The sequence below is a fragment of the Agelaius tricolor genome, unplaced genomic scaffold (assembly GCF_023055355.1).
Source record: "Agelaius tricolor isolate 1412-34295 unplaced genomic scaffold, bAgeTri1.0.p SCAF_8, whole genome shotgun sequence".
Lineage (NCBI taxonomy): Eukaryota > Metazoa > Chordata > Aves > Passeriformes > Icteridae > Agelaius > Agelaius tricolor.
In genome coordinates this window covers 43529940-43602028 of record NW_027269268.1, presented here as the reverse complement: position 1 = coordinate 43602028, position 72089 = coordinate 43529940, and positions in this window count along the sequence as shown.

The following is a 72089-nucleotide window of genomic DNA, read 5'->3' as shown; positions in this document are numbered from 1 at the left end:
GGAGGGGAAAAAAAATCCACCAAAGCAAAGGTCTGAATTCAAGAGCTACTCACAAATACCTAAATCTACTGTTAATCTTCCTTTACTGATATTGGGGTTAAACCCAAGCAGGAAGCTTATCCAAACAGAACTGCTCACTCATTCATCCTCAGTGGTATGGGGAAGAGTATTTAAATGGTAAATGTGTCAAAAGTCAAAAGTTGATATAGACAAGTATGTAAAGCAAAAGCTGTATGCATAAGTGAAACAAAATAAGAATTCATTCACTGCTTCCCATCACTAGACGACTGTTTAGCCATTTGCAGAAAAGCAAACCTCCGTCATGTACAACAGTGACTTGGGAAGACAGGTGCTCTAATTCCAAAAGTCTTTGTTCAACAGTCCTCCTTCCTCTCCCTCTTTCTTTCCCCCAGATTTTAATGCTGATCCTGACTTCATATAATATGGAATAGCTCTTCAGCCAGTTTGGGTCAGCTCTGCTGACTGCATCCCTTCCCAACACTCCCAATCTACCCACTGGCTGGGTAGTGTGAGAGAGATTGGCTTGACAGTGTGCACTCACTGTTCACAAAGAGCTAAAATATTGGTGTGTTATCAGCACTGTTTTAGTCACAAATGCAAATGATAACACCATACCAGGTGCTATGAATAAAATTAACCTATCCCAATAGAGTTAATTTTAATAACTTTAATCGTTTTAATAGCCGAACCCAATAATAATTTTTGTTATGACCTGCCATAAGAGACCTGGCCTCTGTTTCCTGCATTGCTATCATACAGGTTTAAGTGAATTGCTGGTGTTTATTACCATTTCCCATGCTTGACATGGTATTTGAAGGACAACTGTACAAAATACTTTGTGCATATAAATGCTTTTATCTCTTTATTGTACTAAAATGCTAGACAATCCATGATTTACATTCTTTCTCTGTACATGTCTCCAAAAACACCCTATTTCTTTCTACAATTAAAAGTTTTGGCAGTCTAGTGACTGATCTTTCTATATGTCTATATGTCCTTGTCCTCCAATCTTTAATGAGTACACTCATGAATTTATTTTATGTCAATATTAAAAACTTAACTATTTCCACAACTATATACAAGATAGAAATATGCTCAACATAAGAGTGATTTTAAGTAAAAACAGTGGTTTTCCTCTAAATTGTTGGGGTATTGAAATATGAACTCTCACGAATTGCAAAAAGTGCATTTTTTCAAACCTTTTAAATTACTGTCAGTGGATGCAGACAGATATGTAGAGCAGAATGAGGAAATAATAGTGCTGATTATTAGCTTATGTGTACCTGGTAAGCCTGACAGACTATAAAGAAAATGAAGTGAGTGAAAAGGATTTATCAATAAAGTAGGATTTCTGTTCTGGTTGGGTTTCATGCTAGGAACTTAATATTTCTCTCTGTGAGGTCTTAAAGAAAGTACTCGTGTGTCTCAAAGCACTGTCAGAGTCACAGAAGGAACTTTGGGTAAGATAAGACAAATCTCCACTGAGATAAGCACAGGCAGCAAACCAGCAAGATGCTAGTTCCAGGTGTGGGGAGGCACATCTGGGTAACCTGTCCAGAAAAACATTTGCACAATTATTGGCAAACTGTTGGAAAGGAAGCAACTGCTTAGAAACAGTTGGCGGCCCAAGCTTTGGGAATTACATCTATTCCCCATGGACAGTTTTTCTGGTATTTCCAGAAAAATGTCTCTAGGACCCCCACCAGTGAAAAGACCAGGGGAAAAACCACCAGGATTCTGTGGAACCCATGTGGTGGTGCTGCTATCTTTCTGCTTAATCTTTCTCTTGCTCTCTGTTTCTTCCCCCATCCCTCTTCTATTTCTTTCTATCTCTCTACCTCACATTTACTGTTAAACATTGACTTCAGCATATGGTATCTTACAATCAAATCTTAACAGTCTTCAAGTCACATTGTTAAAAAAAGTATAATAACAGTCCCTGTAAAAAACAAGAACTTCAAACTTGAATAAGAAGCCAGGATCCCTGCTGCAAAAGCTGTTTACCCTTTCTTCTCATTAAAGAAACTTGCAGATCTCCTGTAGTTATGCTGCCATTGTCAATTCTAGAATTACAGCTCTCTCACATATGCATCCCTATTTGATACATGATAATAACCATGTGAATTAAAAATATGACAGAATAACCATGATACATGTGTTGTGAATGAGTGGCATGGCTCTTAAAAGAAACACTGTCAAAGAGTAAAAGCAGGGTTTAATATGAATTTGTGAAAATACGACTTCCCAAAGTTTGATGGCAAGGTTCTCTCTATCACTAATACACAGGTAAAAATATAGAAAGGAAGATAAAACTAGAAGCAATTTGGAATCATATACACAGAAGTGAGGAATGCCAAAAGAGGGCAAGAGTGCAAAGCATAAGGATGCAAAATAGGGGTGTGGAAGGGTTTAGCAGCACTTAATCACTGAATACTTTAACATTTACAAAGTGATTCAATAGGGTTTTCTAAAATTATAAGATTGATTTAACTATATATTTGACATAGCAATATTGTCATCATCAATTCACACACACATGAGTAAGACAATGTATACACCTATATCTTGTGTGTAATGATACCTATCAAAAATTCCATTGGGTTTAGTGAAATACAACAAATCCTCTGTGCTTCCCAACAGGCAAGGGCTGCATCTCAAGGAATGTGGAGATGTAGGGGAGGATGTCTCTAACTAAATTTCTCAGGATGGAAGTGCAGGGGGCAGAGAGGGTTGCAGCCCTCCAATGAGTAAGTCAAGAAAAGAAAAGAAAAGAAAAGAAAAAAGAAAAGAAAAGAAAAGAGAAAAGAGAGGAAAGAGAAAAACTGATGCAAAAAGTAATAGAGATATTGGAAGAGTGGCAAGACCTTACACAAATATCACATTGAAAATTATCTACCAATATTTGATATAGTACACATCAGTATTAATTACTCAGTTATGCAGTCAGTATGGGGGGGGGTGTCCAACAGTTTTTCCCTTCCTTTTCTTCCAAGCTCACTTTTACTGGTAGCCCATCACTTTGCTGAAATAGAAGAGGTTTGTGTTGTCACCATTTGGAAAGCTTTGATCCACTTTCCTATTTCTCAGCGTCTTTAGGTAATATTTTCAATGACAATTCACTTTTCAGCATTACTCAGGCTTGTGCTCATTCTCACAGGATGAAATCTTTCCCAAAACATCTGTTCCCAGAAAGAACAATCTACAGTAAACTTGGATAGTTGCCAGCTTTCCAGAAAGTTATCCGTTGGGCTGCCTGAAATATTATATTTCCCACTTGAGTAAGTGAAAAAACCTCATTACTCAGTTTAATAATTTTGTGGATAATTAGTAACTCTACCATTTCCTATAACTCATTCTTCTCCTTGCATTGTTAATGTTGCCAGCTATAACATCTACTGCAATAGATTATAATCTTAAGGACAGATTTTGGATCTGATTTAAATTTTCTGTACCCTGATGATTAAGTGAGCCCTTTTACAAGACTGATTATTTTTCAGGTGGAGATACGAATGTGCTTCTAATATCAAGTGGCATATTCTTGGATCCTTCCCTGTTTCAGATTCAATTCTCTTCAATAGCCATACTCAGCTTTAAACCTTGAAAGGTGTTTTCCCAGAGCACCAAGTCAGATTCATTTTAGCTCTGATGACAGTTCTTGCTCACAACCATGACCACTCAACTTTAAGTTGCACCTTATTTGAGTTTATTCCATGGCCACAACACTGTCTGTATATCAGCAACTCTTTTCTTTTCTTATGCTACTTACGACAGTGAAGGAAAAGCCAACAGCTTCCTTCCAAATATTAAGATTGTAATCTATGCTTCCATCAGGAACATTTGAATTTAGTCAAATGACACCATCACCCATCTTGAATTCCCATTTAGAACATCAGAAATGCCTCAGAAATACAAATTCTGTGACATTGACATGTCTGACTCTGAGATAATATCAAATGTTGAGGAAGAAATACTGAGATACAGACAAGGAACTGCAACAGTAGGTAGCTCTCTGTTGTTTTGTCTGCAAAACACTCTGTAAAATAATCTTTTTTATAAACAAGGGGCTTTTTTTTCTTCTCCTTAAAATTCAGAGATCTCAAGCCTTTAATTTTTTTTATTTTGCATTACAGACCACTAAATTTTAAAAGCCTACCTAAATAATTTCCTTATACAATTACTAATCAAGTGAATAGATCTTACCTTCACAATAACGATTGTCACAGAGATTTTGGTGTCAAATTATAAGAGTTTCATTCCTGGTCTCACATACAGCTGTCAAAATCTCTCTGCCCATCCAGATATATTTCAATGCAGTAACTGTTTTGGATATCTCCTCTACCATTCACCTTTATTTCTTCAAGTAGAAATACTTGAAGAAATAAAGAAATACTTCTCCTGCCATGGAGACAGGAAGATCTTCACAGTTTAATTCTTATCTCCTTTGATCCTGTAAGGCTGCAAGATCCCCAGTGCATGTCTGTCAATCACCAAGTCTGAATCTTGCATCCCATCTTTTCCATTGAATGAAAGTCTATTGCACTAACTGAAGATTTGCACAGTACTCAGTTTCACTTTTAGTTTTAATGAGATTTTGATAATAAATTGAAGAAGAAGGAACCAGATTGAAAGCTGTAAAAATATCCACTCTGATGGTACCATTCCAGCTATGAAATTGAAGATTTTGAAATTCATGAAAAAGTACTAATTCTGCAGGTTTTCCCATGAGCTCTCTAATTGTTTATCAATTTATTAACCGTAACTTGCAAACTAATGTTTTGTTTAGGCATTGTGGACACGAAAAAGGGTCTGATTTTTTTCCATCAGTGGCTAACACTTCCAAATTGCCACCTGAACAGGAACAAATAGACCTATATTCTTCTGAATAAATCTGTGCTGCAAATGAAATTGTATCCAAGTGGCACACTTCCAGAAAAGTCAAGCTTAATAAAGTAGTTAATATTAACAAGGATATTCAAAATGCTGAATTGCACAATGGATATGAGCCCTAATATTTTCTGTTCTTGTAGGCAGACAGAACTCTGCCCGTAAGCTTGAAAGCAATATTTCCTTAAGCTGCTCAAAACGCATTTGCCAGCAGTGCCTACATGTCCTTAGTATAATAAAAATATTAGAACAAATTATAGGCTTTTAAAGAAGTGATATTAAACAATTTGAGTTCAAGATGTTGTAGGAGATATTTTAAGCAGTAAATGGCCATACTTGGAGAGCCCTTAATGATGAGTTCCAATTTTTTTTCTAGTTCTTTGAATCCTTCAAATTATTTATTTTAAGTAGGGATAACTGATCGTTAGAAAACTCATTTACTTCTACTGGTTTTGAAGGTCAAAAACTAGAATTATAGCTAATAATAAAATACGAGATTTTTTTTCCCTTAGCATTGAAGAGCATTGTTGTTTTTAATAATAGCCTCTTTAGCCTTGGTCCACAATGTCTGTGGATCATTATAATCAATACAGACTAAAACAATCTTAATGAATTTTAGCAATGAAATATAATTGGCTAGATGGTTTTAGAGAATGAAAAATATTCTGTTGAAACTAATTTTCATATATTCAAAATATTTGATTTCCTATTTCTTCCCTTTATACAGCAGTTCCTTAATTCTTTATGTGTGTGTTTTTATTTAAATAGTATACAAACACACTGTCTCTTCCAAAAGTGCAGCATAAAGTAGTATTTTCCATTTTGGCCCATTTCTTGTTTTCTCCATCTATTGAATTCTTCACAAAAACTACAGGATGTAATATTATTCATTGTTTCACAGACTACTTATCCCTTTTTTCATTTTTCCCATTCCCATTTTCCATTTCTTCTCAATGGAATACAACCAGGACTAGACACTCTTTTAGTGTAAATATAAAATATCCTCTTAATTAGTCTGAAAATTAATTGTTCATATTGGTCTTTCAAAGGTATATGAGGAAAACAATTTTCTCTCAGTTCAACTATTTAAACAATAATAGTTTTGGAGGTTTTTTTCCATACACAATAAATAAGTGGTTCTCTATACAAACTAGATCATATGTGAATCTATAATTAAAATATTTCATAAATATATATGGATTTGTTTAGGTAAGGCTACTTGTTAAAGAACAATAGTAAGTGTTATTCAAAGAAAGTTTTTTCATATGCTCTAAAATCTGGTTTTATATATGATGAAATATATATATATCCATGTCTTCAGGTTCAAAAATGTCAAAGGAAAAATAAGAAATAATTAGAGAACACTGTATGTACAAAAATGTACAAAATGTATACAAAAAGAAGAAGAAAAAAATTAGGATGCTAATGACATAAGATCTTGATGGCATAATCTAAAATGGAGGAAATACTTGTTGAATAGCCAAATTTCTGTGGCATGGCCATTATTTTAGAAGTGTTTGTATCCATTGCATCTAATGCAGAAGAATCCTTTGAAGTGTGAAGTTGTTCTTTTTAATATATTGCTTCAGTCTATTGGTTTTGACTGTGGCAGGGCCTTCTGAAGTAATTTTAAAGATACCAGGTGGGAGAATAAGCAGGGAACTCTATATCTGCCTAAATAGGTCAAATGAGAAAAGGAACAGATGAAGGAGTATGATATAATTTCTAAAATGAGCTCTGCATTTTGAAATATCAGTTTTTCTCTGTACATTTAAGGACACACTGACAAATACTGCCCTGACTCCTCTCTCTTTTAATGCAAAGACATGAATAAAATTACAGAGTATAAAAAAGTAGGCAGATCTGTCTTTTCATTCTGCCACCTTTTTTTTTTTCTCCTTGCCCAAAACCCTCAGTGGCTACATTTGAGCATAATAACACTTCAATAACACTGAAAGTGCATACTTTAAACTAAGGTGCAATTTATGGCACATTTTAGAGAACAGCTACTGAGACCTGGGCACAGTTCCAGTGCTGACACTGCAGTGCAATTGAAAGGCACTGCACTATCACACGTTGTTTCTTTTCTGGTAGTGATTATTAGAAGATCATCTAAATTCCAGGGAACTTCTTGAAGTGAGGTGTGCTATTAAAATTCTCTTTTTAAATAAAACAGATTGCAGTCTTTCAAGGTACGTCTGAGATATTGTTGAATACTTAATGACTAACATTTGGCAATATATTTGCATTCAAAACTGTACCAAATTCACTGCTTTGTGAAGCTTGGAAGTTTATTTATGCTTATGGTAAAGCAAAAGCAATTATAGATAACTTTCTATATAACTCTATATGTTTCTGTGTAACATATTTTAATTTTTCACAGTTTGGCATTTTTTACAGCAGTATGAATCTGTGTTTATTTCATTATGTATGCAAAACTACATATCAGTTAAGAAAAAAAAACCAGGAAAAACAGGATAAAATAAATTGTTTATTTGATGTATGTCACTGATAGCTATGTGGAGAAAAAACAAATTAAAAGTTATAAAAACAAGTATCAATACAGATGGGAATCATCATAGGTTTCCTTTTCTCTTTATTGTACCTTGGATGTTTTACTGTATGCGGTAAACTTAACATTTTCTTAATAACTGCAGAAAAACTTGTACAGATATAAAGAGAAATTTATATATGATTCACTAAATTTATACTATTAATATTCATTACTATTTAGACAATACCATAATTCATTGATTGTTTCAACTGTCTCAAATATGTTTAATAGAAGAATTGGAAGTGTTCAAAAAAATCATAATCTTCCATAATTTGGAATTAATTTTCCAACATATAAAAATCTTATTGTCCCACCTGGCGCTGTGCTGTGATAAACTGTTAAAGGAAGATTATTACCTGTTTTTATTATAGAGCCACAGCGCCAGTGCCTTGGCCAAAAGCAGCACCCACGGAGATGGAGTTGGCCCTGGCATCAACATTCCCACAAGGTGCCAAGGAGGACTCTCATGGCCTCCAGCAGGACAGAGCTGCCCCCTGCCATGCTGGCACTAAGCACTCGCCCCGCTCTGGCAGCCAGACTCTCGTGGGGTATACACAGGAACATTTCAATTAGATTGGAGGGTTCATCCTGAACATTTCCTATTCTATTCTATTCTATTCTATTCTATTCTATTCTATTCTATTCTACTGTAAACCTTCACTGGTCATTTGCTTGTGTCACTAGGGACAGCAGACATCCACCTCACTACGACCTCCTTTCAGGTAGTCATGGAGAGTAATAACCTCCTTTATGTAAAAAAGGAGGTAATAATAATAAGGGAAGTAATAACTTCCCTTAACCTCCTTTATGCTCCTCCAGAGCCTTCACCAGCTTCCTTGCTCTTCTTTGGACACATCCACATACAATGAAATGTATATTTTTGAACATGCATTATCTCATTTGTTTCCTCCCCTGAATCATTCATATACTTCAGAATTCTATGATCAAATTCAATTATGTAATGGGAATACATTAAATTTAATGTAAAATTTAAAATTATCTCACAGTTTTATGTTCTTCAAGGTAAAAGTTTTTTCCATTTATTGTAAAATCAGAGAATATTTTGAGTTGAAAAAGACATTTTAAAGATCATCTAGTCCAAGCTTACTGACATGAAAAGTACTAGATCAAGGTGCTCAACACCCTGTCCCATATGGCCTTGAGCACTTCAGGGGTGGATCATCCACAACTTCTCTGGGCAACCTATTCCAATGTCTCACCACAACTGTTATAAAAAACTCTTTCCTTACGTTTAATCTAAACCTACCCTCTTCCAGTTTAACACCATTACCCTTTTTTCTGTCACCACAGGCTTTTTTTATAATTCTCTGTGTTTCTAAGAAGTTTCCTTTAAAGTCTGAAAGAGATCTGTCTCCTCTAGCTGATGCAACCCCAACTGTCTCAACCTTGCTTTTGTTGAACTTCATTACATTTCTCTCCACCCAACTCTCCAGCCCTTCAAGCTCCTGCTAAACAGCAGCACAACCTTCAGGTGTATCAGCTACTCCCCCCAGTTTTGAATTGTCAGCAAACTTGCTTAGGCTGTCCTCTATCTGTTGGTCCAGGCTGCTGATAAACAAGTAGAATAAGGCTGGACACAGTACTGATCTCTGGGGAACACCACAGATTATAGGCCTCCATTTTTATTCCGCTGGTTGATCCACCCCACTGTCTATTCATCTAACCCACAATTCCTGAGGTTACCTAGGAGGATGTTATGGGAGAGACTAAAAAAAGCCTTGCTGAAATCAAGGTAGACTGTTGCAGTGTGATTTCGTGTTTCAACTATCTCAACCCCCTCAGGTGTGCCAACCTTCCCCCTCCCCCTTTTTGCCCTCCTGCCTAAGAGCTGTCCATCAATCTTAACATTCCAGCAAGGGCATCGTGTGGTTAGCAGAAGTTCAAAAGATGCCCCTCAGGTGCAGGTTCATTGGCCTGTCCAAGTGTCTTTATCCCTTGAGCCTTCCCCTCCTCACACCTGGTTGGCCCTCACCTGTCCCTTCCCCTCCCCCTGTCCCTGGGGCTTAACAGGACATGAGACCATGTGGCGGGGTTCTATTGTGAGCTGTTACCACATTCAGAGGTCTACCATGCTGAAATAAAACTCTGGATTAAGACTCTACGATAGAGCCCGCTCCTTTCTCTTCACTGTTGCCTTTTCCACCAGAGGTAAACTGAGTTCCTACTCTGCCTGGATTTGTTCCGAGTGCCCAGCTGCAGCATCCAGCCGGCCAAAGGTATCTCTGAGGTGAAACACCACAGCTGCTGCCTTTGGTCCAGCAGCGAGGGCTAGATGAAGCCAGGCACAACACACCCGGAAACATCGGGATTAATATTCTATAGTAGACAACATCCACTCCCTCATCAACCCATACTGCCATGCCATATCATGTCAGGCAAAATTTCCTCTCAGTAAATCCATGCTGACTACTCCAAATGATCTTCTTCTCTTTTACACGCGTGGTAGTGACCTCCAGAATGATCTGTTCCATCAGCTTTCCAGGGATGGAGGTCATACTGACTGGCGAGTTTCTCTGGCCCTCCTCTCTTCCCTTTTTGAAGAGGGGAGTAAAATTTTCTTTCCTCCAGTTATCAAGCATTTCTCATCATGTTCTCCATTATTTTTTGAAGATGATGAAGAGTGGCTTAGCAACATCTGCCAACTCCCTCAGGCCCATGAGTGCATCCCATCAGGGCCCAGGATTTATGGATGTTGAATCTCTCTCACCTATTTCGAACCACAAAGAAGTCTTCACTTCTGCAGCCTTCCTCTCTTATCTTCAACATCTGTTATTCCTGAAGGCCAGGCTCAGCAGCAAATAAAGCATTAAGTAATTATGCTTTCTCTTTGTCTTCCATCACCAGGGTGTGACCTCCTTGGCTTTCTGGGGTAAAAATGCACATTGCTGTCTCATACCCAACTTTTCATCCACAGGTATCTCCAAGTCCTCCTTGGCAGGGTGCCTTTCAATCTGTTCATCCCCCAATCTGTATTGATATCAGGGACTGCTTCAATTTAAGTGCAAGACCTTGTAGTTGATGTTGTTGAAATTCTTGAGATTAAAATAAATTTATAAAAGAACAGCAACATTAGGGAGTTTGTTACTTTTCTAGTTATGTTTCACATTTTAAAAACAAATTCTATGTAGATCATAGGCATTACTGACATTTGCATACTTTAAGACTTTATGACACCATACAATCACTTTAATCCACCTGGTTATGATGCATAATTTCCTAATACAAAGCTCTAGTGAGATGTTTAAATTGCATGTTATTCTAAGGTCAATAAATATTTTGTCTAACAGCTCCATCATTGTGGTCAGTCAATAGCATCATTAGAAAGCAAGAATCAAACTGCTGGAAATATTCCAACAAAATAATGTTGGATGGTTTCCACAAAGACTTTTCCAAAAGACATTAGTTACTCCATCTGCGCCTGGACTGGTGGTGATCCAGATAATGTCCTATACTCTGTATGGTGCTACCCAGTGACTCACTGTGTATTATCTATGCCCCACTGCATCATGGATTGTCCTTGGTATCTGATAACAATCAACTGGAAATCTCATCATGATTCTGTTACAGATTCTTGTGCCATTTTAATGTCTCTAGCTACTTGAGAGGGTTTGCTTAAGACTGAATTTTTATCACAAGCAGATTCAGAGAGGGATTCCATGACTCCCAATATGTTCTGCTGATCATGATTTGGGTAATGAAAGAGTTGTCTCAAGATTTAAAATTCTAATACATCAATCACTCACCACCTGAATCACAAGAAATAGTATCTGAGAAAGTTTTAAAGAGAAGAAGCGAAGATAACTTTGAAGAAGATTAAAGTAGACCCAATTATATTAATGAAATGAGAAGAGTTTGATTGACTATTTGCAGGAAAGTACTGAAATCTTGAACCAATTCTTATTTTAAGAATTTTGTGAGCTTTATTGCACATCCTTTACTTGGATGACATAAGAAAACAATTGGCAGGTAGATCTTAAAATATTTTTTTCATTTATTTAGGGCATTTTTTGTCATAAAGAATTTTTATTCAAATGATGACTCAGGAATAAAAGTTACATATTTAAACTGATGAACTTTATGCCAATCAGCATAATAGCCCTTTTACTGGAACTGCATCAGAAGTAAATGGCTCTCATGATTCTCTCTGAACTAAATCCAAGAACAAATTCATTTTCTGTTGTGTTCCAAAAAGTCTGTCCCTCTGCAGAGTAAAGTACAATGTGTAAAATTGCATAGTGGAGTTTTGCACATTTATTTTTCCTCATATAGTGATTTAGAAAATTGATTTTTTTTCTTCATTCCCTCTTCTTATCTTCTATGTTGACTTTAATTTCTCAAGTTGTACTGTGTTTTTCAAATTACAGATCAAAGGATTCTGTGATCATTGGGAAGAGCAACATATTTCACAGGCTTCCCTAATTTTCTTGTTCTCATAGGTTATATATACTTTTCTTAAGTACCATTTTCACCACTGCAGTGAAATAGCCTGCAATTATTTTAAAGAACAAGATTTAGTGTATAGGTAATACTTAACTTTTTTTTAAATTAAATGTATAAAATGTTTAATATATATATATATATATATAAATTTTTTACAATGCATTTTGATGAAAGCAAAGGTAATATTGTTATGATCAGCTGCAGTGTATGAATTCAAATTTAGGTAAAATGAACTCAGCAGCCAGCTTAGAAAATGGAAAATGAATCAACTAAAGTTCTAGATGACAAGGAATCAAGTGCAATCCTTTGAAGTACATTATATCTCCTTGACTTTCATTTCAAGACACAGGTAATTTTTTACATCTGCACTTGTTTAATGTAGGTACACAAATATGCAAATGAAGTCTACAAACATACTTTTAAACAATCTGGCTTTGACAGAATCAAAAGACTGCTCTGGTAACTCATTTTAGAGCTCTATGCTTTATTAATCAATCTGACCCTATAAACAAAAATATAGAGTTTTAGCTCTTAACATAGGTATTTTGTTGGACTAAAATATTCAAAAGTATAGGTGAGAGGTATTAGCAAATCTATGTTATGGCTTAATAAGGTAATTATTATGTGGTACTTATATGACTCTGCTTGGTGATCACATTGATGAAACTCTTTTAACAATTCTGTGTTTGGTTGTTTTTCTTTATAAACTGCAAGAATGAGCATTTAACTCGGTTCAAAAAAACAGACTCACAAAATCTTTGACTTATTTTTTTTGCATCAATTAAATGGAGACATTTTAGTCTTTGAATAAAATGCAGCCTTTTTTAAGAGCTGAGGTAAACAGCAAGCTGAATTCAGATATTCTTTTCATTTAATCAGGAATTGTTTTCAGTAATAAAAGATAAATTAGTACTTGGATCAAATAAATTTTGGTGTTGATTTTGCAGAGACACTCTTTTCAAAATTTATGGCCTAAAAAGAGTACTGAGAGGAAAGTCCTTTCTCTTGCCTTTTATATTTTTCATCATATTAAAAAATCTTGTCTATGTTCATGGAATTTAAAATTAAATAATTTCACAAGTTTGCTTTACATCAGTTTCAGCCTGCTTTGCTTATATACAAATGCAGAATTTCTATGATCGCATGCACAATCTTCATCCCAAGTCACATCTGCTGAAAACATGGAATGAAGATTGCTGTAGTTGCACAGTTTTAGTCAGGATTTTTTCTAAATATTTAATTAGCTATAAAAGTATATTTCTCCCCTGAAGATTCTGCTGTTTTCCTAGACAGGACAAATTGGACAGGACTGCTTGTCCGGGATATTGAGCACTGTTCTTACTTTCCTGACTCGAGCAATGTTGTCTCTCCATTTACACATTTGCCCATCGAACTGTCCATTTTATGGTATTTAGAGAAACTTGCACAAAGATAATTTCAGCCCCTGGATAAAATTATGAAAGATCTTAGCAGTATCTGAAGGACTATAAAGTGTCTGAAAATACATCATGGTAAATTGGGTTTGGTCAACCTGATACTTTCCTATGAAGTAGCAATGTGTAACATCAAAATGTGAAACTAGAGCTCTGGATGTCATCTACATCATCTTGATTTTAACAAGGCGTTAAACTGATAAGATATAGAATATAGGTGAAAAACTGGCTCAACTGCCAGACTTAAAGAGGTATATTGTGAGTAAGAAGGAGAAAAACTATGGAAGGAAAATTCTCAAACGTGTCATAAATTGAAAAAGATGTTCACATTTAGGAGGCTCAAGGGGAAAAGAGAACCCACTGTGACTGTCAGATTCATAGGACTGTGTAAGAATTCTGCACATAAAAGAAGGAAAAAAAAATTGTTGAGATTAGTTAATAGAATTTAGCATCACTACTCATCTGAAGGGTCTGTCTGACACAGGAAAAATACATACTATTTTCTTGCTGCTACTATTACAATTTCACTATAAACACACATGAACAGTGCAAAATATCTGTTTAGCTACTTAAAACCCTTTTTCTATACTTTAGGTAAGAAGTGAATTTTATTTATATTGCTATAATTGCATAGTTTCAAAATTAAGGTTATTAGATCAGCTACACTTTATGATGAAAATGTGTAGAAGACTATGTTTGGCCAGACATATTAACAAGTTGTGTATTTTTTTAACTTATAAGTTAAATTTGTAGTTGAAACAAGAACATGATGGATTTTAGTTTTATCACCCCTGGAAATTGCACCAATGTGGTTATAGAATCATAGAATAATTTATGTTGGAAAAGGTCTGTAAGATAATTGAGTTGTAAACTAGCTGTAAACTAGCACTGCCAAGTTCACCACCAGAGTAGTTTTATGGCACTTGGGGACATGTGCCTGTCGTTTAAATATCTCTAGTGATGGTGACTCAGCCACTTCCCTAGGCAGTCTGTTTTGAGCTTGGCAACACCTGTGGTGAAAAATTTTTTTCCTAGTGTCCCATCTAAACTTCCTTTGGTGCAACTTGAGGTCATCTCCTCTTGTCCTTTTGCTTGTTGGACAACTGTCCAACCCCATGTAACTGTAGAGAGCAGTAAGGTGGCCCCTTTTCTCCTGTCTAGACAACCCCCTCGGCTTCTCCTCACAGGACCTGTGTTTTAGCTTTTTCATGTTACCAACATGCACTTTTACCTTTTAAATACATAGTTGTTTCTAAAATCTGTCAACAGCATAAAAACTAGGCCTTCTGTCAGTCACTAAAGCCAATGTATCTCACTGCTTTTAAATTCATTTTGCTTATATCTAGACCTGATGTGCAGATTAATTGACAGTACCTGGTCTAACATGAATTTTTAACTTTGATTATGAAAGAGAAATTGAAAGATGTTCAAGGTACTACTGTTTTAAGCAATAAGTGATATAGTAGCTGGAAAATTCCCTTGCAAATCTTTAATATATTTAGAAAGTGTCTTACTGTTTTAAAGATTCCCAGACCTCTAATACCACGAAAAGTAATAGTTTTATAGGTATAAATTCTTTTACTTTCCCAGATCTCCAAATGCTTCATGTATTAAAAGCACTATGCACATTATGACATAAATGCTGAATTATCTAGATGATAAGACTGCAGATACTGTCACACTGTATATGTGAAAGAGGCATTTGGTGAAGGGCAAACATCCATGCCAGAGACACAATGGAAGAGATACTGTTAATGCAGATAGATATATTGTTATTTCAACCAACATGAAGTCCTGGATTTTAAAGCTAAATCTAATACTGCATCTGAAACATTCTCAGAAACTGGTCGATATTTTTAAAAAATATTTTAATTTTTATTCTTCCTATTTTATTTCTTTCACTTTTACCAGTGAAATCTCCTTTGTTCTTTTCATCAAACATGCATTTAAGTGACCCTTTTGCTGATGTCTGGGTAATTTAATTCTACTCAATTTTCATAGGTATAAGATTTTCACAATGAACTGCTCCATGTATACCTTGAGAATTGCAGATTCTAACCTTTGAGGCTTTCTAGTCAGGATATGGCAAACTTACCCATAATTACTTATTTTCAGTGGCAGTGAGTTGTGTCATTCAATTCATTAGATATCTTGCCTTTCTGTGGAGAAGGCAAAACTTATTGAGAACTCTAAGATATAAATGAAGAAAAGCATAAAGAAGTAGTGGCAAAAATAACAACAATATATATTCTTGTAAATAATTTATCTACATTTCAAGTTGCTAAAAATAATTTCAAAGATGGTAAAACTTATTTCAATGCGCTTGAGAAAATTTCTCAACATGCTGCAGCTAACATTGTAGTTTCTTATTTTTCAGATTAATTCTTCTGAGACTGTAGAAATATTGATTTTAATGTTCTGAGAAAAAATATTTTTCATCAAATCTGATAACATATATTGGTGTCCTTTAATTCTTTTTGATATGAATGAAAAATCAGCATTTACAAGGAAACACTGAATATTAAAACATGCAGTAGAATTAAAGGCCATATTTACACTTTTATAAGGCTAAAATTCTAGAAAACAGCATACCTATAATAATAAAAACATTAAACGGACTTCATAAAGTATGCCATAAAAGATTTTATTTACTATTTTACAAAAACAGTGAGTGTTGGCATACTTACATTGCCATGGTGAGTACACTACATTACAGTCATGTAATATGACATGGTAATCAGTAATATAGTCAAAGTACTTCCCAGCTGAAGATACTTGCTGTGGTAAATTCATTGTTATGAAAAAATAACAGCATTTCTAGATGGCCAATGTCAAATATTCTTTAAGTTTTCCTTCAAGAGAATGTTCTGGTATTTTTAGAATTTATCCTAGGGTAAAGAATATAGCAGCTTATAACTAAAAAAAAAAAAAAAAAATTAAAAACCAAACCAAAAACAAGCAAGCAAAATAGCAATAAAACAATCCAGACCTGCTCCCAAACTACTCTGATGTATCTTTTTTATTGGAATCTCTGAAAGGGTTTGGGCACAACTTTATCTTTCTGAGGCACATTTGGGTTAATCAAAGCACCAGCCTTTTTTGCACAGGAAATACTCTTTTACCAAAAGAAAAATGTAGAAATGAAAATTTAAACAGGGAAGCTAAAAAAATTCAGCTTTACTTAACTTTTAAACAGTTCTGATGGTATTCACAGGTTAATCTAGTCCTTTGTGTGTTTTTGCAGTGTCTCTCCTGGGTCAGAAGTTAGAAAGAATGTTAGAAACAATATTTTTAGAAGGAAAATTGGTTTGAAATAACATGTTCATCATCTGTAAATCTGCTTTATGTTTTTTTCTTGAATCAGAAGGGAAGTTATTTTGAAGTTCTTGCTGAACCAAAATCAGAAGCCAACATAACAGCCTTGTCCAGTTACTGATTCGACTAAAAACTGACATCTCCTGGCAAGATCGGAATCAGCATGAGGTCTCAGTGTTTACTACAGCCTGCAGGGCAGCCTCATGTTCCACCTGCCTTTTCATCCAGTCATCATTCTCTCTGTTTTTCTGTTAGATTTGCCATCATGTGCAGTGTTACCCTTCTCTTTCTTTACCTTACCCTGGTATTGTATTGGATTTGTTTCTAAGATATTTAATTTAAAGATTCCAAGTGAGTTGTTATTCTTCCTCAGCGGACAGCTAGTTCTGTTTCTAGCAGAAGATCTGCAAATGCCTGATCAATCCAAGGTCTGTCCTAGCAGTGCACATCACTGTGTGTATTCATGCATTTCCACCTTCATGTGCTGTGCAAAATGCAGAGTGTGAAAAGAGATTTGCCCCCTCATCCCCCAAGCCCCATAGTTTTGTTGATCACTACTATGCTATACATAGACATGTAGCACTATAGTTCAGCATGGTTTATATTCCAAAATATTGTGTGCTGGATTTAGGAAACTGGAAAGATGTTGGAATGTTGTTTTGAAAAGTATTGAGTTCTTGTACTCAAGCACAGATGACCCCCACATAGGCTTATGAAAGCAATTAAAAGAAATTATATTGATGTGAATTAGAAGTTAGCCAGGCTAGCTTCAATCAGAATTACCTTAAAGCAGCACTGAAATGAAAACCAATCTCTAAAAATCACAAAAAGGTGGGAGTAAGTCTCCTGGAGCAAATCCCTTTTAATAGAAGTCTCTTGTTTGTATTAGTGAGCCATCAAGGTAAGTGCTATTGAATGTTTAGGGCATACTAGAAAATACAGTAAGTTCACTTAATAGGGATGTGGGGATCTGAACCTAATTTCAAGTCCAAAGAAAGATATCAGTTTTATTTTGCAGAATTCTCAACTTCCAAATTCATTAGGCAGTTCTTTTAGATTTCTAGTTTCCAAGGTTACTATGCACCATGTGTTTCCTGAGTACCTTGCTCTTCAGACTAGATTTATATTACAAATCAGGTTTAGACAGACAGCTGCCTAAATTCTATCTCAAAAAGTAAAAACAAACAAACAAACAAACAAGCAAACAAAAATCCCACTGGAAAACCAACCAACAAATTAGAAAATTTCATAACCCTAGTAACCCAGAGGTTTTAATTAGGTATTTTTTATAGTTTTGATGAAAGTGTAAACATAAAGTCAAGCAAATAGGTAGGTGCAAATAAGATATCATTGACGTATACATCCACAGCAGGGAATTTTTTTACTTATCTGCCTACATTACACCTACCTTCTAAACAAGGATATGCATCTTTATTTATATTTGGTGAAACAAGTGCAGATAAATTGAAGATGTCTGTCTTTGCAGTTAAGCCAACGACTTTGATACTGTACTGACATATGCCTGGTGTTGTGCCATTTGTCTGGTTGGTATAGGCTGGCAAAGATACTTTCAATATGTATTTTTTTTTATTATCTATTCCCTTAATGCCTCTTCCTTTTCCTCCTTTAGTTTACCTCATTCCATTCCAGCTGTGAAATTTCATTTGTTACCTTTTAAATGCACATTGTATTAAATTATCGTATTGCAGGTACCGATAAAAAAGCAAAAAATAATTTTTACAGTGAATTTGAAGATAATTTTCTGGGTGACTCACAATACATATAAGAACAAAAAAGAGCACAAGAAACCTTGTTTAGTTCAACAGCTAAACAATTTTCCAATTTTATTGGAAAATTTCTTTTAATTTAATTTTCTTTTGATTATCCTGATTATCTTTGACCTTTTCTTTTTACATTTTCTTTTGAGCTGTTGTCATTCACTTTTATAGCTGCTAAAATGTATTGTGCAAATCAAGGGCATTTTATTTTTAATGCAGCTGTCTAACAGAGTGATATCAAGGATATTATAATGTAATAAAGGTTGGGATACCACCAGGATTAAAGCTGATTATTATGTCATTTTTGCATAACTAACTGGATATTTACTAAAAGAAATAGAAGACTGAAAGTCACCACTATTTAAATAAAATTCAAATAGCTTCAAAAATGGTTTTCACTGAAGTCATTCAAACACAAGAAATTAGTAACTTTCTGCAGAACCTGAGTTTTTGTTGAAAGACAAATGATAGCACCACGTGAAAACCTGTTGTGAAATTTGTAGCCTGATTTAACCAAAGGCAAAGCTAGGATCACTGAACAAAGTTAGGAAGTTGAGTCCTCAGAAGGCAATCCTTATGGTGTGAGATCTCCTTGAAGGGAAAGGCAAGAAATAACAAAAAGGCAGAAAACATGAACATTACTTTTATACCCATATGCTTTTTGCTGTCTCCAATCTCCCACTCACACAGTGTAAAAATAGTAAAGATTTGTACAAACTCTAAGCAAACACATTGACAGAGTCTACAGAAAATTACTTTTGACGAAGCTTTACTCTCATCAGGAAAATCAGTGTTTTACAAGGGTTCAATGATAAATTATTGCTGTATGTCTCTTGCATTTTCTAGATTAAGAAGAATGACAACAACAAAAACAGGAAAAAAAAGCTCAGAGCCCAATTGTCAGTGCCTGGAGCACTCAGCTCTCACCAGGTACAAGCACTAATAACTTATTGTTGTGTGGAAAATCTGCCCTGAAGAATTTGCAATCCCAGATCACTAAAGACCAGTTCAAACTCAGGTGAAATGCCACCCACTCCTTAGAAAAATCAAATTACATGTGATATTAAGCCTGATGAAGAGGAAATTTGAGAACAGTTCCAGAAATTAAAACCTACAATAAGCACCATCAAAAAGCAATCAATAAAATCTCATCATGGCCATCTCAATCCATAATAATAAAAAAAGAAAACTACAAGTCAAGTGTAGGAAGGGAAATCAAGTGGTATATAATAGAAATATTCTTTCACTGGATAGTTTTTAATGACTATGATGGTGTTTAATTTTTTTCTTTTCTTGTAACGTCCCTTGATTTTCTTCCTTCTCTCTAACTCAGTATAATGATAATTAAGAACCACCCCTTTTCTTTCTCTTATTCCTTTCGTAGTTGTTTTGCTTATGGACACAAAAACAAAATGGATGTCTGACTTAGGACTACGAAAGGACATTCACTATCCAACATCTTACTCTTTCCTTTTGGTAATTATTATATACATTCCCTATTCTCCTTATTCTTACTGAAGCCCAGGGACTTGGACTGGAGTCCAGTGACATGAAAAGTCTTATTAATTCCAATGTTGATTAATTAAACTCTGATTACTGTACCTTTGTGGATTCAACACCTTTCTTGTCCTTATTTAATCATTTCCTTCCACACCTTTATTGCCACATTGCTATATGTGAGTATGTCAGTGAAATTGTTGTCCACTGTGGAATATTTTCCTCAAGAGGTGACGAATTTCCCTCAAGAGGGAATTATTCTTTTTTCTGAAAGTATAAGCTAAAGCTATTTTAATACTCCAAGTAAAAATTCCTATTTCAGAAGTGAAGTTTAATGTTAAACCAAAAATACACTTTTCAGCAGAAGCAAGGGTTCTTCACAGGTGTGGTTTTACTAGCAAAATTAAATTTTTTTGCTCATGGGATACTGGTTTATCCAGCTTTTCTATGTAGAAAATGCCTAATTAAATTGATCATATGCTAAGTAATATCAATCAAAGGTCAGATGCATGCTGACTTAAATTATCATGAGAAAGACAATCAAAATAATGTAGTTTCTCATTTTTTTTCCTAGGAAAGTAAGGAAGCAGAAGTTTCTAAAGTAAGTGAATGGTAAATGCAGGATTTAATTTCATTTAGTCTGTGAAAGAACTGGCAAATTTCATTTTCTGCTCTCATCTCTGAGTACTTAACCAGTTCCTGTACAATAGTGCTGGGTTCTGAAAACACATTACCAACTCAGTTGGTGGTTGATCCTTGTTAGCTTATATGACTCAAGTGGTGTGACTAACATATGAGGTTTCCAGAGAGCTACTGATATTTTCCCTTACTTTCTGATGGGACTTAGAGTAATTCCTGCCCATTTACATTGCTCCCTCCCAATATCTAAAGTCTCCTACTGATTTAATCCAATTTAAACTCTGAAGAATTTTTCCAATAGGATAGAAACTGTCTTGTGTTCTGAAAAACAAAATTGTTTTGTTTTTTGATTAGTTTTATTTTTGACAATGGTTTGAAGTAAAATATTCAAATATTCCAGATAAGCAAAAAGAACATTTCCTAATGACACAGGCAACTTTTTTGTAGAAAAAAAAATCGTTCTACTAAATATTACCTCTCAAAGAAGTAAACAAAGATGACTTTGTAAGTTTAGGTTCCTATTTCTCCCACAAGGATATGGAAACTAGTTACTTCTGACAGTTTCTAAGTTTTTCTTAAGACTATATGCAGATCAATTCTGAAAATGTGTGGGGATTGACAAGACAAGGGCCAGAAGCTAGAATTATTAAACATGATCATTGGGCAAGTGCAATGGGTAATAAAAACTTTGCATCATAAAAATTTCATATTCATTATTTCAGTCTAAACAAAAACAATCTGCCTTATTTTTGCTGTTATATTTTTAAAAAACTATGATTGCTTTCTTTTTGCTTTTTAATTTTATTTAGAGGGCAAATAAACCTGGCCTCATTCAATAGATTATTTTTATTTTCCTGAAAACTGAACAATTTTGCAGGTTACAGATAAAAATGAAATTATAAATATTTTTTGTTATCTCCTGCTGTGTACCATTTCCTGTGTTACTGCACTTCTGAATATCTGAGTGATACTCTACAGCTATGAAGGAAATCTGCTGTCACAATTATTTTGGACTGACTTTCAATAACTGGCTTCTAATTTTGTTAAAATAACCAATGTAATTTTTAATCCTTTGGCATCTTCTCAAATGATCTGTGTGATTTTGTCCAAAAATCCACTCTATTTAAGCTTGTTACATTGCTCAGCATATTAATTTTAAATATTCTATCTTAGTATTATTTAATGTGTTATAAAAGTTTGTCAGGGAAAGACTAGGAAGATAATATATTAGGAATTTAATTCCATACAGAATATTAAGGATTAAAACAAAATTTTTCATACTACTGTGCTTGCTATAAATATTCCATGAATACTCAATACAGGAGTACTACGCATTCCAGCTTCTCCCAGGGAAAGTGTAAGAGTTCTCTGTGTGGATGAATTAAAGAACAAAAACCAATATAAATTAAAGTCCAATCCTATGTAATTCCTAAAGAGCTTTGCCTCAAACAACTGACTCTCCCAAGTCATGGTTACTACCTTAATCCTCAGGAAAAGCACTAGGCAGACTTTCTTAAATATTTTTAACTAGCATTAGGAACTGTTTCACAATATATCCATGCAGAAATAAGAAAGTAATCTACTTGTTAGAAATGAAAATTTCTATATTTTATATAAAAAAGAAAATAGAGAAAATAATAATGTTATTATTAATGTTTATTTCATGTCTAGAGTACTTTGAGGACAATTAATTAATAAGAGTAATGTTTTGGTGATATTTGCTTTTGAATATATCCCTTAATTTATATCATCAATTTAATTAAGGGGTTTATTCAAAAGCAAATATCAACACTCTTGAAAAAATCATTTTGGTACCAATGTAAATGATTCTCTGGACTTGTTTCTATAATTAATACTATCAATTTTTTCAGAATCTTAAGGCAATTTCAATTAAATACTATATTTCAAACCTCTTTCTATTTTCATTTCTGCTTGTTGGCATTGTAGGCCCAATAATATATAATATAATATATAATTCTATTTCTTAGAAAATTATAGTGAAAAGTTACCTGTGAGAGCTACTAGCTTCTTCTTCAGCTCAAAAAGGGACTGAGAAACAGCTAATACAATCTCAATGTCCACTTTATATAGAGAAATTTAACTTTCAGCATATGTATTGAATATTTATGTCATCCTCCAATAATTTTCCAGGAAGTCTATTGATATTCACCAATAGATAGCTCTCTTATTTTGTATTCTAAAATTTCCTTTGCCTAGTAATCTTGAGATTTGGGTACAAAGATTTTCAGACAAAATACTTGTCTTTCTGATTCTAAGGAGAATATATTTAGTTCTAGTGATTTCTTGTTCAAATTCATTGTGCTAGCTGAGAGACAGCCCATTATAAATGACTCCCAGTCTGTCGTCTTAACCAGACTCAGGTAAAGTGAAAAACGTCTCATTCAATATTGGGTTTGAGGCAGAGGTAACAGTAGGAGTTTAGTCATGCATTTTTAAAAAATGAACTGATTTAAAATATTCACCAAATCTCATTTGAGATGCAGAATTTATTCTAATCTTTTTTCAGTGCAATTATTGCATATGCTTCAAATCAGCAGCATATTTTTGCTTCTACCCCATGCTGATTATCCATTTCTGTATTTGTTTTCTCATTGGACTGTAAAACCCGTTTGATTGTTGCCCTATTAATCCAAGCATTTTAAACCCTGAAACTTTTGAATGTCTGCCAAATTGAAGCTCTGTTCTCCTGATGCTTTTTGCCAGCAGAAGAAAGAAAAGATCTAATCTTTCTCAAAGCTGGATCGAGAATGTAGGCTCACAAAAATTAAAGATGACAAAACAGAAGGGAGTTTTCTTTGAACACTGTTGATGAGACCCATGGTACAGGACTCAGAAGGTGAATCACTCTATTCTCTCATTTAATAAAACAAGCCAATTCAAAATAGATATTTTATGTTATACAATATAGACTCATGTCATCCTCCGTTTGGATTTGATACCATATTATTCTCATCTAAATTCACCAATCAGCAACATATACTTGTACACATATATGTTTTACCTATGCATGCATGTTTTTCCCCAATGACTAAAACTAAGAGACAATCTAAATTTATTATTGATTTATATATGACTGCTTAACTGAATTCACCATTCTAAAAAGAGTAAACATCTATAATACAGGCAGAAAAACAAAGTCAACTGAAAAAAATTTTGTAGGATTGTACTTCCTAAATAAGTAATATTTAAGAGCAAATTGCTATGAATCAAAAAGATGTTGAGTCTCTTGTGAGAATTTGAGAGGGTTTTATTTCATCTTTCAGAAACAATGTGGGATTTTTTTTCTGCTTGTTGATTTAGTCATTTCCTCTAAAACACTACATGAAATTTTTACAATCAAAGTTTTACAATGTGGAAACTGAAAAGAGGCAATTATACTTTTCAATTATTCTATTCAATTATTTCAATTATTATTATCCAAAGTAATATTAATATAACTTAAAGCAGAATTTAGTAATTAAATCCTATGGCTGTGAGTAATATATTATTTTTTATGGAGTTGAATAGATTTTACCCTACATTTTCTGAAAACACTACTTTTAAAAATAGATGCAAGATGACCATTTAGAAGTTCATATCAACAAAACCAGTATGTACATATGTGTATTATTATTATTATTAATAAGAATAGGATAAATGAAATCAACATGCTCCTTTTGGTTTGTTTTGTTTCCTTGAATCATTAGCCAGACACTGCTATTAACTGCCCTTTTGCTGATGACAAAAAGGTTGGATTTTCTGCTTCTGAGCTACACAGGTAAATTTAAATGTCAAACATTTCCTTTATATAAAGATAGAATATTATTTTACTATTCCCATGACTGGATCAGAGCTGTGACTATAGACTGGAAGATTCAAAGGCAAGTATTCAAAAATCCAACCTCGGGCCAACCAGTAGCCTGTTATTGTCAGAAAACTAGCAGACAGGTAGGTTATCAGAAAAGAAAAGAAGAATGTTAAGAATGGAAACAAAATAAACAAAAATTTTTATATCTTTTTCTTTATATGCATAAGTAAACAAGATATTTATTTGTAACAATTGTAGGAAGAAACTTCTTGTATCCATAGGTTTGTTAGTGCAATAATAGATGCTGCAGGATCTCAACAATAGTACAATTTTTAAAAGTTGCTATTGGAAACGTTTTATATTAATTTTATTTCTTTCAAGAATTAGAACAGATCTACTACCAAAATGTTCTATTTTTAGATGTTCTCAGAAGTATACAGCAATAAATGCTTAGAGGGTGTAAGTTTAGCTTTGTGGGGGCATTTTATAATCAGTGATCATAAAAGACATATAGTGATCCACTTTAGGAAGGCTCTTACTTCCATGACACTACTGACTGTGTTTTTTATACATGTTTTGATATTTCATATTAAATTATGTCAAATTATCTACACAACCAAACTACATAATTCATTGCATAGAATTAAGAACATCACTTACCGAAAATGTAACTGTAAAATTATAAACACAAAATCATTCTGCATATTAATTGAATTTTGAAATACTTCTAACTTTACCCCAATCCTTTTGTCAGGGACTGAAGTAATCCTTAGACTGAGACTTTCAAAGAGATGATCTCACAGAATTCAACAGATAAAGGAGTTCTGCAGGGCCCAGAAGCAGAATGCCAGTGTACCCTCCAGTGCAGGGCTGAGGTTTCACTGGGATATCACTGATGGGTGGGGATCAGGATCCGTCCCACTGCAGGGAACTGGGGTCAGACACAGCCTTGGAATTTCCAAGCTGGACTATGGAGATAAGGATGGGCTCGGACATCAGTCCAGAAGTCACTTTACTCCCTCTTAAGCACTTCTAAAATGGAACCATCCCTCGTGGTACTCTGTAATTTTTGTGAGATTGTACAATGTTTGTTATGCTCACAGGTCTCCCTTATCACCTGCAGAATTTTCTCAGAGTCTCTTCCATTAGCTAAACCTCATACAAGGACATAAATATAATGATATATTGTCTTATGTTAGCATGGTACATTTGTCTAACAAATATTATAGCAAAATGTAAGTGTAAAAGGTTGCCTTCTCAAGTTCTAAAAATACCTCTGTCTTATTTTATCTCTCCTATACAATTTCTATTTGTAAATGCATTTGAGCTGGTTGTTTTCTCAAACAAGGACCTATAGCAAGTCCTAATATTTTGCAAAACCTTTATGATGACTTTTGAAATGCGACAAATATAGGCATAATGTACCATCCACAAAGATACTTTTTAGGCTTACACTAATGTGTATTTCACTAGTTGAATAAGTGCCAACCATTCTAAGTATTTCAGTAAAGGTACCTATGTTATGATTCTACAGATCAATGCTTTCTGCTTCTGTTGCTACACAGAAAAAACTTAGCTAGCAAACTGTGGATCAGCTCGTCCCAGCTGCTGCCCACATCCTAAGCAATAAAAGGAGTTCCATGTGTCAAATACCTGCTTTGGCTACAAATACCTCTGCCCCTGTATTTCTTCACAGACTCAACTCGAATCGGTATTTTGATACTACAGCAGAGTGGAATTGTTCCTTTCCAATAAGGATGACAATATAAGTCCTTTAAGGTCAAAATGACATTATTTTTCAGTATTTAGAATCCTGGAATTGGCTCTGCCTGCCAAGATGTATTTAATTTATTTTCTATTTGTTTGCTAAGTGCAAAGAGACATTAAACCCCTAGATCCAAATAGAGGAATACTCTCTGGCAAAGAGATGAAAACAACGGCTTTTATGTGCATTATTTCATAAAATGGGGACAGGCCTCAAGGTGCAGAGGACATTTAAACTAGAAGTCCTCAGTAGACAACTCTGGATTTTCCAGAAAGTGTGAAAAAAAAATTAAACTGAAAACAGACTGTTTAAATTTAAGTAGTTTCTGCCAGAATATCAAAAGTAGGACAGAATGAGACAGGTGAAAAAATATGTTTGCACCTTGTGCCTTCTCTACTGTTCTTCTGAGAAGTGAAGAATAGACTTCTTGTTTAGATTGTCATAGATTCACAGTGATTGCATATTATTTTTCTGTTTAATACTGAAGGATGATAAAGGTTCCATAGTATTAATGTCTGGGATGGTTTATGCTTGTGAATGATCTCAGGAATATAGTGATCCCTAAGAACATGTAAAAGATGAGTTTTATGATTTTAAACTATAGTCAAATAAGAATGATGGAAATTTAAAATTTTATCAATAAAGCATTGCTTGATTGGTGTTAGCATGGGTACTGATAGCAGTCCCACCTATACATGATTTCAAACATACTCTTTTCCTTTCATTTTCAGTTAGGAACTGGATTGCATGGATTGTTTTATATCTAGAAGCAAGTCCAGAAATAGTCTGATGTGTCTAAAACAAGCGGATTTTCTACCTTTGAGCAAATGTGTCATTATAAAACAAAATACAAAAATACTAACAATCTTGGACAAAGATAAATGAGCTGACTACTGTCTTCTTGATATGCGTACTTGGAAGGAGACATTACTAACTTTTGGGTATTCAGAAAATTGCCTTCACCTGAAAAATAATCAATTTATATCAGTCCTCTATTGTCAGCTCACTGTTCACCCTGCTATGTATGCTGAGATGGGTTCTGCTCTTCTGAGGGTAGGCAGTAGTTGAGAATTATTTCAATCCTGGTTTAAAATGCAGTTCCCTATATGCACAGAATAGAAGATCTTCAAGGTTCAGGTTTGATACTAGCTTGATAAAGGTTGAGGGTTTGGAATTTATTTTATTTCTTCTTTTCAATTTAATTTGAACAAAAACTCATAAAATAGTAGAAGAGATGCAAAGGTTGAAAGATGATTGAAATATTCACATTCCACACACACAAAGAATGCAACATAAGGACTGTAGAAACATAAATCTCAAAAATTCCCTAACTGTGCTTATGAATCCATGTTAGAAATATATCTTGGAAGAAGATACTTTCTAGCAGTGGGTTGTTGCAAATTTTGCCATACAATTTGGCAAGAAATGAACAAAAACTTTACAAAATAGATTGGATCATGGTAGTATGCAGGACAACTCAAGATGTTCAGTCAGCAAATTGTGTCTACAAATTGTTAATATTAGTGTTTTACAAGGAGCCAGATTTCTGTGAGCTATTTAGTCATTAAGTTCTAAATAGAAAAATCGTAAGTGCATATGCACTTGTACACCCTTAAACATGCTATAGAAAATCTGCTGAATTTCAGTGACATTTTGTAAACAGTTTGTTTCTACATAGAAATTATGACTCCATTATTTTTAATTTATTTTTCCATATTCACCATGTTTATACATTTCTAAAACAAAAGAAAAAGTGGAAATTTAAACCAGTTCTGTTTTTCAAATGGCAAAATAACTGGGAAAAAACCCCACAATTTATTTATCACTACAACAATATGGAGTTTAAACATAAAGTCCTGTTTATTCACCTCTTTTGCAAAAACGTAAGCAGAATTTGTTTTTATATTTTCCCATTTCAGAAAAAAGCATGAGCCTTATATAAACCACAGCAGGTTTTATACACTTTCCTTACAGTGACTTTAAATTTTAGCATATGATTAGATCTTTGGAAGAAAGTAAGGGAACATACTGAAGCTGCTGAAAGAGAGATTAAGTAATTCATTAACTGTGGTTTCAAAGACTGGCTGTCTAATTTTTGTAATCTTCTTAAATATAAAGAGACAGAAGTCCAGTTTCAGCAATGCTGTCTTTCTTTGCAAATAGGCATTCTGTCTTAAGTTATGACTTCTTGATGTACATCTGCTTAACAAGTAAGGCAGAACTCATAACCACAAATCAACCAAGAAAACATTCAAATATTTAAAATAACTTTTTGTTTACTGGGGAAGTTGGGGGGGGTTTGAAATTTTAGTTTCAAATTATTGTCTTTACTGATATTTATTGGTAGCAGAAGACCAATGTGAAACAAAATGCTTTTGGCTTTATTTTATTAAAACAATGTTACCTTTTCCAGAAAATTCATATAATATAGAGAATGAAGGATTTTATCACAATAAAATTTTTCTTTTAAAAAACCGGCTCAAATATAGCAATATTTTTATTAAAAACATATACTGATAATGAAAGTCTGTAAAGAAGTATAGAAGGAACTAAACACATTATAACTTTTCCAGTATAAGCATAGGTTTAACATCTATGGCTGATGTGTACTGCAAAGAAATTACTTATATGTAAATCAGTTAAAATGGAAAATTTCTCCCCACACCTGTTTTAACATCAATCTTTCATACTTTATATACTGTGGAAAAATCATACTTTCAAGTGTCTAAGTGCCTTTATAGGTGTCACTTTTCCAAATTCTCACATAGGTTAGCCTTTCTGTATTCCTTGAAGTAGCAGTTTGTACTATTCTGGTGGAATCCACTTTCAATTCAGAATAATGGATTTTTCATTACAATTTTTTTAATGTCCCATTTGCTTTATTTTTTGACCCACTATCCATACACTTATGGATAATGGGTCAACAAATATACCATACACTTATACCTTATGTTTTGCATGCCATACATTTTGTTTTCACTGATCAGACCACACAAGGTACAAGAAAATGGAGTCTTCAAAACTATCAGCACATAATTGTCAAAAAGGTTATCTATACTGTGAAAGACTCCTGAGTTTGATATTTCAGCCTTCACACACATAAGCAATTCAGCATACTGAAAAGATAATTAAAAGTGCTGAAAATCCTTCTGGGTTTCAGTACAATAAACAAAGGACAACCCTCTCTTTTCAGCTGTGATTGTATAATGAAACTACTAAAAACTAAACATGTCCAGAAAGCACTAGATTTGCCATTTTTATGGTTTATTTATTTTAAAGCTGAGGAGAGATCTTCAGCCTAAGACACAGAAATTCAGTTTTTGGGTTTTCAGCTGCAGACTCATACTGTTAGATAAATCAAGAAAATGTTTTGCTCTTCCATCTTCTTCTCTAAATTTAGTGTGGAATAGTTCCTATTTGAACAAAGCTACAGGATTAAATTCAGTTCTACAAAGTAATTTAAGATTTTGTGAAAAAAAAGAAAATGTTTTGTGAAATTTATATTTGAAAAGCTAAAAGCTCAATAAACTTCCTATGCTATTTCTTAGTTGCTTAACAACTAAAATTGTACCACTTTTGAAAAATATACAGAACAATATAAAGTGTAATAACCTTAAGATAAATGTCAGTGTAAATAAAATTGATATCTGTCCTCATGAACTGTACTGATGATTCTGAGAAAAGTTCTCTACATTCTGGTGATGCACTTTACATTGTTTCTAAGTATCCTACTGATTGTTAAAGGCAGACTGTATCAAAGAATGAAGGGTGCTTCCTGGTGTGTTGGCTGAAGCAAATTTGTCAAATTCACATAATACCCTTTCACTTGAAGACAATGGTTAATTCTTACACATTATAAATTGATATCACTACTTACACAAACTGTCTTTGGCAACCATATTATAACTTATATGGGAATATACAATGCCATGAAACAAGCAAAATATTTAGCAGTGGCAACTAGAGCTTGGATAGGCCTGGCAATCAAGGGCCAGGTAACCAGGCTTGAGTGCTCCTTGAAAGAAAACCAAGCTGGGGTTGTTTTCTTTCTTGTCCCATTTTCTATATTTAATTCTGATGTCTAATGCCTCCCTGTCCCTAGGCTGAAAAATGTGTGTTTTCTGATTCCAGCATAGCTTTTTGGTGTGCGTGTCCAAGATATTCTACCTCTTCGTGGTATCTTGTGCTTATCTTGCATTTGTCTGGTTACTTTTTATTTCTTCATTGCTTCCTTGTGCAATCACACATACATATTTCCCTTCTGTGGCCACATTACTCTCATGTTTATATAAAATGCTAATGTATTGTGTTTGGATATTCTATGAAAATATTACTAAATTTTGTTACTAATTGCAATGTTTTGGTCATACTTGGATTTAAGGAAAGCTGATATTAGCAAATAAAATTAAATAAAGAATTAACATTTTAATTGGGATATCTTAAAACATCCAGGTGTCAGAAGGCCCTGCTTTGACTACATTGTCCAAATGGGCAATTACATTTGGTGGTTTCTAAAAGCAATAGTGATGTTAGAAGTAACTTAAAATATACTTATTAACAATAGCAGAAAGTTCTTTAGGTTTTATTATTTTCCATTGTAGGCCTACAGTAGATTATTCAACATCCTGATGAGTTAACAGAATTCCTAGACTATTGTGGGACTGCAGGTTTCATGCTCCAGTTTCTATCACTAAGGGTTCTGTGTGATGCCTTGATCCAAAAGCACACATAATTAAAAGGAGTCACCCACCCCTGCCACATATGCCATGTTGAATTTCATAATTCTAGAGTGCCCTTAGGCACACAGCAGGGCTTAATCTTCAAAACCCCATGTCCTCGATGTTATTACTTATCTAATAAGTAATATCAGTGCTGAATCCTGCTCCAGGCTGCTTTACATCAGAAAGCTACCATTTCAACACAATGGCAAAGTGGCATATCCTGAGTTAACAATAATAGCTCCTAAGTAAGGTAGCTATTTCCTTCATCTCTTCTCATGCAAACAACAGTAGGCATGATGTGATGGTGCTGTTATTACTGTTCTTTGTGCTGTTGTAAAAATATGTAGATACTGAGAAAAAAATTATTGAAATACGAGTAATAATAAAATAGCACATCTTTCCACTTTTTTCACCAGAACTTGAAGCCCTCTTCTGGGAGGTTAACTGTGCATGTTTCAGAATGAAATACTGGACTAAATTCTGAAATATACAAAAAGGTTAAAAAAACCTAATAAACAATTCCCTTATTTATCGCAGCCCCCCTTTAACCAAGTATTAGACCTTTGACTTTATAGATTTCTAGGAATCTAAAGAGTTTTGCAAAGTCACCTAGGATTAGAGCTACAAGAATGTGCAGTTTCCAGGTCCAAATTCCCAGAAAATATTTTTTGCTTATTTTTAAGAGAGAAACTGGACTAATCCTATTTTAACAAAACTCTGAAATGATTTGAAGATTTCTGGAAACCAAAAGTTCAACTTTGAGCCATGGATAGAATTCTAAAGCCTTTGACAACTAGATGACTAAAACCGAATGAAGTATAAACACCTTGATCATGCCTGGGTAGCAGTTAATTTATATACAAATATGCTGACCCCCATCTTAATGTGTTTTATAAACTAAGTGCTATTTGAGTGGTAAAAAAGACACAAAGTAGGCAGCCTTTTCCATGACCCATATCATTAGATCCCTTGTCCCACTGCACAACAGGTCCATCCATTTTTGTCCTGATAACATACTTACAGAAAGCTGTTTTCCTACCCTTCACTTCCCTTGCTAATTTCAACTCAAACTGAGTTTTGGCTTTTCTCCATCCACTCCTATGAGAAGGGAAATGCCTTTGCATTTCTCCCATGTAACCTGTCCCCACTTCTGTCATCTGTATACTTCCTTTTTGTAGTTGAGCTCAGTCAAGACCTCAGTCTTCATCTTTGTTGACCTTTTCCCAGACTTGCCTGACAAGAACAGACTATTCTTGTGCCCTGAGGAGGTTGTCTTTGAAGATCAAACAGCACTTGTATTTGGCAAATGTTCATCTAAAAAATACAAAACTCATGTTTGATTTAAAATATTAACTTTAGCATAATTTTTTTATGTCAGTTGTCTGGTTTTTGTGTTGGTTTGGTGGTTGGGTTTTTTTGTGTGGGTTTTTTTTTTGTGTTTGTTTGCTTGGGGTTTTTGTTTGTTCTTTGGGTTTTTGTTTGTTTGTTTCTTTTTTGTTTGTTTGTTTTTTCTGTTTTGTTTTGTTTTTTCTGGAAGCTTGATACCTTACCATCTAATTTAATTTTCCAAGATGCCAGTAGATATCTAATTTTTTTTTTTTCAGCAATGAAGTACATGTAAATACTAAGAATGGTGGATAGATTATGCTACTACTTGTGTGTATCTTCATTCTCATACTCTAAAATCCAGTTGTTAATTTCAAACTGTGTCCCCAGTTATCCCATAAATATTTGACCACTTGTTGTGCAAACAAAAACATTTAAATGTTAAAATGTTTATAGATCCCAACTTTACATTTCCTTATTTTTCTTATTAGATGATCAAACTTCAAAAATCCATCCTCCCAATGGAGAAAGAAAATGCAATGGTAAAAAACCTGGAAAACTTAGGATTAGAAGCCAATTACAACTTCTTGTCCTTCTTACATTATGAGAAAGTTATGGACAGATTTAGAATCACAGCAGCAAGCTGTGAATGATATATGAAATGAAACAGTCCTGCTGATTTTACTGCTGTGCTGTTTGCTATGGCCTGTAGACATTCAGGTGCACAATATTCACATTGTGGACTGAAGAATAGCCATGCAATGCAAGACATTAAAACTGTGTGTGAGAGAGTTTTCAGTGTATCCTCTGTTTTCCTCTTCACATTCTTTACTTTAAAGACCCTGTTTCCAGACTAAAGCCCATGAAGAAAAAATAAGAGCTTATTCTCCAAAATAACCTACTTAGCATGGTAAAGAGCCAATACAGGTTATTTTTTTTTCCCTTTCTCATCCCTAGGCAAGATATAAAATTTTGTTTCATGCATAAAGATGAATGAAAAACAGCTTGCAAATGGAAAGGAAAATAGTTTACAAGTGGTTTTATGTGCCGAAATTTGAAGGCTCTTATCACAGAGACCTTATGGATACTATCATATATTCACAGGCTTGTCTTGTGTCATCCAATGGGCTGGACTTTTGTTCTATGTTAAGTAAAACATAAGGACTTACCTCCTTTTTGTCCAGTATCAATTAAAGAAGAATCAAGCCTTCAGATATGCAATGCTCATCAGTAAACAAATAATCTCTCACCAGAAATTACCAAATGTGTACCAGTTTTACTTATGATATATACAGATTTATCAAGTCTGGTGTGAATTTTAAACTTTCTGCTTAATAAACAACTCCTTTGTAATTATTTTAAAATTTCCATCTCTCCAGGTAAGGGTTTTCAGATAGTGCAGACATATGTTAGGTAGCAAATGCATATCTCTCCCTAATCTCTGGATCCACTCAATGCTGCATTGCAACAGCAGTATTCCTTTAAGTGGAAAGATAATTTTAATTTATGGAGGTTTTCCTGATTTATTTACGTTTGGGTTTTTTTTGGTTTTTTTTTTTTTTTTTTAATAGCGGTAGAATTTCCAGATTATTTCGACCTTTTATTATTTTGCCAAAACATGCATGGGATCAGAAAGCAGTGTCATGACACAGCCATGCTGACAGAGCCCAGAGTGCCATGTTGACAGTGATGAGACATGGAAACTGCAGTTATTGGATGAGTAGCCAGTGGACATTACTGACACAATGTCTAGTACAGTAAAAATTTGTGTATTTTTAGTTGGGGTAAACTTTTAAATTTTAGTTGAGTAAAAAAAGAGAAGTTGATTCAGAAAAATATTTTACAAAATATAATAGTCTTTAAAGCTGTACTTTAATATGACCTCTTTAGTATTTTCTTTAGTAAAAGCTTGGGATATACATAATTCGTCTGCTGCTTGATAATGTCTTTTTGGAGATTTCAATGTTCTCCCATCCCAGAGATTTCTGAAGTAGATTATTTAGTAATCTTTCTGACAGGTATTACAGGCAGCAATTGCTGCAAGATTAGGGAGGCTTTATCACTGAGGAAGCCTATGGTTGTTTACACTTGTCTTTTAGACACTTCCAAATCCCTCAGAGGTATAGTAAAGAATCTGACCTCCCCTGTAACTAGACTTATAGACCAGTCTTTATGCTTATGCTTTTTGCACAGGAGCCATTAAAAGTGTGTACAGGTAAGGGCAGAAATGGTAGGGGAGCAATGGCATATCATTCCCAGTGCTAGGGCACAGTGGCTCCCTGGATGCCAGGTGTGGGGAGTGATGGGCAATCCACCAGGGCAGACAGAGCATTGCTTCACAGCCAGAGCCCACCCTGCCATTGCAGTCAGGGACAGGGCAGGCCTGGGCACCGTGGGGCACCTCTCCAGGGATGGGCTGGAGCTGGGGCAGAGCTAAAGCTGGGTCAGGACATCACTCTGTGAGTGAGGATCAGAGTCAGGCCTGGGGAGGGGAACCAGGGGCAGACACAGCCTAGAGGTAGACAGGACCCTCTACATTGGAGTTTCAGCTTTCTTTTATTGAGAAGTGTGCTTTTGAATTGACTTGTTGTTTCTGCTCTGATTCCCATTATGCTTTCAAATCATTATTACTTGGTTTCTTCCTTTTGAATGAAAATATTTAATATTAAAATATGTCTCCAGGATGACACTGAATGTTCTCTGCCATTGGTTATCATGTTCAAGTTGCCAAAGTAGAATTAGCTCAAAGTTAAATTTCCTGTCTTCTCAATGCTGTGCTACTGCATGGAGACTTAAATACATTTTGCTATTTTTCACTTATAAAATGTTAGCTTTGATTTCTGGGAATATTGATGTCCTTCAATGAGCATAGAATGCATGCCGCAATCTGAGTCAAACATATTTTCACATCACTAGTTTTGCTATTAAATTCCTTCTTACAGCATTGAGAAAGCAAAAAAAAAGTTTTACTACTACTAATTTAGTAGTTTAGTAGTTACTACTGCTACTAGTTTCAATATTACTTGTAAGTTGTGGCCTGTTTCTAGTGCTTTCTGACAAATACTTTTTTAGGGAACCAAAGGGAAACAATCAATTACCATGAGAGTTCTCATCTAATTATCTCATGGCCAATGCTCAAAATAACATGTAAAGGATCCTATGTTCTCACGCTCTTTTACCAGAAACCTTGCACAACTTATTTCAAATTACACCTTTTCATTGCAGAGACTACAGACTTTGACCTATACTTTTCAGTGAAGTGTTTCAGCTCCTGTGAAGTAAACAGTTCATGACAGACACAGACTGTTGCTATTCAAGGAGTGTGCCATGATGTCATACCTGAGATTTCAAATCCTTCCTCACTATGTTGATTCAGCTATCATATTTTTTGTTCCATGGTTGGCTTAGTCAAAGCTTCTAGTCTCTTTTTTGGTCTCATTAAAGAGCTCCATTCATACTCAACAGATAGCAGAGAACCTGAATACTGTCTTGCAGTGTGTCACTGTCATAATAATTTTAAACAGTGTGGAAGTCAGTGTCATGTCTTACCTAAATGGTAAAATGACACCAGATATGTCTGCTGCAACATTACTTAATGTCCAACCCACTGTGGATTGGCTCCTGTGGTGACATTTAGAAATATCTTAACTACTCATCCTCATCTGAAAATCTTAATGAATAGCTTACATTTATGCTGATTACAGGATATATGTATAAAAAAAACCACCAGCCTTTATGAAGACATCATAATCTGTCTGTTCATTCATCTAATTGCTTTTTCCTTGCATAGCTAAATAGAATTAATTTTCAAAACCTTTAATTAAATCGAGATCTAATGCTCTTGCCTGATTTTAAACTTTTAAAATGCACCATTGATTTAAGTGCACCATTGATTTTAAAATGCACCACTAAACTCTTTGTTGATAAACCTAAAATGACTATAGCAGTGAAGAAGTATCAGTGGATCTCTCTATGACCAAATTCAAGCATGACTCACTGACAGAAGCAGAAATTCCTTCACTTCAGTGAAGATGATAGATTTGGCTCATGTGTTTTCCACTATTATGTGGCTTGAAGAATTGTGCATGAAACCTTCATTATCATTATAGAAAATGAATGGCATTGCCAATTATTTAAGCTGGAATAATTTAGGAGCTGGCTGAGTGGAACCTAGTATGAACTGAGCCAAAAAAAGCATTACTTTAAAAACAAAAGCAGTGTCTCTAGCAGAGTTATTTAAATATTTTCATGTATTATTACCAAAGATAGAACAATTCATGGAGGCTAGACTTGGATTTTTTTAATTGATATTGGCTTCAAATTTTCATTGATATCCTAAAATACACCAAAAAAATTTCAGGTCTTGATGTTATTAGAAATCAGTTATATGAGACTGAATCCTAATGCAGGTAAAAGGGAAAGCACGGGAAGTGACAGATTTTTTTAAAGATACAGTTTTTCACTATATTTTGTGAACAAGACTGTACTTGCTGCCTAAAAAAGTACAGAAGAAACAGCATTATCTGCTAGATGGTTTTCCTGGTGTCATATTTAGCAATGTTGCCCTAGACTACTTTGTCTTGTTTAAAAAAAATAATTTATGGTTAACTTCCTCAAAGTTGTATTGTTCATAGAAGTAAACAGTTATTTTGATAATGCAATACAGAGAAGTAGCTATTTTGACTGATGTCCTCAAAAGTATTTATATTATCTCTACACTCTTTTGAAGGCACACAGTTTGTGGTGATTGGTGGGGCTGTGGCCGAGCCTCATCCCCAGTGGGCACAGCTGTGAGCAGCAGGTGAGCAGCACTGACAGCAATGAGCCATGGAGTGCCCAGGGGCACTGACCAACCACCAAAGGGACAGAGGGCACACAGGTGCAAGGCATCAACAGGAGGGGATGAAAGGTTGGGCTGAAGAACAAGGGCAGCCTCTTGAGGCCTTTTGAAGTGGTATGATGTATGGGTGAATGCTTTTAAGCCTTCTGGTACCGTATGGTGATATTCCATGTATTGTGGCAGTCTTGGCTGTCACATGTGCTGTGACACTATTTTCTGGTTTTTTTTTCTCTTTGTTTGAAACAAGTCATTGTCCCTGCCCATGGAAATGGGTTTGTAAGTAGATGATCTTTCTGGTCTCTTCTGACCCAATCTGTTCTGTGGTTTTATGATTATTAGAGGGACTGATAGCTTGTATCATTAATAATTATGACTTATGACAAGTTCTGTGTATAGATGCAGTGTGATTTAAAAACTGGAAGGACTTCTGGTTTTGTCTTGCATTTTCCTTAGCAACAATTATTCTACTTCATTTGGTTTTGGGGTCTTTTTTGGTGAGAACTGATTATTGAACTAATGCTGTTATTACTAAGTTAGTGCACTGTCTTTTCTTAGCACCTAGTTTTGGGAACAGATAAGTAGGTAGCTGAAAGTACCTACACTTTTTCAGATCTCCTCTCTAAAATCTATCATCTGATGATTTCATGTGATTATAAGCCATACATATCTTCCAGGATTGTCCATTAAGTCTGCAAAATCACTATAAGAGTCCAAATTCCAGTTATTTTTTCTCTAATTTTATCTTGATATTCTGTTAATGTGAGATATATACAGAAAAAAAGAACAATAAGAAGGTGCAGATATGCGGATATCACTGCATAGAATGGTGACTTGTAATGCCCTGTGCTTTGATGATCAGACTTTACATATATATATATATATATATATATATATATATTTCTTGCTGTCTTTTACTTGTATTCTAGTGACTGACGTAGACAATAATAAGAAAATACATTCAAGATCTTGGGAGCTATCATATTTTTCACTGAATCATTTCATTTAGAATAGTTATGCATAACAATTGGTGAATGCAAAAAACACTGCTCATCATATTTATTTTTCCTTTAGAACTATGAGATAGATATGTTTTGCCTAATATGTTTCTTGGGACTCTGAGTCTGCTGGTTTTTTTACTGGTATAATCTTTTAGTGCTTAATTACCCTTATGTTAAAGAATGCAACTACATACAAGGTGGAATTTGAACCTCTTCAAAGGTTTCACATTTTTTTGGTATCTCTGAATCAAATAACCAGGTACTCTGTCAGAGTTCTCTTCGATAAACTGATTAGACAGAGTTTATTGAGTCTCCCGATGTGACTCTTGCTTTCTGTGCTTTGGATCATTTAAGAGTCCTTTGTTCAGTGTTCTGCTAATCTTGACAAATTCCAAAAGCAAAACCAACAATTGATGTGGTGATGTAATGTACAAGGAGAAAATAATACCCCTTCATGTTCTCTGTATTCTCCTTCTGAGCCCAAGGATCACATTTCCCTTCTTGACCTTGGCATTACTTTCTGACCTTATGGTAAGTCTTTAGAGGTGAGATTTTCCTTAAAGAAGTTTTTCTAAATTCAATCTGTGTAGGACAGAGTATTTTGATTTTAGACTCTGCATTTTTCACTGCTACTAAAGTCATATGTGATGAAAAAACTTTTAATTTTTTCCAATGCTTTTTCAGTAGTGGTCTGATGGTTGAGCTTGATGTGGTATTCAGACTGTATTAGGCAAATGCAAAATACAAGCCTTAAATATACCTTTTTCAGTTTGTGCTTGATTAATTTGGAAATAAGCATATATTTGTCTTCAAGACTTAGGTCCTATTGCCAATGTTCATGGCCAATTAAACGTCAGTTAATGGAGATTGTATTCAGACATGTGTCTGTGTGACTGAAATAAATAAATATTCAAAAATATTGGATGCTGGAGTGGCAGGTAGGGTAACTTTGTCATATATGACATGTTGAATTACATAACTCTATCATATCTGTAGGCATGCAGCAATATGTACTTTTTCAACAGTCAATGTGTCTCTTTTACTGCTCATCTAATAAATAAGTGCTAAAATACTGCTTCAGGCTTGTTTGCATGACAGTTGACATTTCAAAATACTGACAAAAGTGACATATCTTGAGTAAACCCTTCTAAATAAGTTGTCTCTTTCCAACATGCTTTTTTTCCCTTATAAGCAGCAGTAAGAATGCAACAGCGCCACTGTCATTACTGGCATTTGAAGAAAATGTTTCTTTAAAAGTGGAAATTGAAACAAGATTACATGAAATGTTACATCAATATGTTTTATATTTGAGAACACAAAACTTGACATTTACAGTAGTTAGGTTTGATATGTAGAATAGAGAGAAGTACACACTAAAAATATTCAGATTTTTACATGATTACAGGCCAGCATTTATCACTAAACAAGATTTTGCTTGGGTTTAATCTTTTATTTGCTCTATGGGCTCTAGGAGAAAAGAGGGAAAAAATTCTCAGCTATTTGACACTTTTTTTTCAAACTGAATTTTAAGGATGAATAAACATTTTACAAAGAAATGCGATATGCCAAAGATTAAGTGAGCTAGCATTTCAGATAAAGCACAGTTTAAGAGAAAAGAATTTATTTCTCTGTATCTTATTTCAATTTGTTCTAGATTTGAACTGACTAAAACAGCTACTTTTTTCAAAGGACAACAAAATGTCTTTTTCCTTCAGCTGTCCTAATTTTTCTAGCATAAACTTTGTTAATAATTTCTTAATATTTGCCTAAGTTGCATTCTGTATATTGGTAACATGCAAAAGCTACTTGCAACAGTAGATTAGCAGTATTTTCAGAATAAAGAATGCTTACTTCTGCTGAGTCTGAGCAGAAAGTAACTATCTTCTGTCCTGGAGAATTCAGTAAATCTAGTTTGGCTCACATTTCATACTCTCTAGCTTAAACCTGGGCAAGAAAGTAATCTCATCTTGCAGGCATGATAGGAGCTCCTGTTCTGCACTGACATGAATCCAAGACATGAAAATGTTCACAAAAATTAGAGTCACATCCAAAATAATATTAAAGCACTTTATTTGGCTTTTAGCAATCTGTGTTCAAGACCATGGCCTAAACTATCCTTATTATTGCTATCATTATCAGTATTATTATTTTCATCCTTATTCTTTCACTTTGCATCTCTGTCTTCCATTTTCTTCTCTACAACTGTCTTTCTGTGTGCTTCATTAGAAGTTGTATTTTCAATGTGACGTTTTCAGGAAGAAAAGCATCCATTTTATTAAAGTAATAATAAATCATTTCATTACAGCATTATTGAATGGGTTATCCTACATTATTTCCCATGCCAGCTTTCTTTGTTTCATGGGATAAATTTTTGAGGTTTTAATTTGCTTTCTTGTAATTATTATTATTTACTTTCTTTTCAAAAGGGCATCATTTTAGTCATAAAGGGTGAATCCCACACTAATGCTAAGGTTTAGGTTAGCACCTAAACAACAGGTTTCAGAATACCCTTTCTCAGATTGAAAGGGGAAAAGAAGCATCAACTCTCCTGATGTCTGAATAATATTTGTTCAAGTCTTAATTTACATTTGTGCTATATTAAAGATTTTGGTGTTTAGGCTGTCACCAGAAAACCTGCTACTCCAACAGACAAAGCAACATCTGAAAGTTCTTGAACCACTGCTAATTCTGTAGCTGCTTGGGGTTTTTTTTTATGTTGTGCTCTTCTTTCCTCCATTTCCTTGTTCTCTGAATGGGCACAAGAAGAATAGACTATCACAGTTGCTATTTGTTTTCATGAGAAGTATTCCTGACTATCTAATGTTAATAGCTTAACCTTATATTCAAAGATGATGCAATTTTTTGGAGATGTTCTAAATGATGCTTTCCCAAGAGTTTTAGCATTTAGACTAAGTAATGGACGTAGTTTTAAAGTACTGAAATTTTCCCTTCATAGCTGAAAAAACATTTTTTTAAATCATGTTAGCAAACACATTGTCCAACATATCCTCATTTTGTTCTTCAAAAGAGGCCAGAAAAGCACATTTTTAGTAGAGGTAAATGAAGTATTTGGGAAAGACTTGGATAACGGGGACAAACCAATGGAGTTATTATTTTTAAATGATGGTATTGTTGTGATACTCTACAATCATGATTTAGACTGAATATTTTAGTACCAATCCTTTATTCATATCCTAAATTTCCCAGCAGAACTTTAAGCAGGGTTACTTAACTTTCAGGCTGCTCTCAAGTAGAAAACTTTTAATTTGTTGTTGTGGTATTTTGTAGTTTGTTTGTTTGTTTCATTTTGTTCCCTTTTAAAACTTGTAGTGTTAATAGCTTCTTTTGGAAGAAAGCATCACATTAAAAACTGGGAGTTTGGCTTGTATATGAGATTTCTTAGGGTTTTGGTCAATATATACTTCCTCCTGTGCCTGATTCTTAGCAAAAATATAATTTATTATTTGAAGATATGATTGAACCTATTCACTGTTTTATGTTTTGTTTTTTTTTTTTTTTTCTCCCAGGGATAGAAATACTAAACAAGTTTCTTGAAACACCTAAAAAAATTGAGAAAAAAATATGTAGGCATTGTTTATTTGCATTTTAATAGCCTAACAATATTTGAAATATATTATTTCAAGATATCTGTGTCCTGGTAAAATTGTGCCATTGAATAACAGTTCTTGACTACTTTTTGGTTTAAAATGTTAAAATTAAGACCTTTGCAGAAATCAGAAAAATTTTTTGAAAGTTCATATGCAATACAAGAATACTTCTCTTACAAAAATCTTTCAACTTGCATACTCAATGAATAGAATAGCCTTTAGGAGCTTACCTCAGGACAGAAAAGTAATTTTTTCAGTTTCCTTACGTATGCTTTGAAGAGCAATCTAGCTGTTTCAGTTATTTCATTTAAAAACAGCAACAAAAATTTTTTTCCAGAATTTAAAAAATTCCAAATCTAAAAGGCTAGCAAGTTCTTTAAGGTCTCAGAAACCATTAGTAGTTGCAGGCCTATCAGAATACAGGACATCTTCAGCATTAAGATCATTATGAAAACATGATTAAATGTTGATTAAAAGATAATTCAATCAGGATTAAATTTGCTATTTTGTTGCTGGGAATTCCTCTGTTGAAATCCGTACTAGCTCCCTTGAGAAGAGCAAAATGAGATATGGTTCTTTATAGTTAAGACATACATTCTTGTGATTTTTCATGTGTAACTATAACTATAGCTTGACAAAAGTATGGTTGTTTCATGCCTGAAAAAACAGGAACAAAAAAAAATCCTGAAGTTTACATTTCCTTTCGGGGATAATTTTTATGAATTTAATCCACCAGGGAATCATTAATCTTTGAATCAAGCTACTTTGATAATTTATTAAGATTTCCATTAAATGTTCTTAAAGCTTTCCCAAAAGAATGAAGTTTTCTAAAAATTTCATTTCTGCTAGTTGCCTTCAGAGATTCTTTTTGTGCATTGTCCATGTTTCCACTTCTTTCATGTTATTTTAATGGCATTTAAATCTATTAATAGTATCAAGGGGTTTGGAATTAAAATGCTGCCTGATTACTCTGGTTGTTTGCCCAGGTAGGCAGTGTCAATCTCTGTGTTATATATACATGCAAAATAGGTTAATAACACTTATGAACTCTGAAGATGACTTGTCCATACATTAAAAAGTCATATATAATCAAATAAAAGAATCATATGGGATTTAATCATCAAATGAACACATCATCCGGATACTGATTCTTAAAACTTTTAACAAAATATCATTTCTTTACCCTTTCAGATAAAAGATAAACAAAATTTTAAAAACCAAACAAAATAAACCAAAACAGAAACAAAACACAAAAAAACCCCAGACCTATAATTGCAAAAAGGACATGGTTTCCTTTTTCTAAAAATTCTGTAATCACTTAGTATCTGGCAAATCTAGGGAAAAAAAAAGTTTTTATAGGACTTTTTTAGTAGCTTAATCTGAAAGCAGTAGTAACCAATCCCTGTAGTATGATGATTATATATGCAAGCTGTATATATAAGAAATCCTGTAGTATGATGGTTATATATGCAAGCAAAATAAGAAAAGGTAAGGGGAGAAACAACTCAGAAATGACAGACACTCCCTGCATTTATTTCCTGTCCTACAATACACATAATTCTTAATGAGCATTTTCCATGCATTTTTCATGAAAGGTAGGTGCTTTGTGAGCTTTTCATTTAAATAGAATGATGATAGTTTGAATTACACCACTTATTAAACTGACTAATATTTAGCCAGCTTGAAAATCATGGACTACATTGTTTTGATTCATTGTATTCAGGCAGTTGGAAGAGAAAAAAAGGAAAGAAACTCTCTTTGATCATAACTCTTAAGCAAGATAAAGGAGAAGAGTGTACTCAAACAGTTATTACAGAGCAATCAGTGCATTGTTAATCACCACACTTACCTTCGATGTGAACAAACCTAAAATTAGCTTTCACTTAAGAATTTCTGGGAAGAGTCAAGGAAATAATGTGAGAAGCAGAAAAGGATCACAATGTGATTAGAAATACTAAAAGCAAATTTATTATTTAGTTAAAATTTCACAATATCTTTTTTCTTGTTTCATGTCATTCAGTTGTTTTAACTGAAATAATATGAAAGAGAAGGCAGACAAATGGAATGACTTTTAGGATTTCACTCTGGTTGTGTAGAATTATATTATTTTTTTACCTATCTTGACAAATCTCATCTATTTGGTCAGAACTTCAATACCTGATATAATCTTTTTTGACCCCATAAAGCCATTCTTCACCCACTGTTCCATTTCCTGAGGAACAGAAGATTCCTGTAGGTAAGGATCTCCTAGAACACCACATTCTTCCTTTTTGCAACTTAGAATAATTTCATAATTCCTGTAATCATTAAAAAAAATTCTTATCCTCTATTCCTGTAACACAGTATGGTCTAGCTTCTGCCTTGTTAATTATTTTGACCACAAACACTGGGGTGATTTGAGTTTTCTTTTCATTCCCTACATAAAATACAAAAAAAGTTCCTGTGTTGCTTTGAGTGAAAGTTCATGGTCAGATGAAGCATATTTTCTATTATATAATGAACATACGCACTCAGTATTGATTTTTAAAATTTGTCTGTAACTTTCCAGTTTTTATTACATAAAACCAACACCCACAGGCAAAAATGTTTTTTCTTAAAGAAAATGTTCTTAAGCACTTAAACTAAAAGCACATATAACTAGCCAACAAGTTGCCAAATATAATCTTTCCTCCATTCCCTTTGTTTCCAAGAAAATATTCAGGCCACATCCAACAGCTCAGCAGTTGCATCTGGCCTCGTGTCACTCCATCCCAATTGACTCTCCTTCAGTTCCAGTAGAATGCCCCTAGCATCTTATAAAGAAGATGAAAGTGCATAATTTTCAGCCTGAATTGAACATGTAGTCACCAGTTTTAGAAGTTTCATTGTAAAAATGAAAATGTTTATGCAATTTGGAGAAAGGAACTTTATAGCAGTCATTTTGCTTGCAGTAACTATATTTCTTTCAACCATTTTTATTATTGGCATTCATCTTTATAGAATATACTTAAAAGTCTACATTTTAGTATCTCATTTCCCTCCATGTGCATATCTTTAGAATTAAAACATTCCCAAACTTTAATTGTTCCTTAATTTTTTAAAATTATTTTGTCTTCCTACCTAATATGGTCTATTATTTTTGTAATAAACTTGCTCATAATTCAGATAGTCAAACTACAGCATCTGATTTCCTAACTCTTATAAACAAGTAGAATGATGTTTTAATTGACAGAACAGAGTATTTTATATTATTTATTTCTGTAAAATTATCACAGTATAACAATCTTCAAAAGCTTTGCCTCCTTTTCAGAAAAGTCTTCACTTCTGAAAAATTAGTAAACTCAGTAAAACAAGGAAACTAGAAGTGGTATAAACCATTGATTCCACTCTATTTTATGCCTAGTAATTTTCAATAAGTTATCCATTACATTAAAACATGAAGTCTTTTTTGTGCATAGCATAATACATTTCCTCTCCATAAAAAAACCTTAACATGTTTTATTGCTTTTCTTTTCTGGGTTTTTCATTTTGGTTGTTGTTGGCTAGCGGATAATACCAGTTTAATATATTAAAAGGTTTTTTTTTTTTTTCTAGCAAAATTAACCAGTCTTAACTTGTAAGGATTGTCTCTTGTAATTTCTATCACTTCATAAGTTTCACCATGGTTTCTGAAATTCTTAAGAAAATTAAAGTAAACCTTCTTTTTTTAATTAAATGAATATATAGGCCTTGAAGAAATAAAAATATCTTCAAATCTGTCACATGTTTATTTTTACCTGAAGGAATAAATAAAGTTTATATATTTTTAATAGTTAAATACCTTATTTATTGAAACAATTACTTTATTTCAAAGTGGTCAAAACAAAGAAATAAGATAAAATCCCTAAAAAGGAAATTCCTCTTATACTTTCCATTTAATTGTCAAGCAGGAGAAATCATAGTCAGAGTTATAAATGTGTTGGCTTGGAAGAGAACTGAAAGATCATCTAGTTTCAACCCCCCTTCCATGGGCAGGGACACCTTCCACTGTTAGTGTTCAAAACCACATAATCGCAGAAGCGATTATATGAGGTGCTTTTTATTGAAGAGCTCTGGGAATCGGGGTGATTTCCACCCAAATCTGATTCCGACCATACATTCAAGGTGAACGTGTTTTATACTCTATCGTTATATAACTTTCATGATAATTATCAAACTTATATTGTTCTATTGTATACACAGATTTCAGCTAAACATAGCCCCCTTTAAATTTCCAACATAGTTTCTGACGATTCTTCTTATGGTTAAATAATAATTACATTTAACTACTAAACAATCATCACATCTAACAATTATATCATTTATCATACTGCTTACGCAGGTGCAGTGATCTGAGAAAATACAAGGCCTAATATTTTCAAAGACTATTTTTAACATTTTCCAGGGCTCCACTATCACCACCAGACCAAAACGCCATCCAACCTGACCTTGAACACCTCCAGGGGTGCGTTATCCACGGATTCTCTGCTCCAGTGCCTCATCTCCCTCAAAAGTGAAGAATGTCCTTCTAATATTTCATCTAAACATGTCCTCTTTCCATTTAATGCCATTACCCCTTACTGTAGACCCTGATAAAAGTCCCTCCTCACCCTACTGTAGTTACTAGAAGGTTCATCTAAGGTCTCCCAGGAGCTGCCTCTTCTCCCTGCTACACAACTCCAACTCTCTCAGCCTGACTTCATCATTAGCCTCCTTTTACTGCAAAATTTCCTTTCTCTTCCCAAACACAAGCCTCAAGTTTCGAGATTTGCTGTGTAGCACTTGAAGAAACAGCTCTCATATGACCATTACAACTGCACCCATAAATACCTTCTTCTGGAATTGGGAAGAGCTGTATTACAGTAGCCAATAAAGTGATTCCTCACCATTAAGAAATACTGTACCACTTCATAAACCCTCCCAAAATGCTGCTGTACAGAAGAAAATTACAAGTCCTTAAAATTTTTTACTGCTGTGTGTTTAGAAAGAATGTCTAAGGTTAAGATGTTATTTGTACTGTAAGCAATTTCAGCAACAAATTACTTTCAGAAGAATTCTGTACTAAAAAGGACATGTACAATTTAAAAATGGAAATCTTGCATGCTAAAAATTTTTGTGCAGCACCTCAATATGCCAATTATTGGACTTCTGTTATGGGTTATGGACTTCTCCATCTTGCCAACAGAACCCTGTTGATATTCTATTATCCTCTGCATATTTTTCATTACATTTTTCTCATATGTGAATTTTGCCTTTTAATTTTCCATTTTCATTTTCTAATATGTTCATTTTAAAATTTTTTCAAGTGTATTAAAAGATTAAAAGGACAGACATTCTATTAGCTACCTTTTTGAATCCTAATGAATCCTTCATTGCTTATATTGCAAAGACGGGATATTTATAGTATGTTTTGGATTTTTTCTTGGCATTCTATTATATGTGTTTATCTTTTATGCTAATTCCTGTATTTTACCTTTTTAAATTATATGTAGAAGAGACTGAGGCAAAGCTGAGTCATAAGGAAGAAAAGCATGAGAAATTTCACCTTGTTTATTACAAACAATACAATATAGCAAACCTTTTTTAAAATAAAGCTGCAAAGAAGAGAAATATAAGTTTTGGCTGGTGAATAAACATAACTCAAACACCTGAAATAATTAAAAAAAAAAATCTGAAGTCTTTCATACCTCTTCTGGTCTTTTCTTCTATTTCAGAGCGTAGACGGTCGTGCCCAATGATTTTATTCTGGCTGAAAATACAAATGCCTCTATTCCCTTCAGCAAAATTATACTTCTTTCCTCTTCAAACACCTGAAAGTTCTATTCTGTATAGAAAAGACAAATGAAACCCACTAACTTGAATAAGAATTAAGTATTGAAGCACTTAAATGCTTAGGTGCTATTATTCCCTGGACGTAATGGAATATTCTAAGCATAGGGGGCTCAAATTTTTTTGTCCTTAACTTTCCCCGGTTTGCTTTTAGGTTGATTTTCCATACTATGAACTTTGCATGTCTGAGAAAAAAACTCTGATATTGTTAATTTAGAAAAAATCCCCACAAACCAAACATTTACATTAAAATAATGCTTACAAATTCCTTTCTTCATTCTGATTATTTAGCATAATGTATGACATTATATGTTAGCTGAGATTTTTAGGTGCCTCTGCTTCTGAAAGACATAAGTTTTATTTATACAAAAAAAAAAAAAGTTTTTCCCAGTTCTGAAAATAATTTATAATAGCAGGAAGAATAATGAAGATATAAATGCAAAAAAGGATTTCTTATTTTGCAACCCTTATCTCCCAGAATTTTTATTATATTCCCCATTTAGGATTGGTACAACTCAATCTTATACATCATTCTTAAACCAGTATCATAAGTTATAAGTATTTTATAGATGCATATGATCCATATGCCATTCTTAAAGCTAATTTTTGGGTCACACAGAGAAAATCCTTCAGTGTCCCAATGAGTCTTACAATCTGCCTTACAAGCCAGTACAAGTTCATCATCAGGATGTCATTGTCCAACTGGCCCAAAGACTAATGATTGCCAAAAAAGTCTGTATTTTCTAATCTCATAGAATCTGTCTCTCCAAATCAAGAGAATAATAATTCTGAGTAATATTCTGGAGACACAGATTTTTCCATGCTTTTACTTCATCTGTTACAGAGAGATGTTTCATATTACCTTTTGGTAGCAGTAGAAATGTTTACTATGAGACAAAGTAATTTGGAGGCCCACCTTCCCCCTAGGATAATAACACAAGAGAAAAAAAAAAGAAAAAAAACCAACTTACTGAGTACTGAAAAAAATTATTACTTAATTAGCATAGAAAAGAAATTGATTCACTATTTGAGTTCAATATTGACAAATAGGACAAAGGGGAGCCACAGCTGAGCTTAAATTTCATAGCACTTTATGAAAAGCTACATTTCATAACCATTCCCTCTGAGAAATATTCCTGCCTTGGGAGCAGTTTTATATGGATTCCTTTAACGGGTAGCTCAGTGTGAACTAAAGAAAACAGAGTTCCTCCCTAATATATATCCAGTACTGGATGACAAGCATCATAGTTCTGATATCAACCATGAGAAATAGCTACGCTATCAGTTACACTTTCTTTCCTCCTTCCATTTGAAACTATACAAATCACAAATACCCTACCCCGTCTGTCTGATGCAAAAATGCTCCTCTAGAATACTTAAATAGCTCTCTATGAAAATTGGTTCTTGTGGCTTAATGGCAACACTTTGAGTGTCCAGTTCCAGCAGTGACAGATGTTTGGTTTAAAAGAATTATTGAGGAAGTAATAAACTACTGAATTCACACACAAATCCTAAAAGTGAAGAAAATATATGGGCGGAAAAAAAGGAAAGAAACAATTATTTTTGACTCTACATATGCATCTATATTTAAAAGCATGATTCCTTTATTTGTCACCCAATATCTGCTGTTTCATATCCATTTGTACCAAAAGAATTTTTCTTAGATTTTATCTCTTTGAAGACTTAGAGGGAGATGACTCTGATGAATTAAAAGGTGACTTAGCCCTGATATCAACCTAAACTTTAAGCTGGCAGACTTAACTAGCTTCATGCCATGCAGTAATTCCGGATTTAGTCTTTCCTATGGGCTGGGAATGTTGTCACATATAATTTCATCAGGTCATTTCTCACCTCAAGTGTTCAGAAAGAGCAGTGTTCAGAGTTCAAGTAGTTCTGCTGTAGATTTCTGCATGGAAAGACTCAGAGGAATAATTCTATCATCTATCTATCTATCTATCTATCTATCTATCTATCTATCTATTTTTCTATCTATCATGCATCATCAGTCTTATCTCTCTTTTGCACGTTTCATCTCAGCTGTTACATTTGAAGTAAAATTTAATGTATACATGTAGATATATGCTGCTTATAGACATTTTATTAGTGTCCAATAGGGCCTCTTGATATGAATCAGAAAGCTCATTCATATAACTGCCTTCAAAATTTTACTTAGGATATTTCAATCAACGTTTGGAATCTAACGTGAAGTAACATGGATCCTTATAAATTCATAGGGAAATATGCAGATGGTATTTAAGGTTATTTTACAAATATATGAAAAAGATAAAAAACTCTAGAATCAATATTTTTACAGGATGACATCCAGTATTACATGTAACTTTGGAATTCTATCCCTGGGTTGTCTAAGTGAAAAAAAAAATCATCATTTTTTAAAGAATTTTTTTATCTCTGTACCCTAGCCAATTCCTGTTAGCATTTTATCTCCTGAGGATAAAGACAAGATACCTCAATTTTCAGAAAATGGAGAGTTATATAGGAATAATAGGCTAATGATGAGAAACATAAGAGAGAAGGTGAAACTTTCAAGCCTTCAGAATTTTGCCCCAAATATTTTTTATGGATTGTCAAGATATATGGAAAAGTTATGCGAAGCTTGCTTGTGACTATTGCCTGTGCATAACTTTCAATGAATATCAGCCCATGAATTCCAAATGGACAAAAGTCCTTTTCAGTAACTTTCAGCAGGAAATAAGATTTCATACATTTCAAAATGAATTATTTTTGGATAAGCAAGGATATGTAATTTTCTCTAGGCTAGTCTGCTATTAAGACCTGGCTAATTTTGAGCTGCTCAACTGTATGGCCCTGCACTACTCTGTGCTTGATAGATCCTTTTGTGCTTAATAGATCCTTTGTAACACTAGTACTCCTAGAGCTGTTTGTCCATATTCCCACCCCAGAAGACCATTAGGAATGTTTTCAAGAAAAAATCCAAAAAAAGCAGGTGTAATCAGCCTTGTAGTTCTTGATATCAAAGGCAATGCTGTGCAGAAACAACATGTTTCTGTAGCAGAAATATGTGCCATACATAGCTCCTTCATATTCTGCATCAAAATGCAGAGGAGGCTAATAACACGCTAATCTTGTTCCCTGAGCACATTTTCAAATAATTTTCATTTTTAATTCACTTTTCATAAAAGCTAAAAGAAAGGCATTCAGATTTGCAGTATTGTACAATACATCTAAGTAGGGGAAAACATAACAGCAGAAGTGAAGAAACAGAAATTGGGTACTGTGTGACTACATAATGCATGCAATAGATAGATAAAACTGTTCTAATTACCAACACAACACACTTGTCGTCAATAAAATTAAAGAAGTGTTTGTTTGAGAGTTATAGATTTATTTCTTTAATATCCTTTCCCTAGAGAGTTATCAGAGGTTGCTCTCTTGCTGGAGTATATTCCCTTGTCTTGAGCTCTGAGTGCCATGATTTGAGTGGAAAACTGATTTTTGCCTGCTTCTGAGTAGATGCACATTGCTGAAGGAGCTGTTCTCCACTGAATCACCAGTGTCCACCTCAGCACTTTCAGCCTCCAGGGCAAGCTTTTGGTATCAATCATAAATTGAATACATGAAGAATAATAATTAAAGAGCAAACTGTAATTATGAGCAACATCCAAAGGGAGCAAAAAAGCATTGAATTTAGGCCCTAGGTTTCCTATTAGTGCATTTAGGATTAACTACAAACAGTCTTGTTAAACTCAATTAAATAGTTAATTAAATGGATTTTTCCTATTAAGACAGGATAAGAGGCCTGACTTTTAGAACTATACTGTTTGTAGGTTTTCCTTTTCTTAACTCTTACTGTGTATGTATTTCCTTTCCCTGGGAGGCATACAAGTTAAAAAAAGAGAAAAAAATTCCTTTGCATGTCTTTAGGGGGCTTTGGTTTTTTGTTTCTTTTTATCACCTTTCCTCCTACACCCCAAAAGTAATTAGTGACATGTCAAATATAGATCTGCCTGAGAAACAGTGATATCCCCTTGTTGGTAGGGTTCCTAGCAATTAGGATCTCTTTTCTTCATCTACAGTCGTCTCTTTTACTAAACTTGGATCATGTTTGCCATCACAATTTTAAGTAGATGTCAGTCTAGAAATAACTGGTTTCTTTGTATGTTTGATGAGTCAGGCTGAGCTGTATTCTGGTGTGTTTCTTCATGATGTTTCCCCGTTTTGATTTTGTCAGCTGTTGCTAATGTGTGACAGCAAAATTACAAAGAATGAAGCAAAGCACATTTATTGCAGTACAAATAAATGGAACAGGTTGTCACCTGTTAATACCTGACAGACCTTCCTGAGGATATTTTTGAACACTGCAGAAGTATAAGTGCAAGTAAACTGACAGAAAAACTTACAAATATTTTAGGTTTCCATGCTGCAGTGCTAAAATCTCTGGTCTTCAACAGTTGCATAAGTGCTGATTAAAATTTAATTTAAAATTCACTTTGATTTTTAATTATTCTTCAGTTATGATCAAGTGATTTTTACATTGTGTAATGGTTAAAGAGACTTGATATCTATGAACAGCTCTAAAATGGTCAGCCAAAGAATACAGATCTGGAGGTGGACAAAACTTTTTAGGGGTAAGAAGCAGAACACAAACATATCATTTAACACACATAGAAAGTACTTACATGGTAATATCAGATGTAACTTGCAGGTTAATTGAAAATACCAGAAGTATAAAAGCTGTCTATGAAGTATATCTTAAAATGACCCCAAGCAGCTCCTAGACTGAAGAAGGAAAATAAACATCATATTCTTCCTTTTGAGTGTTGAATGTTGTCACCCTGGAGCCACCATCAGACTGATTTCATGGACCTCTAGAGTCAAAAGAGCAATGGAAGGATATGGATAAGCATAACACCAGCAAAAGGGGTAGGTACTGTGAATCTTGTGCACTTAAAATTTTTTGTGGTACAAGAAGATAATTCACCAGTTGTCATCATGGCCATCAGAGAAGAGATTCAACTTGTGAAAGACAAATTTCCAATTTAAACCGATTAAGATAGTAAAAAGTAGAAACAATAAGAACACATTCTCCTCCAGGCATCCGCCACATCTTCTCAGGTTCATCTTTACTTCTTTTGCTCCCAACTATGCTGACTGTGGGAAGAATAAGCTGGGGGAATGTTGTTGTGGTCATGTTATGAAACACTTGATGTCTGCCGCTCCTTATTCCTCCCACTGTATCTCTGCTCAAGCTTGAGGTCCCTCTCACAGGATAGAGCCCACAAAAGGTTCCAACATGAGTTCTTCCCACAGGCTGAAGTACTTCAGGAATTACTCCACCACAGCATCTCTGACGGGCTTAATTTTGGCCAGGAACAGGTCCATCTTGGAACCATCTTAAACTGGCTCTGTCTGACATGGTGGAAGCTCCTGCTTTCCTTTCCCAGGGGCCATCCCTGCAGAGCTCCTCACTGTCTGCTGCCAGAAATATTCCATGCAAAGGCAATGTAGAATATTAACACTAATTTTTTGGTTCTTTATATTTAATGTCGTTCCTTTCTGTCTGTTAATAGGTCTGAGAGTAATAGGGTGTGGCATTTTTATCTAGAGGGCTTGGAATAGAATTTTGAGAAAATGTCAAAATGATATTTAGATGTCTGCATTTTTAGCATTTATTCAAATGAGCGAAAATAAGAGGTCATTGAAATATTGTTTTTAACATGAATTGAAATTCAAACTCACAACACACGACTAGCATGTTTAACTTGACTAAAATTGTAGATTATATTTAGCTAAAGAGATCAGATGAAATGGTCTTGAAAGCAAATTTTGGTTTTAACCTCTCTGTATTTAGGAACTTGCCTCTACATTGCATATCCTCCGATAATATAGCTGCTGGCATAGCAATAGCTAGACCTTGAGTTTGTTAAAATTTCCCTTTCAGAAAGAATTTAAAAAACAAACTAATCAGATGAAACTTAACTCTTTCTTGTTACTGTTCAAGAAATCAGTTTCCTGGTTATCACTGAATGTCACATCTCTTCTCAGTAGTTTATTTTAATAATGTATTTTACACATGTGTAATCTCTCAATTTCTATACTCCAAAAGCAGCTTTTTTCTCTTTTTTCTTTCTTTCTTTTTTTTTTTCTTACAGTTTTAAACATCTTCACTATTCCCATTCAATTTTCCAATTTTCTTTACTCTGGAATAATCTTTCTTTTTTTCAAAAAGTTAATATTTATTGGTATAGTAGGTGGACAGCAACTAATGCCCTAGGCTAGCTGCACAGACAAAAAAAAATATTTGTGAGATGTAGAACTTAATTTCAAATGCCAGGTGCAGCCTGCTTCCTTTTTTTTCCCCTAGAAATTCTATTGTGTGTGATTTGTATCATAACTTTATTCAATTCTATGTAGTATGAAATCAGTCTCTCTCCTGATCTTCCTGAAAAACCAGTATGTTCATTTTCAGCTTATTTTAGCATTTTTAAATTGATGGGAATTTTTTAGAGGTGCATACTCTGATTATCAGGGACAAAGCTATTTTGAATACCTATTTCTTCCACTCTGTATTAAAATGTAATGATTGCTATTAAGGCTCATTAGATAATTCCATCATGTATAACTCATCTAAATGAAAACATGTACAGTGCACATATAATCCAAGAATCACGAAAATAATGATTTTATGTGTTTTTGACCTTACTATATGAAAAGCATAAAAACTGCTGCTGATAAACCTATATGGTGCCAGTTTTAAACTCCATCTGAATTGTCAGAACCTGCACTACGTTCCAAAGTCCATTTTGTCTAGAATTTCATTTGATGTGTTTTGTACAAGTGCGTAGATCACTTTATAGTGCTATTTTGAGAAAGAAATGTTTAAAAGAGCTTTTGAAGTCCTCCAAAATTCATGTTTCAAGAGTCATAAGGGAAATTAACTAATGTCATTCCTGCATCATAAGGCCATGGACACTAAGCAGATATGTGGGTAGGATTCTACCACTAATTAAATAGAAACCATGTCAACTTTCAAATTCCATAGAAAACAGATGGGGAAAATGAACAAGGATGATAATGAAGAAAATAGTTTTGAAATTCAGCTCAGGACTTCAGATGACAGAAACTTTATAGCCTTTTTCTTAAATTACAGGAGTCTTATACAAATTCTTTTACATTCTTTCTTCTTGTTCAGTGTTTCAAAAGTCACTCCCTCTCTTATGATTTTTCTGTGTTAAGTTTTTCATTATTGTATGTCTTCCATTTTGAAAGAGCTACTGTAGATGGTTCAAGGATAATTTAGTCTGTATCAATATGAATCATCTCTCTAATTTTATTGAATGCTAGTTTCCTCTTGCACATTCTTTCCCCACCAGCTCATTGTAACACCATGAGACTTAGAAGAAAGAAAAGCTACATGCTTTTCCTTGGCCATTTTCAATTGTTTGCTTCACAAGGAGGTAATATAATTTGAACTGGATTTATCTTTTATCTCAAATTTCCTGTAAGGACACAGTACATTTGAAAAGGCTGTTACTTTCCAGCTAAGAACTATCTGACTTTCAGTGATAGATGAGCTGATGCTTCAGTCAAGAATATATAACACACTCATATACTTTTCAAAGTGCTTTGGTTTCTTTAGCTAGAGGTTAAACAGTGTCAGTTATTATTATGTTGTTACTATTATCAATAGTAATTTGTTCTTTTCATATGTGTGCACTAATGTGAATACATATTTTGAAGTGCTGGATGTTGATCTGCCTCTTACTACAATCAGAGCAGAAGGTCATAAAACGACACAAAATGACAAGTAGTTATAGATAAAGTGAAAGCAAAACAAGCTGAAATAGCCTATTTTGAGAAAAAAAATGTTAACATGCTGTCTTATTTGTTATAAGAAGACATCCTTTTTCTTTAAAATAGATGCAATTCTAATTTGAAACTGAGATCCCTGAATCAGTCACTGTCAAAAGGGTCTTTCCCTTTCAGTTGTAGCAACTGAAAAGATAATATGTGTACATACACACACACACATATATATATGTGTATACGTATATTCACAGAAGGACTTTTTAATATTTATACACACACATCAGAGAGCTAGAAATTACTATGATAAAGTGTTTAGAAGACTGCTCAGTCAGGTCAGTTTTAAATTTTAAAACCGAACTTTACTGATTACACTCATTGGGCAGGTGCTTATTAGTGATGGTAATTTCTTGCACACTATCAACTATTTTCATAACAAATGCAAAAGTCTCGGTTCATAACACTTCCAAACTGGCTGTGAATTTAACATACAATGGTGGTGATGCAGTGTGGTGGGTCCATCTGCAGTTCTTGGTAGTTTTTAGTGACCAAGATGTGGATGTTCCAACTTGAAAGCTCCTAATCAGAGGTAGGTGGGCTTGTTCTTTCTTTCCAGTTTTCATTTGTTTTGTTTACTTTTGCCTGATAGTTTCTATGCCTTTGCCTTCATCCTCTGCTTCTGAAACTGTTCGTTTTTTCTGTTCTTTTGCTAGCCTCTGTATGCTTGAGGAGCAATCATTTTGCAATGTTATGCTTCCTTTTTCTTGTTCTCTGGCAACTTCTTACTTCCACTTCCTACATGCAACTACAACCAGCTTCTTTGGTGATCACATTGCATACATAATTATGTAAAACTGTGTTTGATTATGACATCACAGTGTTACAAAGTCCTTATAAATTGCTTTTAGTTGCACTGTTTCAGTACACTTTTATTCAGGTTCAGGTGACTGTTAGTCACCCTGTTAGCTTATTTATATTGGGACTGCTTTCTGGTTTAGTATTATGAAAACATAGAAACATTTTAGTTGTCAGTAATCTTTAGAGATACATCAGGCTGCTCAAAATTTTTCCTAGACAATTGGGAATAGCTCCTCAGGTGAATATTCCACAACCTCTCTAAGCAACCTTCTCCAGTATTACACCATTCTTATCTTACAGTGCTTTTCCTTATATCTTATCTGGTATGATTGCTGTTCACTGCCTTTCAACTGTGCGTGTGTGAGAAGTGTGTCCCTTCAATTTAAACTTTCATTAGGTAGCTTAAGACGTCCTTTGTCTTCTCTTTAGGGTGAATAAATCCAAATCTGTCTTGCTTTTCATTATCTCATGTTTTATGACCACTGTGATTGACTGCTATATTTCCTCTAGTTGGTGTGTCTCTTGTATGGAATAGTCTAGCTTTGGACACTATATTGCAGATTAAATTGAAAAAGTGTCAAGTAGAGTGGAATAATTACTGTCTTTGACCTGCCACTATGCTTTCTCTTGTGCAGCCTTGCATGAATATTGTAGGATCTAGTTAATTCCTTCACTTAAATGTCTCACAATTTCATTAGATTTCTTCTTTTTAGTCTGATATCCAAAGGGAAAAGAGACATAAGTAATATGTGTGTGAAAAAACATGGGTTTCTTTCAGTATTTTTGAAAAAAAATGAGACAAACTTATTGACATATCAGCTACACAGTTGGTTTTTAAATGGCCCTTTGTCTGGACTTTTAGTTGCTTCGTTGGCTGAAGCAAGCACTTACTCCTACCCTGACTTTCTCCTTTAATATTGTGTCTTTGATAACAGAAAGTTTAATCACAGTGTGTACAATGCAAGTGTGTTTTCATCTGTGAACTGACGTCTATCAAAAGAAGACAACTTGTTAAATACTGAAACACTCATATTAATGTTAATGTCCTTGTACATTAGTGGATTATAACAGATGCTGTGATAATAGATACGATATATGAATTAAAACTGAAATTGAAAGCAAGATTATTTTCAAAACACAGGATTTTCAAATATACAAGAAATTCAGGCCTTGAGAATAAATTCTGGTTATTTCTGATTTGAAAATTCAAGTCGATTAATTAATCAACAGTATTTAAAATGTCTCTGATCTGTCAAAACATTTTCTTCCACAGAAATTGTAAAAATGCTTAAAAGAACAATGTATTCATAATAATTTATTGCAATTTGGTGATCCCTAGTCTATTTCAATTGTTATGCCATCGTGTTATTCATTGTAAAAATCCATCCTCTGTAAAGTGATTTCTTCTAACTGTAGAACAATATGTGCATTTAAGGCAGGGACTTGTTTGGATCCTTCCTTACATCCAGAGCACTGTGTCTCACACATCAAACTTTAGTGTGTTAGCTGCAAATTGAGGTATGTGGAATTTCTCCAAGAAGCGTGAAATCAAGTTCCAGTTTTGCAAGTGAACATTTTTCCCCTTGAGCAGAAAATACAGTGTAGAGGATGCATGGTCAGCACACCAATAAAATCTTACTTTTTTCTACAAGTTAAGAAGTTAAAACACAAAGAAAAAAACATACAAAAAATATGACAGTTCAAGGCCAGATGAGAAATCTGCATTCTGTCACTGAAAACAAAGCTGCTAGATCATGGATCCCTGAAGTTGATATTTTTCAGAATTCTTGTCTGCAAATTGTTGAAGAAATGTTAGAAGGCTGTCTGCTCTTGTCAGAATCCACAGTTGGAGCTTAGCCTGAGGTTTGGAGGGGAGTAACTCTGATGAACTCAGCATAAGCTTTATCGGTTAGTTGTAAATATCTCTGCACCAAAACACTTGGGGCATATTTTCCCCTAACAGTCTAACTAAAATGAAGTATTTGCTGTGAAAAATTGGATTTCTTCCCATATTGCAATATAGAGATTAAGAATGATCCACCAGGGATAAATTTGTATCACACAGGTTACCTCCTGTAACTTGCCTGTAATTTCAATTGTAAGTACAAATTATATTTGTGTCTTTAGCTGGCTAAATATTTCCATCCATTTTTAACAATTATTTGTTTCAATGCAATTATAATATTGATTTAACCACTGAACAAACAATAATAAAAAAAGTCTTGGAGTCTTAGAACTGTCTAAATGAGAAAGACAAAAGGAATGCTGCTATCTCCCACTTACAGATAGGGAGCTGAAGCACAGTACAATTACTTTGCAAATGCTTTTCATCAGCAATGTATACATAATGCAGTGATGCACAAATCACAGATACTGTAGCTAGCTCTGAGAAAGATATGTCTAGAACCTGAACTGGTAGAGATTTTTTTTTTTTAATAAGCTAGTTCTAGAATAAAAACTATTATAACAGTATTAGATTTTCTAAGCTGAGAGAAAAAAAAAAAGGCAAAACTGCACAGTAGCATAGGTTATAGTTATCCTGAGATATTAACTAGCACTATACCTGCACTTTGCCATGCAGACTTCATGCCTGGTAGTGATACTTTATGAATAACAAACACCAAGAACTGAACCTAAACCTCAGATACCCATTTCCACAATGTATTCAAATGCTAATGCTTAGTCCTCAGGTTGCAAGACTTTCTACTCTCACTGTCTCATGTAACAAAAAACCCCCAAGACCCAAACCCAAGAAAATAACTTTTTTCAAATTCTGATAAGAAAAATTCTGTTTCCAACTTCAGAAGAGATTTAAAGCTGTGAATTTAGCAAACACACACATGGATTATTTTTACACTAAATAGCCAAGATATAACACATAGCTTTAGCATTGATAATTTTTGTTTTGGACAGTTCCCTTCTGAGCAAGTTTTCAGGAAACAATTCTCAGTTAACTGATTTTCTTCACTATAACTCATTTTAAACTATAAAAATATTGGGAAGAAGTAGAAAAATTCCTAAGTGCGTTTCAGGTACTGAATCATTAAGTAACAGTACAATTCCTACATATCATGGTGATAATAACAGATTTTTCCATGAATTAAAGACTAAAAAAAAGATTTATATCTCACACCTTCTTAGCTCATGGATTGTGGCAAGGCAACTTCATTTATAGGTATAGAATCATCAAGGTTGCAACAGACCTTTTGCATCATCAAGGCCAAATATCAACACAGCACTTCCACTTAACCCCTAAAATACTGAAAAAACCCATCACCCAATATTAGATCCAGATGCCTCTTGAAAACGTCCAGGGATTGTGACTCCACCACCACCCAGGGCAACCTATTCAAATACCTGACCTCTCTAACAGAGAAAAAAATATTTCTAATATCAAATTTGAATTTCCTCTGTCTTAGCTTAAGGCCATTTCCTCTAGTCCTCTCACTGTAGGCATGGAAAAATATGTGTAACTCAAGCTTGCCCTACACTTATAACTGTAATGTAACTGAGTATGGGAGCAGGGCCAATCTATACATTCATGTATGAGGAATTAATTAGTTGGATGGGCCAGGTACTCCACATCTAGTCATCTGCACAGATGAATTAATGGACTGATCTTAAACAATGAAAGGAATTGAAACAACATAATTAAAATTATATCCACCAGCTCAATTAAATATTTGATGCATTGATGAAGGAGCTCTTTGGGAAGGCATCTTAGAGTCCTGAAGGCTCCAGTCATGTCCTGCTGTGCCTAGGCAGATTTGCTGGTTTCAGTGTGTTACCCACTCCGGAAGAAAAAATCTGGTGCTTTCAGCAATTTCACATGGTTCTTGCTGCATAATTGATCATATCATGTATGGATAGGGTGTTTATAGGGAGTAGAAACTGTTTCTGGAAATGTAGACACAGTCATGTAGGACAATCCTTTATACATAATTTACATAGCTGGGTGATGTTTTCTATGTGTTTTCAGATCAGCCATAGAGATAGAGCCTGTATATGCTGGAGGAGTCATGCATCAGCTGGATTCAGCAAAACAAAGCCTGGGTGCAGTCTTACCTCACCCAACCTAAATACCTTCCCTAGGCATTCAGAGAACAGTCCTCTTCTAGGTACTTCATTCCCCAAGCATATGCTACCCTGTGCCAAGATCCCTTTTGTAAGACTCTCTATCTGTGCAATAGGAAAATGAGAGAAATGGAGATGGATGAAATTTTTTTGGCTGTTTGCTTCCTTTAGCTATTCAGAATTAAAATTTTGTTTCAGTATTTCTCAGGAGCCATCAACAAAAATATCAGGTCCTCAAATGAGGAAGGCATGGCTGCCTTTTTTCAGAAAGTATAGAATTAATGTAGTTATGTTTATTTCCTTGTAAAAGTTGAGGCAGCTCTGGCAATCTGAAAGTCAGAGTACACCTTTTGCTTTTCAGAATGGCTTTCTTTCCTTTAATACTAATTGTATTTTTCTGATTTTTACTACCATTATTAAATTTTTCATCTTCTAGTACTCTAACCAAATGGGATGAAAGAAAATTATCCAACAACTTGATGTAAATCAGCAGACATTCTTTATTCAGGGTCCTGGCAACACAGGGGACAACTCCTCTGAAACTGTGTTCCACCCAACAAACAAAACTCACCCCCTTGATATACTTTTCCTGCTAAACCATTGTTACAGAAATTCTTTTACATCTTCTGTATGCTATGCAAGTTCTTTACCCTTTACATTTATTGGTTTCAATAGTGAATAACTTCATCAATATTCTTATCCTAAAACAATCATTGGTACTTCTACTGTGGTCTCCTTATTGGAATCCTTGTTATTAAACTCAAGATGGGAAGGATAGTGGGTTTCCATGTAGCATAACTTTCTTGACCAAAACATAAAGGTCCAGTAACTTCTTGGTGTGGTTTCTGTGGTTACACATTCCAAACACAGCACACCTGATATACCTTATATTTCATGATTTTCTATTTAACATCATAGCTAATGCTTTTGTATCATTTAATTGATTATTTGATCAAATATTCATAGCAATGCTACTGTTTTTGTGCCTAGAAAAATGTCCAAAACTTTCTTGTCCAAAACAAACTTTGTTTGTTTTAATTTGGGTTTTTTTTCTGTTGCTCAGTCACACTGTCTGAATTCCATTAACTCTTCTAATGCTGCTGCATTAACACACCTACAGCTTATCCTTTATCTCTTTAGTTGCATAGTTTTTCACAAGGGCTAGTTAACTACATAGTGCATCCTAAGCTGATTCACACTTATCAGCACCTAATCCAGTGTTTCTTTTATAACAGAAAAAGAAAACATTGAAACACACAAGTATAGAAATTACATAACTAGAACACTGGGCATGGATTACTGTACAGTACACCGCCACTTTTCAAAATATATAACTTAATTAGCAGCACACAATACTTTTCTGTCGCCTACTATATACATATCTAAATTTTTTTCAATGTCCAAAACTACTGGTAATATTTTCATTTTATAACACACTTCTACTGACAGCCCTCAGATACTGAAGAAATGAAAGCTATTTTTTCTGTTACTAAATTGAAAAAATTGGAGGCATGGGGAATATAGACTGTTGAAACAATGATTTTTAAATGCAAGTTGCAAATGCAACTGAGCAATCTTGTGTCCAAAGACTACTTTTGAGACTTTCTGTTGTTAACATTGTAGTTGTTGTCATCTTTATCACTGTCTGACACGTCTTTATCACAGTGGAATCTAAATTTCATCTAGACAGCGTCTATCTCCCTAGGTCTAATAAATATCTAGAACTTATGTCAGTCTTTTTTCAGAGGAGTGCACAAAGGAATAAGTTTTTGTCTTTACCAGTGACAATGCAACACAGAAAGAAGTTTCTGTTTGCCTATAAGCGTACAAGAGCAAGACCTTTCTTTTAAACTGATTTTTAATTTTAAAAGTATTAAGATCATCTAAGGTCAGACTATTATGCTCTTACCCATCATTCTGAGAAGTAATCAATGGCCGTGCTTATGGGAGTAAAATCTCCCCAATGTGGTCACATGCAGGGCTCACAGCCTGATCTATGAATGTCAGCATCATATTAATAAATCACTTCTGAACACGTAACAAGCTACGTGACTTTGAAATTTACCGTAATGTTCCAAGAAATAAAAACTGCACAAATCCTAAGAAAGCAAACCAAACCAAATAAAAGCCACACACCATCATAGAATCTAGAATAATCTTAAATCAAAAGCAATATTCAATGATAATAAGGAGGTGATATCAAATGTGCACAGGTTCAGTATAAGACATGAACAAAGAAAGGAATGCAATATTTAGAGAGAGTGAATAATTTTTATTCTCATGGTGATATTTGTTATGAAAGTAAATGATGTTATGCTCTGACTAAGTTGTACACAATTCTAAAGATCCTACTTGAATAATTATAGATTCTGTTTGTGTACTATTTAGTTGTCTGTAATTCTGCTTATCATTCTAATATTACAAATTAAGTTTTATTCTCACTGAAATTAATAGGCAACCTGTCATTCTTGGTATAACCTTGACATAATAAATGTAGTAAAAATGTTGATGAGTAGTGGGGTTTTTTCCAAATGTCTTTTCAGATGTCAGTGTTGGGTGTACCTGTGAAAAAAAAACCCTGATATTCAGCAAATATTGAAACATTATCTTACAAAAACAAATCAACATTTTAAAATTATTTGTATTTCATGTCAGAACTGCTTGAATTCTTTTAAATTTGTTGTTCAGTTTGGGTTTTTAGCTTTGTTTCCTTCCCCTTGCAGTGTTAAGTGAGGAAGAGGTCAATAGCAAAAGGATCAATATCCTATGTATTCCTGACATGAAAGACACTGAATCAAGGCTTTAGGTAAGACAGAGCAGGGTGTGAACTGGGTGTGAACTGGGCATGAACTCTCACTATGTGATTTAGGACAATAGAGCTATATATTGCACTCCAAGTTCTACTCATTCTAGGATATTTCTAAGGAAGCAATTGATTTCACTAAAACCACAAGAAAATGTACTTTTGAAAACTTCCCAGATAGTTATAAACACCTAGAAAAGCACAGATTTTTGGCTAAATTATTCATTAAAAAAAGTTCCTGCTTCTATTTCAAGTTTGAAGTTTATCATGAAAGATTACTGGCTTGAAATGTACAACAGAGAAAAGTTTATTTCTAAGACCTCTATTCAAGTTGCAACTTACTATCTTTTACACTCCAGGTTATAAATGTTTCACTCTGTAACTCTGGAAAATGCACATTCCTCTTCCAAGACATATTAGTGTACATCTACAGAAATCTATTAACATGTACCAAAGGAACAGATAAACACACACCCCACAAAAATTAAAAACCAAAACAAATCAAAAACCCCAAAACAAACAACTCTCCCCAAACCAAACAAAACTCCCCTCCAAAACCAAACCAAACAAACAATCAACCCCCACAAGGGAAAAAAAAAACCACAAACAAGTCTAGAATGGTTAAATTGCTCTGTGCTACAGATCATCATAACGTTATAAAATGTTAAGTACCTCCGTGAAATAATGAATGACACATACAATTGATATTGACACCTACTTAAAAGGTGGAAGTTTAGAAATTTGATTACCGTCCTTTTATTTATTGAAAAAAATCAATATTGAAAAGAGTACTTCAAATGAATATATGGAAAATACTTGTAGCCTTGAAATGGAATGTCAGGATCAGTATATAGTGTATGATGAAAGCGTTAACAGCACCTGTCAGAATGAATTAACCTGTTTGAAATCTTAACATCAGCAATAAAGAGAAAATAATATTAGGTTTATAATTAAAAATGTCTCACTGGAAACCTGAGTTTACTTGCTTATTCAAAATATGGGCAAATAATATCTTGTGCAATTACTTGTGGATTAAATCAAGGCAATGTCTTAAGCATACAATAAAGTGGAGTCAACCCAACTCCATTGTCTCCACTGCAGCAATCTGGAATCATGATGTAGCCAAACTATCTTCAGGCAAGAACAGGTGGCCAAGGGAAGAAAAAATAGGTTTTTATCCATAAAGAAATCCACAGAAGTCCCGCTAGAGCAATTATTTCTAAACCCAGGGCAAGATCGTACATCTGCTTAACACTCAGAGATTTTTTCTTTTTCTCTTTCTTTTTTTTTTTTTTAAGTAGACATCATTTTTTATAAACATAAAGGATCCAAACACAACACTATCAGAGAGTGGAGTGGGGTGCATGTAAGTACCTTCTCTCCCCACAGTGATCCTACACCAGAATAATTTTTCTCTCTTACTAGCTTATGTTGTCATTCAGTTTCTTGTTCTCTTTTTGACCTTGCAACACTTGAAACTTAGAAGTTTTACAACATCAGATATCAGATCAGATTATTTTATTTCAACTTTCTAGAGCTGCTTTCCAGAAAAGCAGGAAATTAATTTGTCTACTGCTTTCTCAGCTTTTCTTTCTTTTTCCAAGCTCAACAAGTAATGAAACAAAGGATACAGATAAGGAAACAGATTAAAATTCTGACCACTTCCCATATAAAGCATGTGCTGAAGTGCAGGAATCAGCTGCAAATCACAATTTTAGCCTCAAAGGGGTTATTAATTAAGTTTTCAGGTTGCTAACTCTGTCTTGTAGGACAACAGCATTTCAAACAATCCTGCTCTTATATGTTTTGTTTTCCAGTTTAAGCTTTTTTTCTGTATCATAGTCTGAATTAATTTCTCAGATATGAAAATACTTTCTCTTTTCAGTTTTTAGTTATATGTGCTCTAAATCTGTACTGTAAATTTAGCCATTGATTTCAGCATTATATTCTGCACATGCTTGTAGGAGGACAATAAATTTCAAGTAAGTAATCAGGTATATTTCTGGATGTAATTATTCACTAGACACACATTAATCAATATAATTGTAGTTATACAGATCTCCATATACCCTACCTGTGCACATGTGCACTCACACAAATGCACACAACCACATTTTTTATCTGGAGAAAAATCATAGAAAAGCAAATATTCTTCAATATATGGAGATACTTGCAAGCAACAGAAATATATGTAAATATTATTAAATACAATAAGCAATGTAACATTTTTTTTAATATATGTGAATATTATCTGCTATTTTTTCTTCTATATTTTTTTTTCTTTTCTGAATTTTTCTTCTAAAGCACTACTTAGTGGACACCCAACTGTTATATGGCATTTTCTTTGCAACTATTGAATTTTAAATGTTTCCTTTTTGTTGGCATCATTTTTAAATTAATATAGTCAATAATAAGCAATCAAACCTTCAAACAATAATCAGTAAAATAAATAGAACATGCATGCAGCTTCTAGATTTACACTCTAAGAACTGCATTTGTAAAACAATTTTCTGATTTTTTTAATGCCAAATTAGATCCGTTCTCTTTCAGAAAATGTTCACACATCTTAACAGAATAGCTTTCTATAATTTTGCACTAAGTTGACGCTTTGATGCATTTTATTTATACAGCTGTGTTTCAAGGTGGTGTTTAGGGCAAAACTATTTCTAAATGTGAAAAAGCAGAGAGAAAATAAATATAAATATTAAGCTTTTTATGTTCTTTCTTTCCTAGCCTGGAGGGAAGATCTCTTTATCAGCATTTTTTCTCCTAAGCACTTACAAATTATTTAATTATTTGCTGGACTTCTGGAGTTGAGGACCCCTCAGTGAAAAGTGCTTCATGATTCCCGAGGAATATTTTTTTCTGTTTTTTGAAGAGCTGCCACTATGTCCCCATTTCATTCCATATAGTTTCAAATACTTAGATCCAAGACTTCTGGATTAGAAGTTCAGTCATGGTGTCTTCTCTTTGGCCAGTCATATACTTTCTACATATGTTCTTCCAAAAAACTATTCAGTTATTTTTATTGTCAATCTACCCAAAAACTAACCACAGAGGAAAAAATTGTGGATAGAGTGGTGAACATACACTTTATCAAGCCAGAGTGAGATAAGAATGAGAATATAAAATATTTATGTATTATTTTCCCTAGACAGTAATAAAGTACATACTATTACTATTTCAACTACTACTGAATATTATTATTTTTATTATTTTTATTACTTCTATTAACCATCTATATTTCTTGCTAGTTTATTCTAGAATTAATTTTTTTGTTCTGTTACTCTTAAGTTTACTTTTTAAATTTATATACAAATTAGTAATTTGATAAATTCTCTATTTCTGTTTTTTTATGGGGTTTTTACTTGTTTCCTTTCAGTTCATCGCTGAAGTCCTGATTTTTCCAAGTGGGTATCTCTGCAATACTTATATTTTTCTTCCATTAGTGTGCTTGTATTAGCTGCAATGTTCTTTTATGAAACTGTCCATTCATTGCGTGAATTCGCTACTTTTCTCCTTTGAGGAAACAATCAGATCTGCTTATTTGAATCTATGAATTTTAATATGCACATTTTTCTGTATTAATAAATAAATTTCAGCTTTTAAAATGATCTTTCTTACCCAATTTACATTTTAATTTCATGTTCTCAGTCATTTTGCACTTGTTGATCAGAAACAAAGATAAAACAGTTTAGATTTGTCTTCAACTTCTGTATTCAAATGTTGGCTCCAACAGACCCCAAGAACTTGCTTGATGATCTCTTACAGATTTCTGTATCTGACTGTGTCTCTCTCTTTGCTTACAGAGGCACAGCTGGTAGTTCCTCAGCTTCGACTGACTCTGCAACTTCCTGGTCCCAACTGACTGAAGCATCTGTTTCTGCACTATGTACTTCAATTCTCTTCACAAAACATCACTCCAAGTCATACCACTGCCATGGTGGGCATTCTAGGGACAAGCTGGTCACAATCATAATTTGAGTTAGTAATTTACTTCTGTTATTATGACAGAATAGTTCCTAGCACACATTGCTTGCTCTGTTAGAAAAAAAAAACAGCTTGCAGAAATCCAGGTTCAAAGAATTCTGGTGATCTTTTTCCTTTAGATTACTTTAACTGGTTTTCTACACACTTTGTACTTTCCTACTAATTACAGTGAATCTGTTGTCTCAGTTTTAATTGCAAAGTTATCTTATCTGTAGCCCAAAAATGAATCCTCTTTAATCAATAGGAGACACTAGGAACGAAGTTGTTTTTTAAATATTTCTGAATGTTATACTTGTTCTATGGTCAACAGGCCCTCATCCTACCATAATACAGTCATAGATCTTCATTAACTCTTGCCTACGGATACCCTGCTGCTCAGCTTTTTTCTTAGTAGTTTATTTGTCACATTTTAAATCCACTGTTATTCTATGAACTCCTTGTTATAGATGGATGATGAGATGATTGGCTCTCCAATTAAGGGATAACTATTGTGTGAATATTAAGAAAAGCTTTGGTGATGTATAGTTATATTATTGTAGTTTAGAAGTCCTCTGTTCTCCCCATTGTTCCCTTTCCCCCCATGTATTGTTGCCATCAGACAGGCTGGGCTGTCTAGGGCAGGTACAAGGAAGGCTGCACATGTGTTCCTTGGCATGGGGCAGCTGGGAATGGAAAAGCTTGGGGGTGCTTAGGGGTGTGGCATGGCAACACCTGACTCCAATCAAGCTACAAGAAAGCAGTCTCCACCAATAAATGGCAAAGAAGAGCTGACTCACAGACTTTGGGAGGGACCAGGCCTGGCTGATGTAACCCCCCCAGGGGTATAAAAGAGTGAGCACCCATCCTGAAGAGTAACCAGCCACGTGGTATCCACAGGGGGCAGTTCTCAGCACTGCAAATTTTTCCTTATATGGTCCTTTTGTTGTATTTTTGTCAAGGTTTAATAAACCTTTTTAAATTTTCAAAGTGAGCAGTTGTTTCTCACATCCTTATTTCAATTTTCCAGTTCAGAAATCCTCTTCTTCAGCATCATATGGCATTGAATTTTAGTCTATGTTTATGACTTCATGTATTTTTTTCCACAAATAAATGCTTCAGTACTTAAATTCCCCTTTAGCTATAACCTCATGATATGATATTTATGTGTAGTCTTTGTCCCTCTTGAGGATGGTATTTTTATTCTTTTCTCCTTTCTACTTTGCCCAGCCACTCTTCTTATTTTGTAATACAGTAAGTCCTTGATTTGTCTCTCCTCCCTTTTCTCACTGCTACTCTTTCCTGAGCTGCATATATAGCAGCATTTCTAATTTAAATTTGGTATTCCATTCAATTATGCCCTAAGATTTCCAGATTTAATATTTAAAAAACTTTGTCACAATTTTAAACTTGGAGGGATTGGTCTGTTGTCCGATGAAAGGGAGACCAGGGCTTTTCCTGATGGAGTTAAAAACTGGGGAGAGTTTTGCATATGAATAGTTTCCAAGGGACAAGACTGACTAGATTTACAATGCTAATTCCTATTCTGAGAAACTGAAGATGTAGGATTGCATGTTTAAACTGGTAGTTGTGAAATGTCTAACAATTTGTCAGAGAAAACTTTGCAGCAAACCAAGTGCTAGGTAACAATATATATCATTGATATAATTGCTATGTGCTCATATACCTCTGTATGCACGTATGTGCCCTTGGAACTGTGCCACTCATTTTAGATTTTGTTGGAAGGAATTTACTTTGTACTTGGCAAGAACTGCAATTTTAAGGCCACTCACTAAAATCAGAATAACTTTTCCTGGCTTTAATTAAAACCAGAATACTAGAATAGTCTAGATATATCTAACTCACTATCACTAAGTTATTTTAAAAATAGCATGGTCAATAGTTTAAATTCAGAGTCCACTTTAAGTGGACATGATGTCCACTTAGAATGGACTCTGAATTCAAGCTATTGCTGAGGCTGCAGCAGTGCTGAATGCAGTGGGATGATCACTTCTCCTGACCGGCTGGAGATGCTGCGCTTGATGCACCCCAGCAGGGGATTGCTCTCTGGGCTGCCAGGGCACACTGCTGGCTCACACTGAGCCTGATCAGCAGCACCAGGTCCCTTTCTGCAGGGCTGCTCTCCAAGCAGTCCTCTGGAAATTCGTATTTCTGCCTAGTCTTATTCTATCCTTGGTGCAGAATCCAGAGCTTGGACTTGCTGAATTTCATCACATTAATCATTGCCCAGTGTTCTAAGCTGTCTAGATCCCTCTGTGAGGTAAACCAGCATCCCTTCCCAGTTTGGCATGATCAGCAAACTTGCTAAGGGGGCATTCAACTCTTGCATCCACATCATTGATGAATGTATCAAACTGAACTGGCCCTAGAATCAAAACATGAAGAAAGGACACAGGCTGGAGCAGTTCTTGAAGAGCTGCAGCCTGTGGGAAGGACCCTCACTGCAGGATTCTGTGGAGTACTCTCACCTGTGGCAAGGACCACACACTGGTATAGAGAAAAAGTGTGAGGAGAAAGGAGCAGCAGGAATGGAACTGTTACCTTCGTTCCCCATTTCCTTGTGCTGTTCAGGGCTGGTGGGGTAGTGCTTTGTTTAATTGGCAATAAAATAAATTAATTTCCCCATGGTAATTGAAAGATCTTGGTGCTTCTGTCTATACCTAGGAGCTTTTTCTTAAGCTTCTCCTGTTATGCTGATGGAGGGGGAGTGACAGAGTGGCTTGGTGGGCACCTGGCAGCCAGCTGAGGTCACCATACCACGCCAGCTCAGTATAGTGCCACTGAAGCAAAAAGGAGATTTTCATTTGTGATTTAATAATAGAAGTTCTGCACAAGACTTTTTCAGTAATTATATTTGTAAGGCCTCAGTGAGTACTGTGCCCTACATTTGGCATCTGTCTAAAAATAATACATAGAGAAATGGAGGAAAGGCTCAGTATGAGGTCAGAAAACATAACCATTGGAGGAAAGAAAGAATTTGAGGGAACAAAAGATCATGTAATTCTAAAACTAACTGTCATTATTTGTGCCTCATCTTCACTGAGAGGAAGGGAAAGAAATCTGTATACTTTGAAACAGTACCATTAGATGCTAAGCATTTTATTTTTTAACTATTTTCTTATTTAAGTTTCAGAATTTCTCCTACTGAAGCTTCTTAATATTCTATTTGCATAATGTTTTCCAGAGATAGATGCACTATTTGTGATCTTTACCAGTACATAAAAATTTGTCAATTTACTTTTAATGACTCTCAGACTTCATAACATACATGAAAAACTGAGGATTGGCCACAAAAACATAATAGATCTATAATGTAGTGCGTAGTGGTTATAATGGAAAAGAATAAGATCTTAGCAGTTCCATAAGGAATTTTACTCCTGTAAATCTCCATTTCACTGCACAAGGTTAGAGAGTGCAAAAAGAAAAAAAAAAATCAATGTTATACTTTAAAGAGAATATTTCTAGGTTTTAATATTCCATGGAAGCCATGAGCAGAAAACAAAGAATCTGTTACAATGTTGTTTGTACTTTGTGGGTAACCTAATTAGACTTTCATTCCTGTAGGACTTGGGAAGGCTTTCTACATAGATAAAATGTTGTCTTTACCTCTATAAATGCAGTTCCATATATCACATTCTATACAAAATATATATCTATAATTAGAATTCTAACAAGTGATGTCATAAATTTATAGGATGCATTACCACTTTATGGACATTTTAATTTACTTCTTGAATTAGTAGTCCACATTAGTGACATTAGAAAAAAAAATGAAAAAAACACGAACAGTTATAAACACTAAATGGGATTAAGTAAGCATTTTTGTTAGCCCCAAAGCTATCCTGATATAGCTTTATTGTCTTAATCAACTTAGTTGACTCATTTTACTGCTCTTCTGAGGTGGATGTTGTGGACACATGCTGGGATACTAGTTCACTTCTGCCAAATTAAAAATGATAATTCTCATGCGTGAAATAACTGCATGGACTAATGACCAAGTCTCAGCATAATTTGAAGTGAAGCCCCAGCAGGTGGCAAACAATTAAACACATAACATAATATAATATAGTCAGAAGTATTTTTTTCTTTTCTTTTTTAAATAAAAGAGTAAGGGAGGGAAATAAGGAAAGCAAATACTCCTTTTCTTGAGCACTGCTAAACTCCACGAATAAATTCAGAGGGACAAATGAGGAAGAAATTAAAAAATATGCCACTGGAAAGACACCTATTAATAGAAGTCTCCCAATTCTAATCCAGAATTCTAAATACAAAATAGTTGTCTTCTTATGAAAGTGCAAACATGATTCTACTCCTACTGAAAAAATAGCCCAAAATTATAAACCCCAAAAATTTCTTCAGCAGCAGAACAAACCTTGAGAAACACTTTGGGATTTCCTAAACTTCAGAAATACTTTTAAGCCAACTTGAAGAACAAATATGTAATAATTTAATTATTATTTAAATGAGAAAAGAAACTCTAACCCCAAACCAGAATAATTTCCCCCTAGAGGGCCCTATCTGATTTTTCCTTACTTTTATATTGGATCCCTTATTTACATGATTTCTAAAAGTATTATGTGTAAATGCTGAACTTGTGTCTCTGAGAAAATGATGAGCAAGGTTTTTCTTGAAAAATATGCTTTTTGAAGGACATGGAACGTTTTCAGGGGCTCATTTCTTGTGTCTGCAAGCATTCAAAGATACAGTAACTGGACTGTAATTTCAAATATAAATTTAATCAGTTTACAAATATTCTTAATCTGAGTTTCAGATTATTTAATGCAAATGTCTATTCCATTGTGAAATTTCAGGCTATTTTAGGAGTTTGGTGACTGTCTGCTAAAGGTTATATTTCAATTTATGCTAAAACATGAATAGCTAAGTACTTCTATAGAATGGGCACTCAAGATGCCAGGTAGATCTTAGCAAAAGAACTGGGGTGCCTCCTATATTCTGGAACAGTCCACACATAAAGCAGAAAGGATTGGTGTAATATTAACTCTTAAAAAACTCTGTAGATTTCTGTTGCTAATGAATTTTTAAGTTAGTTAATACTGAAGGGTTTTTCTAATAAAAGGCTAAATTATTTTTAAAATCATTAAAATAGA